This window comes from Pseudochaenichthys georgianus, chromosome 4 (genome assembly GCF_902827115.2).
Source record: "Pseudochaenichthys georgianus chromosome 4, fPseGeo1.2, whole genome shotgun sequence".
Lineage (NCBI taxonomy): Eukaryota > Metazoa > Chordata > Actinopteri > Perciformes > Channichthyidae > Pseudochaenichthys > Pseudochaenichthys georgianus.
The window spans coordinates 3,497,331-3,563,397 of record NC_047506.1 but is presented as its reverse complement, the minus strand read 5'-3'; the positions used below and the strand labels follow the sequence as shown (position 1 = coordinate 3,563,397).

At 40.5% G+C, this 66,067-nt stretch overlaps 1 protein-coding gene across 2 annotated transcripts; it reads right to left on the bottom strand.

Annotated features, from left to right (window-relative positions):
• Positions 1–7,697: 7,697 nt before the first annotated feature.
• atp10a (ATPase phospholipid transporting 10A) lies at positions 7,698–51,940 on the bottom strand. 2 transcript variants are annotated; one of them, XM_034081163.1, is made up of 21 exons: positions 51,259–51,940; positions 43,072–43,276; positions 41,842–41,927; positions 39,882–39,988; positions 39,664–39,795; positions 38,608–38,738; positions 36,799–37,051; positions 35,355–35,572; positions 34,325–34,519; positions 30,046–30,595; positions 25,800–25,903; positions 24,126–24,252; positions 22,040–22,224; positions 21,353–21,704; positions 17,708–17,784; positions 15,354–15,479; positions 13,866–14,066; positions 13,555–13,635; positions 13,347–13,451; positions 11,093–11,280; positions 7,698–10,440 (listed from the first exon to the last, which is right to left on the bottom strand). In XM_034081163.1, the coding sequence occupies exons 1-21, from the start codon at positions 51,669–51,671 to the stop codon at positions 10,005–10,007; spliced, it is 4,272 nt and encodes a 1,423-aa protein (XP_033937054.1). In that variant the 5' UTR covers positions 51,672–51,940; the 3' UTR covers positions 7,698–10,004. The 2 variants fall into 2 exon arrangements, with proteins under 2 accessions (XP_033937054.1, XP_033937055.1); XM_034081164.1 differs by lacking the exons at positions 7,698–10,440; positions 11,093–11,280 and adding an exon at positions 12,966–13,030.
• Positions 51,941–66,067: the final 14,127 nt, after the last annotated feature.

Below are 66,067 nucleotides of genomic sequence, written 5' to 3'. Positions count from 1 at the left end.
AGCTCATGGTTTCAAAACAGAGATTGGCTGGAATATTCATGTAAAAAAGATGCCATCTTCTGCTATGCATGTCGACATTTCGGTTCAAGTAAGTCAGATGCCTTCACCACAACTGGCTACAACAACTGGCGCCATGCTCTTATAGGCTACGTGATAAGGGACTGGAAAGGCATGAATCAAGCAAAGAGCACATAGATCCATAGATCTCTTAATGTTGCTCTCAAAGTGCACCAGATTGATGCTTTTAACTTCAATATTTAAAAAAAAAAATCTTCCCGGGGGAACATGCCCCCGGACCCCCCCAGATGAGGTGAGGACCCCCATAGAGGGTGTTAGGTACACTCCCCACTTATAAAAATAGCACTTTACCACTGCACCCTTTCTAATCTCAGATGCACCCTTAGTCATTTTGTTCTGGAACCGGGCCTGGAAACAACACAAGCGTCCTCTAATGTAGTCACTGCTGCAGGAGACATACATATATTATAATATCTGTGCACACAGGGATCAGTTTCATCCTTTCAGATGAACCTCAGGTTGTGTTTAAGTGATTCAGGTGAAGCTCTGGACATTAGCGGACTCCTTTCCTCTGAACGTGGTGATAATCTGTAATTACATCGTTTCCCTCGCAGACATTTGGTATGGATTTAGAGAGCCTGAAATGACCGTCATCTTCTCTCTCCCTGGGACATTTCTATTAACCTCAGATGATGGTTCAGGAGCACAGAGGGCAGGACAGCGCTGCAGGGAGGATTATCTTATTATCATGGTTTCTGGAAGTGAGCCATACAGGGAGTAAAGACAGGAAGTCAGCGAGGAGGTCAGGACTGAGGAAACATAAAGGAGAGGAGATCATCCAGGAGGGTGCAGTCCTCTGAGAAATGTGGAATAGTTTCATTCACTGGAGAAGTGAGCACAATGTGAGTAAGACCCATGACAGTGACTTCCCCTGGATATCTATACTACAATTTCATGAAATACTATGACTGGTGACGTCCTTTAAAACATATACTGTGACTTTTTAGGACTTTTAAAACATACCATAGGCATATTATGACATACTTAACTATGACTTGTTCTGAGATACTCTGCCCATTAACAACGTACAATACTGAGACTTGTTATGACTTTTTTGACTGACCATACTATGAGCTTATTATCTATGAAACTTTTACATCATACTATTTACTATACATACTATTTTGTCCGGCAGTGGCTCAGTCAGTAGGGGCTTGGACTGTGAGCCGGTTCAAGTCCCCGACCAGACCTAAATATGGAGTGTGGACTGCTACTTGGAGAGGTCCCAGTTCAAATCCTGCCCTGCTGTGGCGCCCTAGAGCAAGGCGCTGGACACCCCCCTTCCCCTCTCCCATTGCTCCCCGGGCGCTGTACAATAGCTGCCCACTGCTCCTAGTACTAGGATGGGTTAAAAGCAGGGAACACATTTCACTGTGTGTGCTGTGTGCTCTGCATGTGTGCCCCTTAAAGAGGGGTTTCATCCCTCCCATTCTATTCGACTTTAGACAACGAACTAAACTATAACATATTTGATATATATATATATATATATAGAATACAGATATACAATACTGTCTTTTTATGACTTTTGTATACTCAACAATTAGTTTTTCTGAAATACTATGCTAAGTTTTTATGACTTTTTGCGAGATACTATAATATTACTTTTTATGACAAGCTCTGGTATGATTGTTTACTTTTGTTCTCCTGTAAAAATACTCTTAAACATGCTAATATCTATAATGTGTCTCTTATTGCTCGTGCCTCCTCCAACAGTGGATCTGGAGTCAATAAATGACCTGAAGGTGTTTCAGTGTTTCTGTAGTGTCTGGTGGACGGCTTCCTGAGTCCGTGTAAAGCCAGTCTGTAAAAGAGCAATAGTAATGCTTTGGCTCTGAATGTCCTCCAGTGATAGGCTGCTGCAGAAAGAGCCTCACAGTAACTCCACCAACTGGAGGACAGATGGCGTTGGCTCACATTCACTTGTTATTTGGACTGAAACGTGATGCATGTTTCCACTGGTGTGAACGAACCAGCAAAGGGGAGAGGAGCGGCTGCAAAGCTTTAGAAACATAAAGAATACCCATAATACACCTCTCTGGCAGCTTCATTGGAACAGATTATTTACGAGGCAGTTTAGGAAATAGAAAATATCCCGATTTAAAGGTCCCCTACTGTTTTTCATCAATATATAATAGGTTTCAGATATATACAAAAACATGTCTCTGAAGTGCTTGGCTCCAAACACCAAACAGATCATTGCAGCATTACCCATAATCCCCTCTGTTTCAGCCCTGTTCCAAAATGCTGATTCTCTGTCTGTTACTTGAAAATAAGGAGCCACTCCCCACGCCCCTCTGAAAGAGATTTGGTTAAAAAGAACACATTAGGCGCTTTCACACCGCAGTACTTTTCCCACAAAGGAACTAAGAGCAGATCGCGTTCACACCGGAATAAGTCCCTGGCCTGGGAGGATTACGCAAATGAAGCCGCTGACGTTTCTGTTTCTTCTTCTTCTTCTTCTTCTTCTTCTTCTTCTTCTTCTTCTTCTTCTTCTTCTTCTTCTTCTTCTTCTTCTTCTTCTTCTTCTTGTTTACTGGCAGGCCGCAAACAACGAAGTCACGCCCATCTACTTCCGGTCCATGGGACCTTATTTCGGAAAAAGTATGCATTGAAGTCAATGAAGAGAGAAAACTTATATTTCAATCCCGTTTGAATTGTGCCATGAGTTACACATATGAGGTTTGTCAATCTTAAAAAATCATTTCCACGTCAAAAAAGTCACAGTTTGTTGTAAAACTGTTGAAATATAAGACTGAAAAATACGTAACTAGAAACGCTACATTAGCGCATGCGATCTTTTCTACTTCACACTATCTGCACAAATGGGTTACATTAAACATTAAAAAGAGAGAATCAAAGGTAGGAAGGCAGGCAGCTTTGCATGACATTCCTCTGGACGTGTTTCCTTGTGGTGATAGTGAGGGGGTAGTCAATCCTTTTTTTGACAAGACAGTAGTGACGGCCATCTTGGTGACATTTTTTTTTTTTTACTGGCAAAATTATCTTTTAAATTGACAAACATCATATGTGTAATTCGTGGCACAATTCAAACGGGATCGAACGATAATCTTTCTCTCTCCATTGACTTCAATACAAATGTTTTCCAAAATAAGGTCCCATAGAGGTCCACCGGAAGTACTGCCACCCGAAGTCCCCGGCCGGAAGTCCCCGGAGTTGGGGACTGGCTTCCGTTAGTCTCTCTGCGTTTGTGCGCTGGGCTAATGCTAATAATGCTAATGCGAGGATAATAAAATGGCTGCTTCACTAAACTTTTTGGGAGTTTTACGGGGCGTGGTTTGCAATCCGCCCAGCCAATCAGACACAGGAACCTTTTTCTCCCACGAAAGTCCCTACTCTCTAGCAGGGACGGAAAAGGCGGTAAAAAGGTTCTCATGAACTAATTTTAGTTCTGGATTTTTTTGGTGTGAACGCAACATTTCGGAACTATATCGGAACCAAAGTAGGAAAAGTACTGCGGTGTGAACGCGCCTAACCCCTAGATTCCACCGGGTCCGTCTGCGGCGCGTTACGGCTGCGGCGCGTTACGGCTGCGGCGCGTTACGGTTTTGGTCCGGCCTCCTCCGGCGTCATACCCTACCGGACGCGTTTCAGAAGTCAGAGTCTTTTTATTATGGTCCTTGGTCTCGGAATGACCTTCAATCACGCCTCAAACTGAGGGCACTTGTCTCAATAGCATGTTTTAAATTAAAGTTGTCTGAAGTCCTTACCACCAGCTGCTCTTGCAGTAATAAGTAGTGCACCTTTCGTACTGTCCTAATGTGCACAATGTAGTGACTGCTTTTTTATCTTTTGTTTTCTTAGTTATGTTCTCTGTATTTTATATGTTTGTGTTATGTGTTATGTGTAACGTTGCTGCCTTCTTGGCCAGGTCAGCATTGCAAATGAGATTCTATCTCAATGCTTTTATCTGGTTAAATAAAGGTTAAATAAAATAAATAAATAAAGAAGCATTTCAGAAGCGGAGCGTCTTGCCTGCCGGCTCGCAGTTTTTGTTGATTTGGGCATATTTCCTGGACAGGCTACTTTGTACAGACAAAGTTAATAATAATTATAATATCCCAGTTATAAACGACATGAATCAAAGATGTGTTGCTGTATTTTAGTGGTAAAAAAATGCATTTATCATCATAATTATTCTATATATATATAATGTACACAGTGCCTGTAAACCGGAGGAGAACGCTGGCCTTTCTCCTCCTACTTGAAAGACTACGGAGGGATAGGGTCTGCAAAATTAGTTTGTGTGTGTATATAATATATGCTATATACTCCAGCGATTAAAAACCAGGCCTTGTCCTTTCTGATGTTGTCCTTGGTTACATCATATAAAATAGTGTGTTTTTCCACCTCCAGAATGAAAAGCTCCTCGTCCATTGTGCGTGTCGTAGTGAAGGTGTTGTGATAAAGGAGGGGTGGTCTGCAAAATTAGTATATGTGGGGGATGGGCCTGGCCCGGATGCTCACCTTTTCACTTCCTGCGAGGGGGGGCTGCCTGCTCTAGGAGGAGATTCCGGTGATAAGGTGGGGGTTACCTTGGTTGCTGATTGGCTAATGGTTACACAAGACAAAACATCGTTATGACATCATAAAGTGGCCAAAATCTGATCAGCTCATTTTCAGACAGGTTTTTATAGAAATGCATCAGGACAAAAAGAGAGGGGGTCTTTTTTCCTGAAACTTTCAGAGTCTCTTTCCACAGAGGGGACACATGTTGATGTAGAAAAGTGGATTTTGCATAATAGGTGACCCTTAAGAGAAGAACGACCGATCGCTGTTACTGATGTCGGTCCTCTCTGGTGTTTGGAGTTAGTGTCTACACCTGTCAGCAATTTAAAGATATGAAATATTTGAAGGCCCATATAAGTTTAAAAATGGGGGGATACAGGACCCTCAGATCTACAGGTTTATTGAAGGCTATAGAATCACATGGACAGCGGTAACGTGCTAATGTTATGCTATCTGAATGCTAACCAAACGTTGGCATATCATGAATAATTGATCTTCCATATGTACGTATGATATCTCCTGAATCATATTTCATTCAGCGTCTCTTGCGGATGTTTGCTACGTCTCCCTGTTTAAACGAATCAAATATAATCCCGGTCCTTTTTTTGTTTTGTTCGTTGGTCATAGGAGGGACATAACAGTTCCTAAGAACGATGTATAAACGTTTAATGTAATAAAAGTTACGCTACTACTTCGCTCCCTGTATGGATGGACGACGTCTTTTCCCCATTGGAGAAAAGTGAAGTGGACTGTGAGGGTGTCCAGAGAGGAGCCTGTTTTATTATAATATCAATCCTATGACAAAATCCATATTATTGCACGTGCTGCTTATCTAAAGCCACTGAGAGCAGGGACATATTGTTTATGCAAACGTAAACGCTATGCACAAGGGCACAGAAGTCCCTCTCTTACACAGGGTCTGCAGATAAAAACAGCTGATCGTTGGGTTGCTTTACACCCGGGCTTTAAAAGAGACGTAGCAGCAGCAGAGAGGGCGGAGGAGTCATCATTATCTCCATGTTCACACCAGAATAAAAGTGCAGCGTGGCTCTGTAACAAAGGCACCATCAGCAGAGCCTCGCCCGTCCCTTTCCACCCAGAGAAGAAACATTAATAACCCCCCCCTCCACGACATCGCAGATCACACACACACACACACACACACACACACACACACACACACACACACACACACACACACACACACACACACACACACACACACACACACACACACACACACACACACACACACACACACACACACACACACACACACACACACACACACACACCATGTAAAGACCAGGATTGCATTTAATCAGGAGACTAAACAAGGTAACTGTATTTCCTTAGAGTTACATAAAACAAATCAGAATACATTTATAAAAACGTTAGATTACTATCAGGATTACCGTGTTAGTAAAACCCTAAAAAGAGCATATTTGTTGTAAAAGGATCAGATGTTATCTCTTCTCTGTTCTGTAGGATAATACTTGTGAATCGATACTTCTCCTGCCTGAATCTGCTTTATGCTTTTCACTTTCTTTGGTTAATTTCCTCGGGGTTCAATTCAGCAGGTGAACCTATATGTTCATTAAATAGTGTGTGTGAGCCTTACTGTGTGTATTAAACTAAAACTGTAATATGTGTAAGTAAGACAGCCACCAAGTACCAGGACCTGGTCCCTCAATGCAGGGACAAAGGGTGGCAGGCCTGGCCTTTCCAAGTTGAGGTCGGCTGCAGGGGCTTCACAGTGCAATCTGTGTGGAAGATGCTCTGGGAACAGCTGCTCTTAGGTTGAGGGAGGCAGTGGAAAGAGCCTCTGGAACAGGAAGAGTTCTGCTGGAAGCCAGGGAGGATGACCCGCCAACAGAAGGACACTGTGGTTCAGGGTCGAAATGTTCGATGAAAGTTGGACAGAGGTGGGAAGTAGTGGAGCACAAATACTTAAGTACATTTTTCTGGTATCAGTACTTTACTCCACTACTTATTTTTCTGACCACTTTTTACTTTTACAACACAAATACCTGTACTTTCTGGGATTCTATCTCGATGCTTTTATCTGGTTAAATAAAGGTTAAATAAAAAATAAAAAACGTACTTCTTACATTTTGAACACAAATACCTGTACTTTTTACATTTTCCAAATGGTGGTTACTTTAGTCTGAATGTGTGTTTGGTGGCCTGATCATTATTCTTTAGTCATTGCGTGCCTATTGATTTGAACACGATCCGTGTATCCATCATTTCCTGGTCTTCTCTAAAGAAGAGGGACCAATGGAAACGTTGTCATGTTGCCGTTGGTCAGCATGGAAACATTCATTAGCTAACAATTACATTATTGTTCTATTAACATAAAGGGAGGTCAGGTACTCTTTAAAGCAGCTGGTAGTTATGGGTACTTTTCACTTAAGTACATTTTGAAGCCCATACTTCTTTACTTTTACTTGAGTAAAGCAGTTTAGTCAGTACTTCTACTTTTACCAGAGTATTTAAACACGAGTATCTGTACTTCTACTTGAGTAAAGGATGTGTGTACTTTAGCCATCTCTAGAGTTGGACCCCCCTGACGACATCCTCTCCTGGCCGAAAGCCTCAGTCAATAGTATATATCTGAAGGTGCTAGCATTAGATGTATTTAATAGTGCTTATATGTTTCATTGTTGGAGTATATATGCTAATGCCTGAATATGCTGAATGAAAGGCAGGTTTTCCTATAAATACAATCATTTCTGATCCTAAATATTTAGTTTAGTTATTTTCTAAGGTCACATTGTTGTGGTGTCTTAAAAATACCCTTCAGTGAAAAACATCTTATTGATAATTCCTTCTTCTTGTGTTTATCTGCATTGCATTTGATATGTAGGTAATCCAAACGTAAAGGAAGTAATCAGGTTAGGTTACTTAGATTAAACAAGTTATTGTAAGGGATTGCATGTTTATTTGATTCACCTAGATATGTGTACGGTGGAAAACTTGAACTATTTCATCATTTATATGACTTCCAACCCCAAAGGGGAGAAGAAGCAGATCGGGTGAAACAAAGGACAGACATTGTCATTAAGCAGAGAGCACATTTTCCTGAACAGGCAGCAAAGGATGAATACTTTATTATTTTGTTCACGAGTAAAAGTAATCTCCAATAATTCGAAGGACAAAGAACTGGTCAAATAAACTATTTGAAAAAAAAAGAAAAGGTGTTTAAACCATGGAGACAGTAGAGCCAACAATGTATAACAACCTGAACATAAGAATAACAGGGCCTCTTTAAACTCAATTAGGAATGCAAATGAAACCCAACAAATGGAGCTCAGATATGATAATGTGGAACTTTTTGTGAAAGTGTTTAATATTCAGCAGATAGCCCTCGAGCTCCATCCTGTCACATGAAGTGCGACGCCAACAAAACAAAACCAGAACAGACCGAAGCTTTAAAACAGATCGGCGGGCAGAATGAACAACATGCCAGAGAACAGACGATGGGAGGAACCACATCGTGTTAATCATAAAAATCCTCTGCACCTACACAACACGCTCCGTCACCTCTGCACACAGCTTCAAACGCGCAGACCTGTAATCTCTTTTCCAGTGTTAAGGCACAAACTATTGCTCTGCTAATACAGGAATATAAATGATCTTTGGTTACTGCAATGTCATTTAAACAATCATAACATATTAAAGGTGCTGCTGCTTTGAATGCTATTAAACAAACTTGCATTTTTTAGGTTCGTGCATCATAACTCCCAGACGAGTGAAAGAAATAAAACGAACCAACAGAGAACGGAGCATGCAACCTGCAGCAGCAACACTCTAAAGTAAGCCTTTCAAAGTGCACATTTTGTATCTTAAAGCCACATCTGTTTACATGTGGGAAAGACCGTGTTACATCACAGAGGTTTTTGGTTTCCAGCTGAGAAACAGATTCAACTCAAATAAACTAAACGGTTTGAAAATGACAGGAAAGTAAAATCACATTTATGAAACATGATTACAGTGCTTAAAGGGATAGTTTGACATCATGTTATATTACTGAAAGTTAGATGAGAAGATTGACACCTATGTGTGCTAAATATGGAGCTACAGCTAGGGGGGAGGTTAGCTTAGCATAGAGACTGTAAATTGCCCTGTTAGACGGTTAGCCTAGCTTAGCATAGAGACTGTAAATTGCCCTGTAAGACGGTTAGCCTAGCTTAGCATAGAGACTAGAAATGAAGGGAAACTGCTGGCCTGGCTCTCTCCATTGGTAATAAATTATCGGAGTAGTGTTACATAAAATCAATATGTCTTATCTTTGGTTTGGTTTGAATAAAAACCGACATACATATTTTTTATGGTGGGCCAGATCAAATAAATCTACAGCTAGGAGACGGTTAGCTTAGCGTAGAGACAGGAAACTGCTAGCATGGCTCTGTAAAAGGTTGTTAACAATCTGAGTGCCATTACATCAAGACCTTCAGAATCAACTTGTTTTATTGTTAGTTTACTCTTCTTTTAAAACTCTTATTATTTAAAATAAGTTGGGGGGGGGGGGTATGCTGGAGTATTTGGATGCATTCAGTCTATATAAAAATACACGATAGCAAATACGTACATTTTCCCATGTAACTCTTTCTTAGGGCTGCGACAAACAGCTTGAATGTTCTTTAATCCTCCAATGACTCTCTAGATTGATGGTAAAATGTGAGAACATATTGAAAAATGTCCATCCCAGTTTCTCAAAGTCCAAGGAGATGTAAACGTAGAGATATTTAAAATCGACTAATTGTTGCAGCTCAACTGTAAAAAAGTAAATATATGTATTTACTAAAATGTCAAACTATTCCTTTAATGTGCCACTGCTATAACAGGTGTAAGCATGATTGAGCATAATTACTGGTAGATTGTTGCTGTATAATAGCTTTTTTGGTGTACTTATAATGCATGATGAATAAAGTTCTCATAATTCTTCAGTGGAATGTACTGCAGGACAGATCAGCTGTAAATTCGATAAACAGTCTTAAAACAATTAGCAAACAAATGTTCGCAAATCCAGCAAAAAGACTGCAACGTGCACGGAGCCACGACACCGACCTGCTGATTTATGTAAAGATAAAACTCTTTGAGAATCTGTACTGCGAAATGTTTATGTAGAAAAACATAAAGTCGCTCTTCTCAGGAGTATAAAAACACCGATTAAAGGAAAATAAACTCCTTAAAAAAGGCAGCTGTGGAATAAAACAACTACTGAGATGCATAACAATTTACCAACAGGAAGTATTCCAGTTCTTCCATTATAAAAAACATCCAACATATAAAGTACCTATGTGTCTCTCTTATAAAAGAATCTCAATAAAATTAGATTTTTATATAAAAACTAGCGTGCAAATTGGAGTCTGAGCATCATCTTTAAGACATCAGGAGGTTTGATCGGACTTCAGTCTCTCCTCCGAGTTTCTCGAGTATTTGACGGAGAACGAGTCTCCGTCGGGGGGAAACTGAATGCCGTCTGACGGGGAGAGCAGCGGCGTGGAGGTGATCCAGGAGGAAGCATCTAAAGTCTGATCCAGGCAGTCTTTGGAGGCAGGAGGAGCAGCGTCTTTGGTATAAGGCAGAGTGTCTATATCTGCAGAGGGGAGCTCCTTCTCACTGTCTGTGTGCTGCTGCTTTTTATTGCTAAAGGAAGTCTTGCCGAGTGACAGGAAGTGAGGCTTAGGGCCGAGCGGCGACCCCGCCTTGACCCCGCTGAGGCTCAGGATGTTTCTCCGGATTTCGTAGGGGAGTTTATCCAACTGCCTGCCGACCTGCACCGGGCTGGGGAACAGCGTGCCCTGACACGCCCTGTAGAAATATCTGGAAGCAAAACAGAGACACACATTAGACAGAAATACTCCCCTGCAAAACATCTCAGAAACTTCTCACAGCAATAACTGTAGCCAGGGAAGTGAAAATCATCAATTTACCACTACTTTAATCTATTTAAGAGGACATATTCTGCTCATTTTCAGGTTCATATCAGTATGTAGTGTCTCTACTGTGACATGTCTTCATGCTTTAATGTTCAAAAAGCGCTTTATTTTTCTCATACTGCCTCTTTTCACCCTCTGTCTGAAACCAGAGCCCAGACTGCTCTGATTGGTTAGCTGGCCGGCTCTGTTGTGATCTGTCAACCACTTGGAGATGTCCCGCCCCTTAGCCTTATCACGTACAATGTGCTGGAGCAATAGCCAATAGAAGCACGAGTGTTCATTCGTGATGTCCCTATGTTTTGGAAGTAAACAAAGATCAAACTAAAGGGAAGTGAAAACCCCAAAAAGGAAAGTAGGGCCTGTTTAAAGAACAGCATTACTTCAAACAGCAAAAGAATGCCGGCTCTTTGGATAAACCTGAAGAACATCTGGTGCAGAGAGAGCTCGTTGCATGGGTCATAAAATAGAATTAAATAACTAAATAAATCTGAGGAACAGGGGAGTGGGTATTCAGTGAGACACAGGTGGGGGGGTACCTGGGCAGTAGAGCGGCTGCAGGTGTGATCACACACAGCAGGTAGAACAGGGGGTCCTGCAGGAGGCGCTGCATGCTCCAGTACGGGTTGGAGGGGGAGTAGCAGGTGGGGCAGGAGGCGTTGTAGCACAGCGCCACGGTGAAGAACAACGAGATGCTGAAGCAGATGCACAGCCAGTTCATCCACGTCTGAGGGAGAGGACACGGAGGAGGGGTATTAGCTTTGTATTCGATTAAAATACACCAGGATGGACATTCAAAGCCTTAAGAAGAAACAAAATGTCTGAATGTGTCGGTCGCATAATTTAGAATGAAGGACACAAAAACAACAAAACACATTTTACCTTTTTCTTTTGCACTTTTGATTCATTGAAATGGTTTGTCCATATATATATTTGGGGTAAAAGTTTACTAGATGACTTAAATCCAAAAGTAGATTACATGACTGACATCAAAACATTTAAAAGGTAAATATATATATAACTACATAATTGATGTCCATTATTTTTTTTATTTGATCCAATAACTTTTATTATTATTGTTTTTATTAACATTTGTCAACTATTTTCCTCTAAATAAAAGGAGGAAAACAAAATGTTACTTTAATTTATTTCCATATATCCGTTATTTTCGTACTTCAAAATAAAAGCATGCAGTCTGTAAGATCTATCTTAATGATAAGAGATAAGAAATATGCATTTGATATTTGTAGTATTTATTTGCTGCAGATGTTTGCCTCTGAAGCACTTCAATACTTCTATCAGATATTTTATATTGGCTGATATTTGGATTTAGATACAATTTATTTTGCAGCCCGATCTAGAACATATCATACACTCAACCAACTTCCTCCTGACTGCTTTTCTGTTTTGTGGCATTGTTTTTGTTTTGTTTGTCTACCCTCCCTCCCAAATGTAAAGCGTGTTTGGGTTCAAGAAAAGCACTATAGAAATAAAATGTATTATTATAATACATTCGAAAAGTATTAAAGTGCACCTATCATGCTATTTTTAGGCATATATTATGGGTCTCAGATTTATAAGAACATATAAAACATGTCTATAATTTTAGACATCCCTCATATCCCCCTGTTTCAGCCCTGTTAGAGAAACGCGGATTTTGGCTTCTTAGCTAAAAAGAAAAGAGGAGGCGGAGCTAATGCCTGATCAGAATTCTACCGGAGATAAAGTTAAATTCTGCTGTGATAAAACGCCATCCTGTTCTAAACCACATCAAGGATTATTTCTGAAACAGTATGGGGCTCAAATGCTTTTTCTCTTCGGGTTCCTTTTTTTATTTCCTGCTTTTTAAACACGTGCTCTCCAGTACAGGTTAGCTCTGTCACACACACACACACACACACACACACACACACACACACACACACACACACACACACACACACACACACACACACACACACACACACACACACACACACACACACACACACACACACACACACACACACACACACACACACACACACACACACACACACACACACACACACACACACACACACACACACACACACACACACACACACACACACACACACACACACACACACACACACACACACACACACACACACACACACACACACACACACACACACACACACACACACACACACACACACACACACACACTTAATTACAGCCTCACAGCTCCTGCCTGCTGTCATCTCAAATACCTGTAATTGACTTTCACTTTCACAGCGTTTTCCCATCATGCATTATGCTCCGGAGCAGCAGGAGATGTTTACCTGCCGCTCACCGTGAAAACCTCTCTGTGCAGAAAAGGACATTTTCAATGTCGGGGGGGGGGGGGGGAATTTACAGCCTCAGCATAATGGAGGAGACTCAGATCCACTGCACGGTCGTACATTTAAAGTGGATCCTGACCAGCACGTTTACGGGAAACATGTGGACACCTGAGAGTAAAACCAAGACAGGCAGGGAGGGAGTGTATAAATATTTTTGGAGCATTGGGCGGAGGCAGTTTGCTGTCAGAGGGATTTACAGCCTCTGATTCTTAAAGCTTTCTGATCTGAATCTTACACCGCTTAGTTGAACACTTGATTCTGATTGGTCGATTATGACATTCTGGAGGTTTGTTATGTTTACTGTTGCCTAGGAGGATCAAGGGACTATGTGCAGTCATATCAATCCGCAGAAAGAGGTCCCGGCAGTTTAACGTCTTTAAAGCGGTCGTTTTTTTTCAGTCAGAAAACTGAGTTTCCTTCTTACCCAGGTTTTGGTCTCTATGCCCAGGTGCACCAGTATGGTGAATAAAGCCAGGGAGGTGATGGGAGTTCCCCACGTAAACAAATCCACATCAGAGTCAGCGTAGGCCTGGGGAGGGGGAGGACGAGAAGTGATGAGTCAGTCCAAGCAGATAAACAATCTGAAGTAAAGTTATGGATTTATAAGGAAAAATAATGAAAATCAGACTCACAAAGTAGGGGATGAAGAAGCAGACCAGACTCTGATAGAAGGCATCGATCATATTCACCCAGAACATATATGGCTTGTATTCCTGTCACAATAAAACAACAAAATGTAAAACAGAAACTAACTCAGCAATGTGAACGACATTATATTCATACCCAGGTTATATAGATCTATATAGTTCTACATGATAACAACAACCATTTAAATACTGCAACACACCGGATGAGAAACACTTCTTCCTTTCACCGTTAGCTTCTTTAAACACTAGACACTCTATGCTTTAACCTGATATTTTCAAAATAAAAGCGCACGGACCTCAGAGTTCTGCCCGTTGACGTAGAGCTGAGGTAGTTGTTGCAGAGTCTCTGCAGACACGTCTTTGTCCAGCGTGCCGGTGATGAGCTGAGGGAAGGCGGAGAACATGAGGTTGAAGAAGATCAGGTACCACTGATCGACCATGGCCGACCCGGAGAACCCGCAGTAGAACTGATACCAGAAGATCAGCGCCACGAACATCTGGGGACAAAACATAACGGAGGGAAATCAATTATTCACTTTATTTTGGTTTACGTTTTTATTGCCACTTTGAATCTCAAGCCAAGACATTTAGAAATGGGTTTTTCCCTAAAAAGGAAAATATACAATACAAATAATTTGCAGATAACATACAATATTAATGTACAACAATTAATTCTGTATATTCTTATATGATGCACTCAATATACACTCTTTTTATTGGATAATATGTGTATATTTACTGTTTATTTTTATTACATTTAATTTTTTATAATTTTCATTTGAAGAAAATATGTATAGATATCAATCCAGAATTTTGTTTATTCATTTACAGTATTTTATACCAATTATTTTATATGTTTCACTCATGAGTTGTGCCTTGTTAACATGCTGCTGTAAAAAAACAATCTCTTTAGCCACTGTTTTGGGAGTTTATCCAGAAGATGTGTGTTTAGCTAGAAGATCATTTGTTTTAGTTTTTTCTTGGTGTTATTAAGAGTTTCGATTGTCTGGTAGTTTAACTGAAACTATCTTATTCACATATTTGTATTAAAGTGGACCTATCATGCTATTTTTAGGCAATAGCATAGGTCTCAGATATATAAAAAACATGTCTATGAAGTGTTTTGCTCAAAATACCAAACAGATCATTCTAGCCACGCCTCATATCCCTCTATTTCACTTCCTGTTTCTAAAGTGCTGATTTTGGGTATAAAGCCTTAACAATTTTTTTTAATTGATAACAAAAAAAGGAGGGGTCTGAGCTCAAGCGGGACCCGGCAGCTACTGTCTAAACTAAATGCTGCCGTGATGAAACGCCATATCATGGATTATCAAGGATCTGAAACAGCATGGAGCTCAAAGGCTTTCTCTCTTGCCGGTTATACCACAAGGTGAGTTCCTTTTTACTTCCTGCTTCTTCACACACATGCTCTCCAGTACAGGTTAGCTCTGAGTGTTAGCGATGTTAATGTAAACGCCGACCATATTACGTCCAAAACAGTTGGGCATTGTTTCTGATAGCAACGTTTCAGATGTTAGTCATATCGGACTCAAATCTGGATCAGCTCCGTTGTTCCCCGTTTTTAGAGATTTGGGTACGGAGGAAAAGAGAGAGGGTTTTATTTCCTGACGCTGCGTGAGTTCCCCGACACACCGGGGACACATAGTTATGTATAAAAGACATCAAAAAGTGCATTTTGCATGATAGGTCCCCTTTAAGGGACATTAGTGTCTGCAGGGATGCTGTGCGAGGAGTGTTTTAGTGCAGCAGTTAAAGCGTCTCACAGCGTTCTTGTAGAAGAAGTAGAGGATCATGTTGGCGAGGCGGGAGTAGCACCAGTGTCCGTGAACCAGCAGCAGCTTCTGCAGGTACCGGAACCGAGGAAGAGCAAAGTCACTCGCCATCACCGCCTGCAGGAAAGCATAGAGACAGTTAGTGATTAGAAAGCAAAAGCTTCACGACACTCAAGCTAACCCCAGTGGAGGCTTGAAGCAAAGTTACAGGAGCATGGAGACGGTCAGAGTCGTGCAGGATTGTGTGTATTTATTGAGAACACATGTAGTTCATATCTATCTTTTTGGAAGATTGCAAGGAATAGTTTAAAAATAATTTATGGAAATATTTAGATAAATCAAAAGGTGTAATATAAGATGTTAATACATTACAGTTTCATTCAACTATTAATTGAGCTAACTTATTGGTTAGCTGTCGGCTTTGTTGTGATTAGTCAACTGCTTAGAGATGTCAGGACATCAGGAGGATACGTCCCCAGCTGACCCAGAAAGCCACGCAGGTTCTGGTCCAGGCTCGTCACCTCACGCCTAGACTACTGCAACTCCCTCCTGGCTGGTCTACCTGCATGTGCCATCCGACCTCTGCAGCTCATCCAGAATGCAGCGGCTCGTCTGGTCTTCAACCTTCCTAAATTCTCCCACACCACGCCGCTCCTCCGCTCCCTCCACTGGCTTCCGGTAACTGCTAGAATCCACTTCAAGACACTGGTACTTGCGTACCATGCTGCGAATGGATCTGGCCCTTCCTACATCCAGTACATGGTTAAACCGTACACCCCAGCACGTGCTCTACGCTCTGCATCAGCCAAACGGCTCGCTGCACCCTCGCTGCGAAGGGGACCCAAGTTCCCATCAGCAGAAACACGTGGGTTTGCTATCCTGGCTCCAAGATGGTGGAATGAGCTCCCCATTGACATCAGGACAGCAGAGCTTACACACCTTCCGGCGCAGACTGAAAACTCATCTCTTTCGACTCCACTTCGAGCGATAGAACTATTAACAAAGCACTTATATACTAATAAAGGGCTGGCTACTCAAAGCCAGTTGAGTAGCACTTGAAATGATTGACTCTATGAAACCTGATGTACTTCTATGATTCTGTTTTCTTCAAGTTTGTATCTTCTTGGTCGAATGCACTTATTGTAAGTCGCTTTGGATAAAAGCGTCATGTATGTCCCGCCCCTTAGCCTGTCACGTACAATGTGTTGGAGCGCTGGCCAATAGAAGCGGTAGTGTTACATAGTGATGTCCATATGTTTCGGCGGTAACACAGGGATTTTAGCCTTTGCAGCCCATTTACATGCACAGAAACCTATAGGACGCACTACAGGAAAGAGGAAGCACCAAAAGGCATAGCAGGGGCTATATAATACGTTTGATATATATAATGTATTAAAGTATTATCCCAGAAGCCCCTTTTATCTTCACTTGACTTAAATATAAGAGCATGGTTTGCCTGGTGATTAGAAATGATTAATGTAGCGGAGACTTCAACAGATGTGCTGAACAGCAGTGAGCCTCTGCAGACTAATTGGGAATCTCCATCATGCTTTGCAGGATCGCCTCTCTGGACATTTATCCCTTTTTAAGCATGCATCCTGCCTCAGCCCTGACCTCGGTGCAGGGAGGAGTAACGCAGATGTACAGTGAGATGCTTCCTGACTCAGCACCACACTGCTGTTAACTTAAGGGTGTGTGTGTGTGTGTGTGTGTGTGTGTGTGTGTGTGTGTGTGTGGGCTGTAGCACACACACTTAAGAGTGATGGAAACACACTAATATGCTCCACTATACCACGTCCTCCCCTTATCCCATTATCTTCTATCCTGTTCCTCCTTTCACTCCTCTTTTTATCTCCTTCATTTCGAGGCACAATTAATATATTTTTTAATAGTTAGTATAAGAATTGAAGTTATACACACCACTGTATATATTGTAATACACCAATTTATTTTTACATATTTATTTTTGTTATATCATTTAGTATAATGTGCACAATTAATTAATTATGTTTGTATCAGACATTTTGAACTAATCTGCTTGTTGCAATATTATATTTGTGTTTTATTTTGTGTCTTTTATTGCATGTTTTTACTTAACTTTTGATTTTATGATCAATCGTTTTTTTGGACATTTTTAATTATACGTTTATATTAATTTAAATTATCCTCTTTTTGCACATTTCAAATAAAATGTATTAATTATTTTATTTGTCTATTGCCAATGTTTTACTGTTTTACTAAATTAAGTAATTTTTATATCATAAAATTAAGAAATTGTTACGACCCAATTTCACCCCTTTATATATAAACTCATCCTGATTCAACCCCCCCCCCCCCCTCCTCACCTGCATGCCCTCCTGTCCCGAGATGCCGACGCCCACATCCGCCACCTGGATCATGCTGACGTCGTTCGCCCCGTCACCTGAGATTGGTGAACAGAGAGAGAGAGAGAGTCACGACACACACTCGGGTACATTATTTGGTTTCCTCCACATTACTGCCAACACGGCAATGGCAGGAAAGCGCTGAGCGAGCAGAGAGAATCCTCCAGAGAGAGCGGAACGAACAGGAAACAGGAAAGACGCTGAGAGTCACCCCGAAATCCCAGAGTCACCTTCATCATTAATTAGTTCGAGTTAATTACTAAGGTGATCTAAAGTCACGCTGTGCGGACTCAGTGGTCACAGCGAGGGTGATATATGCCGTTAAAAACGTTGCAATATATACCTGGCTGCTAAATCCTCAGAACTGTTACAGGATGTGTATTTTCTAAAATGTGTAACTTTTTTATTGTAATTTCTTTTTTAAAAATCTCAAGTACTTTTTTCTGCATGCTTAGGTAACATTAAGAACTGTGGCTCTTTCTCTGCTGTAACAATGTACCTTTCCCCTCTGTGGGACCACCAGGTAATCCGATTCTGATGAAGGTGTTATGTCAGGCTTGGACCTTCTCAATAAACTATATAATAACTGTTATTGAATTACAGTTTCCAGATTTAGAGAAGCTCCTCGTCTCCTCGGCAATTATTAGGGGTGAGAGGAAGTACAAAGAGGCTGATTGGATTATAATCATCATTATAGAGGTTCGTGTGTTCGTTAATGTGAGGAGAATTGTATGTGCGGTAATGTGCAAATTGGGAAATTAATATATTCTGATAAGATATGAATTACTCCTAAAGACGCCTTGAGATGACCTTTCGACATCTGGAACATGTCCAAGTTTAGGACATCACATGACACGTCACTTGTTAGACGCTTTTATCCAAAGCGACTTACTCACTCGATACTGTGGGCAATCCCCACAGGAGCAATTTGGGGTGAAGTGTCTCGGGACACAACGACATGCTGACTGCAGTGGGGTTTGAACCTGTGACCCCCTGATCCGAATACCAACGCACAACCCACTGCACCACACGCCTCCTCGGACACCTGACAATGTTGGTGCGTTAAACACGGTTAGGGGAAATGTTCGTGTGTCTTTTAGAAACCCATATCTGCTGTCTGTTTGTTGTACTCATGGGGCCACGACACCATTTGACTGCTTGAGAGCAAAGGCAGTGTTTCCTCATTATTATCGTTTGTTGTACAACGAAATAATAATTGATCAACTATATCTGTGTTTTATTGATTCTTCTCGGTTTCATTCTTTCCTGTTGCGAGTGCTAAATTGCCACAACAAAGGTGTGTGTGATGGGTGTGTGCCCATTATTAGTAAGGGATAGCGCTAAGACAGGGGTGTCCAAACTATGCCCGCCGACCATTTTGAATCGGCCCTCAGCAAATTCAAAAAGTATAATGGAATATGACCCACAGATAAAACTTGAGCTTGTCTTATATTGTACTTCTTGAATAGAAACATATATTACACAGTAGTATTCATGTGTTAATAAGACTTTTAAAATAAATTCAGTCAATTCAAGTTGGAAACATTTTCTAAAAGCCCAATGACTTATTTCCACAACAAGCTCGACATATACCCTTCCTATTTCTCCTTACTATAATCAATCTGAGGCTTCTGATGAGCTGCCCACGCTCACATAATTTACCTACATTTGATTGACTTATAACTGAACTTGTGAGTGTCCCAGCCCTTTGTATATTTTTCTGTATGTGGCCCTCGGAGTAAAAGGTTCGGCCACCCCTGCGCTAAGAAAATAAAACTCACGGCGCACCAACAACAATTTAAAATGAAGGCAGCTCTGATTTTATGTTTTCTGTGACTGTCCAAGTCTGTCCAGAGTTTCTTTTCCACTAACAGTTCCTTAAACACAACAGAGACCAAACCGTCTTAGTGTCAGTGTTTACTTCCTGTCTGTCTTCTGCTGGCGATTTATCTGACGTCCAGCGCACCCTCGTTTAACCTCTTTTCCTTTCTCTCTCTTGATCCTCCTTAGCAACAGTCATTATAGTGCTTAACAGCGGCCTGTACTACAGTCATATTGACCCCCTGAAATGTCCGAATTGACCAATCATAATTGAGTATTCAACTAAGCCATGTTATACATCTTATTAAAGGCCTTTTCTGTTTTTGGGGTTTTCAAAGGTCTAAATGGCTAAAAGCCCTTTGTTCCCTCTCGAGGCAGTTTTGTTGTCATCAGCTGCAGGTTATTTATTCGTCAGTAGCAGTTTATTTAATGATTCATTCTTTGTTTCTCAGCCAGAGCAGCGAGTACATGAAGTTCCTCGCGACCTGGAGGATAAATCTGAGGGGAATGTTAAAGCCCTGCCAACAAGTGAAACCAAAGAGCAATATTTCACTCTTTTAGTCAGAAAAACACTTCTGAAGTTCCAGAAAAATATTATTAAATACCTTTGCAGCTCTCAGTCACCCCTCAAACACATGAGAAATCACCGGGAGCAGAAATAAAACATCTGTTCGACTTATTTCAAGTTTTAGCTCTAAAGTTTAAGCTTAGCATCGGGAAAATATTAGATAAACATCCTGATGGTTGGATTTCCACTGGTAGCTACAACATTTCAGAATTTCAAAATTTGCAGAAAAAGTCAAAGTTTTGAAAAATCTGTCTGAAAATGTCAGAGTTATGAGAAAAAAGTCAGAAATATGAGAAAAAAGTCAGAATACTGAGATGTTCTGCATGATGTCTGTTGTAGGAGCCATTGTATGAGTGTTGTTGGTGTCTGAATTCTGAGATTTTCATTAAAAGGTCAGAATTTAGAAATGGTCAGAAATCAGAATTTTTAGACAAAATTCAGAAATTGAGAAAAAAAATTCTGAAATTTGAGAAGAGTCAGAATTCCGAGATGTTCTGCCGAACGGCCCGTCCACACAGCGGCGTGCGTCGACGCTTGCCGGCGGACGTGTCTGACACTTGACCAACAACCAATCACATGAATCTCCCGCCCCTGACACACAAGCAGCGGTTTGATTGGCTAGAGCTTGTACTGGCATCAAAAGTTGAACATTGCTCAACTTTTGAACAACGCTCCACGTCGCTTCCCACGATGCAGTTCGGCTAAAAGTGACGTCACCCCATTCAAGGTGAATGGGCAGAAGCGGTGGAAGCTTCAACGCACGCCGCTGTGTGGACGGGCCGCAAGCATGTATTTTCAGAAAATGTAGAGGATATCGGAAAAAAGTCAGAATTTTGAGATTGTCAGAAATCAGATTTTTTTTTGACAAAATCCAGAATTTGAGGAAAGAAAGTCTCAAAATATGTCGGAACATTTCAGGTTCATGAAAAAAAAGTCTAACATTTTAGAAAAAAGTCAGAATTCTGAGATGTTCTGCTTAAGTCTGGATTTTCAGAAAATTAAGAGAATTTTGGCAAAAAGTCAGAATTTTGAGATTTCAGAAAAAAGTCAGAATTGACAGAAATCGACATAATTTATATATTTTTGGGTAAAAAGTAACATTTTACAGAAAAAAGTCAGAACTCTGAGATGTCCTGCATAAATCTGTATTTTCAGAAAAAGGTCAGAATTTCGATCGCTGAAACAGAAAGGGTCGTGGATTTTAAACCTGAACGTACCGATGGCGAGGGTCATGACCTTCAGTTTGTTGCGCACCAGTTTGACCACCATGCTCTTCTGCAGCGGCGTGGAGCGGCAGCAGAGCACCGCGCGGCAGCTCTGAGCCACGGCCAGGAACTTCTCCTCCAGACTCTGATCCAGAGCGTAGGCCAGCGTGCGGCCGTCGATCACCAGGCCGATCTGGTGCACCGCGGGGGGGGCGGGTGGGCAGGACGGAGGGGGGGGGGTGAAGATCCCAAAGGGGGAGACGTTGCTGGGGAAAGATTTGGTGGTGGTGTGATCTGAGGAGCTGCAGAGGAATTTGGCCTGGATGTAGTGAAGACTCTCGTCCAGCAGCAGAGCACACGCCTCCTGTTCAGAAACACAGCGGCTCGTCAGATCAACTGAGCAACATCTGGCACACAGATGTGAAGCTGCTCAGAATTAACATCGTCCTCAAATGGCCTCTCTCAAGGGAGATGAAAGCGTTGATACTACTTGCATGACTGTAAAGTAGATATTTAATCTTCTTGTTGTGATATTTTTGTCATACTCTGTAAGCACTCTGGGCTATGTCAAGCATGGAAGGTGCTATATAAATGCTGATACAGATCAAGTGGAGTTGAGAGCTAAATGCTAACATCAGAATGCTAACGTATTGGTGTTTTCTCTCTGTGTTTCAGTTTGATTGAGTAACTCCCTCCCACCTGAGAGTCGGCGTTGAGCGTCAGGATCTCCTCCTCGGGGTCGAGCAGTTTGCAGGCATAGGCGATGTTTACGGCAGTTTCTTGTTTGTCTCCCGTCAGAACCCAGATCTGAAGACCCGCCTGCCGCAGCGACGCGATGGTTTCAGCGACGCCGTCCTGCAGCCGGTCCTCGATGCCCGTCGCTCCTGAGGAGGAGAAACAAAACGGTGATACAAACTCTAACAGTATTGTATTGGAGGTATAACTGTCAGGTGGGAACTCAGTATTTTTCTTTTTTGTACATTTTTGTGTTTCTCTTATTTTCCTACAGTACTGTAATGATTGGCTGTGAATAAGAAAATATGAAGGACAGACCATCTATCTCTATTTTTGTATAAGATTATTTTCTTCTCCCTGCTCCTTTTTGGGTATGGTGTGTTTAAAGAGACATGTTTTGTAAATTATTGTTATACATTAAAGGTGGGGTAGGTAATTTTGGAGAAACCAGCTCGAGTGCGCTAGAATTTGAAAATACACAGCCGGAAAAAATCTGCTGCTTCCTCACAGAGCCCCTCCTCCAACACACACGAACACGCACATGACCAATGAGGGCACGAGATAAGTTTGTGCCCCGATGGAAGGCTGACAGATGATTGGTTGTACTTTTTACAGCACTACGGCTTCCACAGATGACATTTCTTTATGGATTTTTTGTCAAAGCACTTCAGATATTAATTGCTATCGGGATGTTAAGAGCATTCCATGGAATACAACAAAAAGTGTATCTCGAGCCGGTTTCTCAAACTTACTTACCCCACCTTTAAGTTGTGCATACCATGAACGGAACAAACACAAATGAAATTGTAGGTAAAAAAACAAACAAAAAATACGATTAACTGACAGTAGCGTGGCTCATTTATGAGAAAGAAACTCCCAAATGAATGAGGATTTTAAAATATTCTCTGAGAACGAATAAAGTATTGCACGTACAGAACTTTGGCTCGACCAAAAATCGTTTTTCAATGTGCTCTATAAATAAAACTTGATTTTATTTTTATTCTAAATTATGAAATCACAAATGTACAAGTATCAATGTGAATGTTGCCATATGAGATTAAAGTGTGAAATTCACTTTAAAAATACGAATGAAAATAAATACTGTTAGATTAAAGGGGTAAATTAGCAAGGAAACATCTCAGACATTCTTCAACATTTGAGAAATTAAATGTGTGATTGAGAGCAGGGGTCCCCAACCTTTTTCCCCAAGAGCCCCCCCAAATGACTCCTGTTGGAAGTTGCGCCCCCCCACACACACACACACACACACACACACACACACACACACACACACACACGGGGGGGGGGGGGGAGCAACAGCGGTAATTAAAGTTTAAAAGTCTCAAAATGCTACAACTACTGTCACAAACTGGATGAATGTGAAGTATTTTGTTAAAGGAGGATGAAAGCGTAATTAAGGAGCACTATGGAGTGACTTTGATGGTTATTGGACTCAGGATTAGTTTATTTGGATTCCCGCTGTATGAAGAAATTAAAGGACGGACAACAATGGAAGTGGAAACAATTCACAAAGGGATTCAACTGTTTAAAAACACATGTTCAAAGTAAGCCGGATTTTGACGATGTGTTTATGTGGATTCAGAAGTCGTAGATCTGATCGGAGCAACTGACAAATAATCCAACTGAAACCGGCATGGACGATGACTATGCTTTTTAAATGCGCTTATCCAGACAAGTCTGGTCTGGACACTTTACGGGCAGAAGAAACATTTCTATCTTTTTATGCCTTTAATACTAACAAAAAAAAGTCTAAATATGATATTTGGCCTCAAATCATCTGAAGCCCGGCGCCCCCCCTGCGATCTTGGGCGCCCCCCAGGTTGGGAACCACTGATTTAGAAGACAAGGTTTTTCAGATTTTTGGAGAATGTCTCCCAAATTAAGACTTTTTCTCTGACTCCATTAACGTCATAATTATTTTTTTTACCAACAGTTTCCCTATTATGCTTTGATAGCCAAAAATAATAATGTATTCGTGTAATTAAAATATAGATCATGAAGGTATTTTTGGGATGAATCCACGAATTACCCAGCAGCTGCAGGTTGGTCTCCAGACGCAGCGCCGACTCAAACAGCAGCTCCTCTCGACCCTGGATCGCCGTCTCCGCCTCCAGGTGGCGCTGCAGCCAGCACGCATACTGCTCCTTACTCATGACCTGACACACATTTTTAAACAAAGCAAGGGGAATTATTGTGATGACATTATGAGAAGATATAAATCGCCGCAGTTATGATCCAGTGGAAAGCCCTGACCTACTGGCCTAGTTCAATCAAAGTGGCTACTTTTTTTTGTCTGGGCAGTGATTTACACACCGTCTTATTTGACTTTCTCAGGACATAAAACAGTTTTTTGGGGGCAGACCTCCACAAAGAAAAATAAATATATACACACATAAGGTCATCATCTTAACAATTTTTTATGCTCATCGAGTCATCCGTGAGCAGAGCATCAAGTTGGCATGCCTATAACAGCTGAATGTGGCGATTACCATGTTGTTCAGCAAAACGCCTCACAAATGGGGCGGAGTCTGCGAGCTAGTTCAGGCATTCAACTCGAGCACCAATGATACATTAACACGTGACGCACCTCGTCCCTCTGACAACCAACCAAACACATTCTCCTAAACATGCCGCTCTATTGAAGCTGCCAGGTCTTCCTGCCTCTGCCTCGCTGCTGCTGCTGCTGCTGCGTTCACTTGCTACTGCTACGTTCATGTTGCTGCTGCTGTGTTTCATGTTGCTGCTGCTGCTTGCCTGCCCCACCACCACCCCAGCTTCCACCCCAGCTCCACCCCAGCTTCCACCCCAGCTCCCACCCCAGCTCCACCCCAGCTCCCACCCCAGCTCCACCCCAGCTTCCACCCCAGCTTCCACCCCAGCTTCCACCCCAGCTCCAATGCTCCAAGCTGTGGAGTGATGAGGCCCGAGCCTAGACGCCAAACTCAAACTATATGCTGCTATAATAAACATATTAAGAAACACGTGAGTTGTCTGACTGAAACTTATTACGATCCAAAGCTTTAGTGCGTTTTGATTCAATGCTGAGTACAGCCAAACTTGACAGTCCCTTCTCTGTCACCGTCAAATGAAATCGCCGCCAATCACATTTCCACGCTCGCGCCAGGGCCGGGGGAGGGGGAGGGGGTACAAGGATCGAGTCTTGTGCTGCATTCACTTGCACTCGGACATTAGGGATTTTCTCTCATAAATGTCCGATGAGCCAAAACTTTTATTTAAAAACAAAGCTAATTTTCCGGGCCAAATATTATTGCATATTAAAAAGGGGTTAGGACATGGGTCGGCAACAATGGTCCTAACCCCTTTAATATGTTAGCGTCCTTAATTAAGCTTTAATCAAACTCTTTATGTTTTATTCTTTATTATAACTTTTCTTTATCCCCTCTTAATTTGGATATTAACTCTATGAACTCTATGAATGAATTATGTATTAGTTTAATAATTATTTGGGCATTTCTTATTTTGTGTTGAATTGTGTCTTTACATACACAATTAAAGGTTTTAAAGCAAGGCATGTTTCTTTGTTTTGTTTATTTATACTGCAAGTAATAAAAATGAGATTTTGAACGACGTATATGTAGAGGTGCATCAACAACAAACAAAAGACATTTAAACACGATGTGTGTCTCGTCAAGCCGTTTAAAGAGAGGACACTTTTTAGGGATGTTTTAAAATCACTTGTTACCTTCTTAGCGATGCACAGCGTCCTCAGGCCGTCGGCAGCGTACAGGTTCAGGAAGTACTGGGTTCGGCTGAAAATCTTCTTCTGCCGTTTCCCTTTGGAATTCGCTTAAAAACAGCAAAAGAAAGAAGCATTAACATTAACTTCCTCTCAAAGAGCCGTCTGCCGCCACGTCTACATTCAACCCTGCATGCTGCACCTTTATAGATTTCATACCAAGTGTTCATACCAAAAATTCTGTAAAATATTCTTATTTACTGTCCGTCTATTAATTTATTGACTATATTTGTCCAAACCTGTTATTTATTTAAATGTTTGTTTCCACTGTACAAAAGTTATATTTTAATATAACACATTATTTCATGTCTCTGGCATCTTACACACACACACACACACACACACACACACACACACACACACACACACACACACACACACACACACACACACACACACACACACACACACACACACACACAAACACACACACACACACACACACACACACACACACACACACACACACACACACACACACACACACACACACACACACACACACACACACACACACACACACACACACACACACACACACACACACACACACACACACACACACACACACACACACACACACACACACACACACACACACACACACACACACACACACACACACACACACTAAATCTGAAGAATTAACACACAAGAAGGATCATTTTATCAATCCAGAGATATCAGCTGATCAGTAAAAAAATTATAGCGCAACTTCTTTCAGGAAGACTGGTATACATTCACTCCGCAGCTGCTTATAATCAGCTCATCACGGGCTTCCTGCTAACCTATTACATTCACCTCAATCTCAGCAGCCAATCAGCGTGCTGCAGCCACACTTTAAAATGGTTCTCGTCTCTCCTGCAGTCAGCTGTGATGGCAGGTGTTCATGCTGCCGCCCGCCTCCTCCCCATCCACCTCCTCTCATCACATCCAGTGCCAGGAGAGCTAACCCAAAGACCTCCTCTTCATCCCTTCTCCTCATCACATCCAGATCTCCAGCATCATCACCAGTGTCTCGACCCGGGGGGGGGGGGGTTCCCTACATGCTCACGGCTGCATTTCCCCCTTTAGATATACCATTTCAGGATCGGAGTCTAATCGCCAAAGACTTGACATTTATCAGATGACAGATGTCAAAAAGTCTCTCCTGATTGAAATAGTTTTCCGCCTCTGAAATATGAATGTCTGCTTCTTTCTCCGTGTTATATAATAACTGACACAACCAGACATCTAAACACATCAACTTGGACTTTCAGAAACTGGGATGGACATTCTTTCTCTGTGTTATTTCACATGGAAAGTTGGTTTTCTTTGATCTGAGGAAACAAGACATCTCTTTGGACTTTAAAAACGTTCTATTTTACATTAAACAATTCATCCATTATGAAAACGCTCACGAGTAACTGCCCCAGACGTAATCTTGCTCACTTTTATTGTTCCTGTTGTTTTTAACAGTCTTTCTTGGCTGTAAAAAACGGAATTTCCAAGGAAACGGGAGTTTTCCGTTCTGCAGAAAGCTGCAGATGACCGACAGACGCAGGTGGAACGGCACACAATGTTTATTTTTCCTGCAGCAGCAATAAAGGAAAATCCACCCTAAAAAGGATTTGTGTGTTTCGTGTTAAAGGTTCCCCGAGGAGTTTTTGACCACTTTTAAAGTTTGTATGTTGGGCTTCCTGTTTGCTCATATTTACTACTCCTCTGGTCATCAGGTGTAAAGAAACACACTCATATGCAGCACAGAAGGGCAAGTTTGCACGGATTTAAACAATGTAGGTGTCAAATGGGCGTTTTCTGCGAGGAAGGAAATTATTTCAGCTCGTTTGTTGGACTTCAAGGACACACACATTACATGTTAGACGCTTTTATCCAAAGCGACTTACATTCTCAATACTGTGGGCGATCCCCACAGGAGCAATTTGGGGTGAAGAGTCCCAGGGACACAACGACATGCTGACTGCAGTGGGGTTTGAACCTGTGCTCCCTGGTCCGAAAACATACGCACAATCCACTGCGCCACACGCCTCCCCACATCACTATGTTCAGGAAGTAAATAGTCCAATGGAGGTGTTTCAGGGGACACAGGGATTTAAGCCTTTGCGGGCCATTTACATGAACAAACACCCATTTAACACACTACAAGGGGAAAGACCCCAAAAGCAGAACAGGGCCTCTTCATTATGAGTTCAAATGAAGAATATAAAATATAAATTCTGTTTTAAGGTGGAACTTGCTGTTAAACATCACGTCTCTGCAGTAGGAGTGAGGCTGGAGTAACGTCATGACACTCGGTCATGACACACTCGGTGTGTGTTGTTATTAAAGTGAAACTGAGCCCCCCCCCCTCACTGTCGCCTGAATGGAGCCTTTATGGAGGTCTGTGTTATGAGGAGGCCCAACTCATACTGCGCTCTGATTGGCTGCTTTCACCCAATGCAGGGAGTTGTCTCTGGCTGCTAACTTTAGTGTGTGTGTGTGTGTGTGTGTGTGTGTGTGTGTGTGTGTGTGTGTGTGTGTGTGTGTGTGTGTGTGTGTGTGTGTGTGTGTGTGTGTGTGTGTGTGTGTGTGTGTGTGTGTGTGTGTGTGTGTGTGTGTGTGTGTGTGTGTGTGTGTGTGTGTGTGTGTGTGTAGACCTTTATATAGTATACGGTCTATGATGTGGACACACCCTGTCGGCCATTAAAGTTTCTGAAGTGAGACACATGGTGGAGGAGAGGGAGGGTGGTATTTGATTTACAAGGACGACCCGCCCTATTCTGCCACTGATTGGCTGACAGCGGGAACAGTTTGTATTATGTTCTGATGGAGAGGTTTAGAAATAACCTCTGTGATAAACATGTACGTTTTTATTTGAATAAAAATAAATAGTATGCATCAGGACTCATTCCTGCACGACTCTATTGGAACGACTTTTATGCTCTGGTGACATAATGTTGCCTGTTAATTCTACTCTGGTTCATGTTCACATTGACTTTTTATAAGTAAAACATGACATTACATTTTTTACCCGCCTGTCATCCTGTATCCTCACGGGCCATGCGAGGAAATCAAATTCCTGTGAGCCATAATAAGTGTGTGTAAGTTTGCGTAAATTCAGTTCTTACCCCAAAAACAAATCCTAAATAAGAACAAAACTCTGAGAAAAACTACATAAGTGGGTTTTTTTTGCAAAAAGAAACAACACTTTTGCAGTTTCCACGGTTACTGAATGGGGCCAATTGTCTTTGAATAATGAAAATAAACATGTGCAGCACCACAGTGTGTGTGTGTGTGTGTGTGTGTGTGTGTGTGTGTGTGTGTGTGTGTGTGTGTGTGTGTGTGTGTGTGTGTGTGTGTGTGTGTGTGTGTGTGTGTGTGTGTGTGTGTGTGTGTGTGTACAGAGCATTAGTGAAAGTGCCTGTGTGGCTCTTTGTGCCTGGAATACTAACATTGAACCATTAAAGACTGGACGAGTGGAACAAGGTTTAAGATCAAGAGGAAAACACGCGACGTGGCAGGAAGTGAAGCTTGCTCTAAAAATACAAGTTCTTACGTAACCGACAGGTCAAATGGAGAGGTCATACACCTTTTCCAAATAAATTCAAGCACTTTTTCAGAATCAGAAATCCATATTTTTATACAGTACATGCGGCATTAATAATCCGGTAAAATCCAATATAAGCGTTGAAGTTTATTTTTATGATGCCAATAATCAGACGTGTTGGAAAAGGTGAGAGGACAACGTTTTGGTATAAATATTGTCGTAAAACTGGAAATAAACAAAAACACTATCTTTTAAGAAGAAGAGAGGGCCTATTCTGTTTGTGGTTTTCCCTTTCCTGTAGTGTTGTATAGGTTTGTGTGCATGTTAATGGTCTGCTAAGGCTAAAAACCCTCCCCCGTGACATAGTGACATCACTATGTAACACTTGCACTTCTATTGGCTAGCGCTCCAACACATTGTACTTCATAGGCTAAGGGGCGGGACATCTCTAAGTGGTTGACTAATCACAACAGAACCGGCCAGCTAACCAATCAGAGCAGACTAGGCTCTGGTTTCAGACAGAGGGTGAAAATGAGCAGAATATGTCCTCTTAACCCTATGTTCAAGGACAGGAACCTCTCAAAGATCAAGTCAACCCTTTGAACTTTGTCCGCTCCGGGACTTTAACCCTGAGCTCCTTTGATTCGACAAAGGTGATTGTCCTACCTGTGTCGGGGGGTCTGATGAGGTCCATGATGGCGGAGTCTGCTCCTTTCGTATAGACGGTGATCTGATCCGTCAGCGGGTGTCGGACCACCACCGACATGCGCTTCCTGTTGGAGTCGAAGCCCAGCGTGTGCAGCAGCTCGAAGCTCAGTTTCCCCAGGTGAGGCAGCTCCACGGTCACCCGGTCGGGGAGGCGCCCCACCAGGGAGCACTTGTAGGCGCGGGCGGCGTAAACCAGCGCCGCCTCGTCCGGAGACTCCGCCTCGTACCGCAGCTCGCCCTCCGCCGCGCTACACGCCTTCCCATCGTACTGCGGCGGCACGGGGCTGAAGGCGTGCTGCATGCTCTGCTCCTCGTCCAGTTTGGTGAGGGTGCTCTCGGCGGACGGAGAAGACAAAAGGCTGGAGCAGCCGCGGGTGGAGGAGCGGTTGGTGACCAGGCTGGAGGAGCTGCTGCTGTTGGAGCCCGAGGTCAGGCGGCTCGGGGTGAAGCGCTTTATGAAATCCTCGATGGTCTTCACCGGAGACTTCAGCTCGAACCTCATCCGCACCTGAGGATGATGAGAAATTAAAATGGTTTTTTTCCGATGAAGATTGTAAGACGTAAAGTATGTAAATGTTGCAATTTTGTATGTTTGTTCTTATGTTGTCCAAATAAAAAATAAGATAAAAAAAAGGAATACATTTTTGTGTAGGACTTTACATAAACCTGGTGCAGCTCAAAGTGCTTTAACAACATGGCACACAATTAAACAGAAACAAAAAAAATTCTTCAGGTCAGAGGGTAAAAGGTATAACAAAAAACATTTTCAAAAACAAATGATCCATCTCGGTAAAAAAGAAAAGATACAATTAAATAAAAAACCTATAAAAAATATTATAAATTACAAATAATAATAAAATAAGCAAGTAATAATGATTAAAGACTAATTTAAATAGGAATATCTCTAAAACAACTATAGAGAGGCGAAGTCCCTCCCTTTCCGGGGGCTCCATGGGACCTTATTTCGGAAAAAGTATGTATTGAAGTCAATGGCGAGAGAAAGATTGTCTTTCGATCCCGTTTGAATTGTGCCACGAATTACACATATGATAATTTTGCAAGTCAAAAAAATGTAAATGTGTCGTAAAACTGTGAAGTAACACTTTGTGTGAAACTGCTCAATGAACTACATCTCCCGTCTCGCACCACACACCAAGACGGCCGTCACGTTGAAACATTTCACTTCTTTCTTTCAGAATGAGGCGGAAAGTATTAAAAGAGGTGAAAATCACTCCAAGTCTGGGCGTGTTGAGAGCTGTACATACACACAAGGGGAGTTAGTCGGTTCCGTGAGAGCCAGCATGCGGGACCGGGACTCTGGGATTTGTAGTCTTTCTAGTTGCGTATTTTTCATATATTTCAACAGTTTTATGACAAACTGTGACTTTTTTGACACGGGAATGATTTTTTAAGACAGTAGAAGTAGAAGGGCGGGACTTTGCCACTCTATACAATAATATTATTAAAAACCTATAAAATACATAAAAAAATTATAAACCTGAAAAGACCATTTAAAAAAAGGGGGGGGGGGTGTCACTAATAAAAAGCTATTCTAGAAAGATTCAAATACAAAACTACCAACACCAATATTAGGGAATGAGCTCCAAGATTTTAATAGAGAGGTCATTTAAAATGACACATTTCTGTGAAGCATTTAGGATGCTGCTTAAGCATGGCGCAACATCTAGCAAGAAACAGCGTCTGAGGGCTTTTTAACATTTAATAAATTATGAATGTGTCATACTCACTTAACGGGAAGAAACTCAGCTTTCAGACAATATTAACCACTTTTAAACGAAACAAAAGGGTAATAAGAAAGGCTCTGAATTAGCCCTGAGCGAAAGAATGCTAACGCACTTAGCACAGAACTCATGGTAAAATACCCTTATTACTTATCGGATCTGCACAAACAAGATATCGATTAGCAAGCTGAGATTCCACAGATTCCAGACATATAAGTATCATCACTGAGCGATCAGAACTTGCGGCGAAACGACAACAAACAACCACAAAAAGATTAGCATTACGGAGCCAAAACGGCTAAAAACGTATTAACTTTGTTGTTTTCTGATCAAAAGTTGTGGTCAATGGCATTAAAACGATAAAAACGCTGCTGAAGGTTAATCCAATGGTTAATCCAATCTGTCCGTGTCACTTTGAAATGGTTACTGGTAATCCATCATTCCATCTTTATGTCAATAACGGAGATTTCATATTAGCTGCTACGATAGCTACTAGAGTGTATGACAGCTTCCGGTATTGGGCATTCTGGCTGTGCATCACTCATTCGCCAATGGGTAATGTTTAGATGGATTTTAGGAACTTCCCCTCGATTCCATTGGCTCTAACGGTTAAAAAGAGATGTCGTACTTAATTGTTAGTGGTAAAATTAATTCTACACCAGTGCTTCTTGTCAATGTATATGGACCAAATTGGGATGATGATGGGTTTTTTACACATTTATTTTCCATTCTACCAGATATATCCTCACATTTCCTTATTTTGGGAGGGGATTTCAACTGTTGGCTGGATCCTCAACTGGACCGATCATCGACCCGAAATTGTAAGCCGTCTAGTTCTGCTAAGGCAATTCAATCCTTTAAAAAACAATTTGCCATTTCTGACCCCTGGCGTTTTTTTAATCCCTCTGGAAAGGAATATTCATTTTTCTCAAATGTCCACCACACTTTTACTCGTATAGATTATTTTATCGTAGACAATAGAATTCTTCCTTCTGTTAAATCAATTTCCCATAATGCGATAGTCATATCTGACCATGCCCCAGTCACTATGAGGATACATTTCACAGGGTCTGATAAAAACCGTGCTCCATGGCGTTTCAATAATCGTTTGCTTTCAAATGAAGACTTTGTGGAATTTGTTTCCGGACAAAAAGAGATGTCAATCATCAAAATGTACCGAGGGGGGACAGAGATATGGAAAATCCACCCGAATGACCCCAGAAGTGTTTTGTTTTTTCTAAACCTCTCTAAAAAGGTCAAATCTCACTTGTTTTGCATCAATCTTGATACAGGGTACTTATTATATGTTGTAGTTTGGATTCCTAAAGCTTTTAGTCTACTATCCCATCATTCAAGGGTGGTTTTCACTATAAGTAATGTTTTTTATTTGGACGGACCCTATAATTTATATTTGTTCAATCTGAATTGACTTTAAAATAAAAAAGTTCTATATTGATTCTGACACTTCTACATCCAACTCACAGATGTAACCTTGCTTTGAGAAAAAAGATTATTAATTTACCCCTTTTAGAAGTGAAGTTATAGTCAATTGTTCTGGGAATGTCATTTTCGAGCCCGAGACCTGAAAAACAGGCTCGGGGCTAAACAGGTTAAGACCATAAAATAAAATAAAAACATCACGTTTGGTTTCCCCAATTAATCTGTAATCAGTGTTATGTTATGATCTTGCAGTACAAATGTCAGCACTGATGAAAATGCAGCTTCTGGCCCGTTCTCTTTACCCCGAGGTGGGGCGGTACAATAGCCGGAGTGACTCACATTGGTTCTCACACAGATATAAATCATTCAGGAGCCGGGTCAGCCTCAAGGGCATCATAATAAAATGTAAACAATCACATTGGCCCAGAGGACACACAATACAAAGAGAAAGCAGACGGTTTCAAAGCCAGTGATACTGTGCAGATCAACATTTCCTCACATCGTATCAGATAACCTCCAACAGAAACAAGCAATAATAAAACACAAGGTCTAATCTGGACACTTTTGTGCCTCTGACTGTCGGCTGGAGAACAGTGTGTGGTGAGGAGAGGATATCAACACACACACTGCAAAAGGTTGATTTTGGGGTTTCTTTAAAGTTTTTTTTTTAGATATAATGTGCAGGAAATATATTTTGTAAATGGACGCTCATGTTTGAACAAGGAACAGGAAAGAAAATAAAGGTTAGCTAAATCTTTGGAAATATGTATTGTTCTTAAATGTGGCTGGACAAGATTGACTGGAGTGTTCAATCAAATCTGATGTCTGAAAAAGGAGCTGACAAAATGAATGGAGAAAAAACGTTCCTAACTGTGGCGACTTTACGTGAACTTTAAGAGGCCCTACTCCGCTCTTTGGGGTCTGCCCTTTCCTGTAGTGTGTTTTATATGTTTGTGTGCAAAGGCTAAAATATATGTGGGATGTCCTTTATTCCTCAACGGTAAAAAGGTTTACTTGTTTTATTGAGATAACGAGTGCTTGTTGGAGGACCGTACCTTCTGCCGGGGCTGGTTGGGGGAGGACACCACCACCGTGTTGCAGATGGTGAGAGCGATGAAGAAGTCGAGGACGTCTGCGAGGTCGGAGGGCAGCTGGGACATCGGCTGTTTGTGGAACCGCATGAAGTCCATCTGACTGCCGCACTCGTTCACTTTGTCCAGCAGCTGAGGGTCCGGTGTGATGTCCTTCTCCTGCAGGACGGGGGAGGGAAACGGCACAGAACATCTTCAGTATTCACATAAAACAGTTAAAATAAGCAAAAAAAAGTATGTATAATTATCTTATCGTACCACTTCGTATCATTCCGTTTTGTATTGTATCGTAGCATTCTGTTTTGTATTGGTATCATTTGGTACCGTATTGTATCGTGTTGCATCATATCGCATGGTATGGTTTTGTCTTTTCTCGTTGTATCTTATTAAATCTTATCATATGCTGCTGAATGCGGTGAGTTTGGACAGGATGATAGCCCTCTGCTACGGTATTTTCAGGGTATTGTTTGGTATAGTATGGTATAATATGGTATGGTATGGTTTGGTACTGACCATGGGGCTGCTAAAGGCGGAGTGTTTGGACAGGATGCTGGCCCTCTGGTACGGTATTTTCAGGGTATTGTGTGGTATGGTATGGTACGGTACGGTACGGTATGGATCCGACGATGGGGCTGCTGAAGGCGGTGTGTTTTCACAGGATGCTGGCCCTCTTTTATGGTATGATATTTTAATATGTATTTTTGAGTATCGATCTCAAGTTGGCGTGACGTTGAAGTCGTGCGACCCTGCTGTACTCCTAATTATAAAAGTAGGGTAGACATGTGGAGATTATACGGCTGAACAAAACGTGCATTTATCAAACAGGTTCGTTTTCCACAGATCTTGTTTTTTACAATATTCCAAAATCCTATGGAGAAATCCCGTTGCTTTTTTGTCGAGGGAACCCTTGCACAGCTTACTTCTGGGTCGGCCTACACAAATACGTCATCACTGCACCACTCTATTGTATGGTATCATAGGGTTTGGTACTAACCATGGGGCTGCTGAAGGCGGTGTGTTTGGACAGGATGCTCGCCCTCTTGGCCTCGGCCCGGCTGCCGGTCCTGCGGTGGGATTTGGTGCTTTGTGAGCGCAGGACCACCTTGGCGCTCTGATGGCTGCCCACACTGTCCCGCCGGGGGAGGGTCCCGCCGCGAGACGGGCACTCCTCCTCCTCAGAGTCCATCTCCTGGTACATGGCAAGTCTTTTGGCTGGATAACACACAAACACATCATTAAGAGTGACTTTATATTAGGGGTCGGCTTGGCCGATTATCGGGGCCGATATTCCGCATTTGACCGATTATCGGTATCGGCCTTTTTTTATCAAATTGCCGATAAAACTTTGGCTCTGATGCGGCCGTTTCTCTGGCTGCAGTCACCACTCTGTGTACACGAGCAATGTCCCGCCCACAGCGCTATCTGATTGGCTATTACTGAAGATGTTCTGGGCTGCCAGCCAGAGAGGCGGGACCTTCTCAGATTACAGGCAGGTGCGAAAGAACGCAGACACAGACTGAAGCAAGCAGCAGCGCTGAGCGGCAGAGCCATACATGTGTTAAACCGAAGTTCAATAAACATCCATATCCCCTATGCTGAAGTTGCAAAAACACCACGATCTTATGATCCAATTCTATCAGTTTCCCAGTTACACAGGGACGCGGGAAGTCAGTCAGAGTTGGGGGTGCGTGCAGCGTCTCACAGCGGAGTAACTGTGGTGCGGGGGGGGGCTGCGAGTGGAGCCTCGCAGTTTTTCAGGTTGATATGTGAAGCTCATTAGCTAGCCAACATGTATCTAGCAAATGTTTAGCAAAATATTAGAAGTGAGGCTACTAGACTAACGTTAGGTCTACTGCAATAGCCTCACTTGTAATAGTTTGCAAAACATTAGCTAGCACCAGTGTTTTGCAGTTGCTAGCAGCTTATTGGGATGTTATGCTAGATAGACAGATATAATAAATTAAGCATTATTGTTAGTTAAGCATGTCAGCCTGCTGCCCCACTTCTTGTCTCTCTAACTCATTGCAGATGGCTGCACTAAAGAAAAGGGCACAGAGAGGAAACCAGTTGTAAGATGTTTAAAAGTTAATTAAACATAATATATGCTTAAATGCATTTCAAAGAAGTTGTGTTGGAGTTTGTGTTATTCTACATTTTGACACCAAGATTTTTTTTACTGCAAATGTATATCGGTTCCAAATTTCGGTTATCGGTCTCCTTGATTACTAATAATCGGTATCGGCCTTGAAAAGGCCTTATCGGTCGATCCCTACTTTATATCAATGAAATACTTTATGTCGACCTGTGTTATTATTTGTCTTTTGGTCTAAGGATAAGTCTTCTGTTTTTCTGCGAGTGTTGTTCCTATGTTTATTAACCTGTAAAGAAAGAAAATAAAAAGATAATTACAAACTAAATAATATAGGTGTTTTTCTCACCATTTGCATCATGGGAGTACTCCACCCCAGCGACGGTGCAGCGCCTGAACACCATCTTGTTCTCCGTCAGCGTGCCGGTCTTGTCGGAGAAGATGTACTGCATCTGTCCGAGGTCTTCGGTGATGTTCAGCGCTCGGCACTGCAGATGGGAGTCGGTCTCCTCGTCGTACAGGTCCAGGTCCTGATGGATGAAGAACACCTGGCAGATCTTCACGATCTCAATCGACACGAACAGAGAGATGGGGATCAGCACCTGGGGGGGGGGGGGGGTGCAGAGTGAGAGACTTTTACAGGAAGTGCATGAGAGGAACAGAAATAATAAAAATTTTTCACAAATAGCTAAAGATATGCATTAACATACTTAATCATCATCATTTTTTTTTAAATAATGGATTTTTTTCTTTCTATTTAAATATTAGCTTAAAAAATTGCTTTAAAATGCATGAACATTTTAAATAATTTAATACAAAATTATGCATGCAGTATTAAATATTAGCTTAAAAAATTATTAAAATAATAAGCTAAAATTGGGCATCAGTTACAAAAAAGTACCTTAAAAAGTATGGATAAGTATTTTAATTAATTAGCTTAAAAATAAAATAAATTGTTCACATAAAAAGCTAAAAATAATAAATTAACAGTTTTAATAATTAAAATAACTAGCTTTAAAAAATAATAAAAACTTATTTAAATTAAATATCCTCAATGAGTAATGAATATATTTGTTTGTCTATAAACAGATTCAATAATGATGTTAAAAAGAATGGAACAATTGTTTAAAAAATTTGCTTAAATTAATGGGCAAACTATTTAAATAAAAGACAAATAAATCCCATGAACAATTTAAATAATTTGATTAAAAATAAAACTTTAACGGGATTTTTTTTAATGAATAATTAAATAAGTATCTTAAGATATGGATAAACAGTCAAATAATTAGCTAAAGAAGGAAAAACTACTTTAATAAAGAGCTTAAAATATCGCATAAGGACATTAAACAAATACGGGAAAGGATTATATTATAATAATGGTTAAATTAAAAGGCTAAAAGTTAAGGCAAAAAAAGTTATAACCGTTTAAATAATGAAAGTGAAAAGTAAACACGTGACAGAGTTTCTGTATGTAATAAAAACAAATGAAATGACTGTCATGACCCGATGAATCATCAAATTGAGAACAAGCAGAAGCTCGTAAAACCTTTCTAGTCTTAAATAGAATAAATACATTCAAGCATGTTCAATGGACGATGTCTATTTATCCTAAGGACCAAAGGTAGAAATGTATATATACGTGTACTTTGTGTATGTTTGGTGTCTTAAGAAATGTTGCTGGAATCCAGGGTGAGACATTTCCAGGCAACATTTCTGGAAAGTGGAAATGAGTCATGGCTTTTGGGAGGAAGGGCCCGCCCCCACCAACACAGTCATGTGTTTATCTGGCAGTACTGCAAGTCACCCAGCTCCAAAAAGATCATGTTTGCAAAGTGAAACTGTTGATTTCTGATTAACAGTTAACCAGGACTACCTGCAACATGTGACACAGGACAGGGTGACATTTCCACTGACACAAGCCAACAAAAATAAACAGATCAATAGCTGTCAATCTTCTTCTGCCGTTATAAAGATTCTTTCTCAGCATGGAGCAAGTCCTCTCTGTTTTCCAGATGAAAAGTGACGATACAGATCTAGAGGTCGGTTGATCTTCAGTGTACTCGCCGTAAACTGAAGATGAACCGACCTCTAGATCTGATAAAACATTACAAACTTTAATGTTTTATTATCTGCGCCTTTGCTCCCCTCTGCTGCGTACCTGGAAGACGATGATCATGGTGAGGAAGAGATAAACGGCCGTCATGACGGGTGATAAATCCGTCCCCTCTGGGCTGAGTACGTCAAACACCGGCCTCTTATCTCCGTACTGAAACATCCACAGCCCGTGACCTGCAACAGAAATCAGCACAAGGTCAACTCACATGAACACAGGAGGGAGGAGATATACAAATAAAAAAGGCTCAGTAAACAGTCAGCGAAGTTCTGATGTCAGAGAATATATCAGTCTGTAGTGTCTCTACTTTAAAGAGTCCTCTCCTGCTGATGTTCAGGTGTATATCAGTATGTAGTGTCTCTACTTTAAAGAGTCCTCTCCTGCTGATGTTCAGGTGTATATCAGTATGTAGTGTCTCTACTTTAAAGAGTCCTCTCCTGCTGATGTTCAGGTGTATATCAGTCTGTAGTGTCTCTACTTTAAAGAGTCCTCTCCTGCTGATGTTCAGGTGTATATCAGTATGTAGAGTCTCTACTTTAAAGAGTCCTCTCCTGCTGGTGTTCAGGTGTATATCAGTGTGTAGTGTCTCTACTTTAAAGAGTCCTCTCCTGCTGATGTTCAGGTGTATATCAGTATGTAGTGTCTCTACTTTAAAGAGTCCTCTCCTGCTGATGTTCAGGTGTATATCAGTATGTAGTGTCTCTATTGGGACATGTCTCCATGCTTCAATGTTCAAAAAGCTCTTTATTTTTCTCATACTGCCTGTGCTGCAGCCCCTCTTTTCACCCTCTGTCTGAAACTAGAGCCCAGTCTGCTCTGATTGGTTAGCCGTCCGGTTCTGTTGTGATTAGTCAACCACTTAGAGATGTCCCGCCCCTTAGCCTATCACGTACAATGTGTTGAAGCGCTAGCCAATAGGAGCATCAGTGTTACATAGTTATGTCACTATGTTCTGGAAGTAAACAAAGTCCAATTGAAAATCCCACTGGCTTTTTGAGGAGGGAACCAGGGAGATGCTGCCTTCAGGGGTCTGAATAGTCATGGAAGGCATTGGTATTTCCGTGCAGCCCTACTTAAAAATATCTCTGGAGGGTTTCTTACCGATCGCAGTGAACAGGCACATGACCAGCAGGATGATGACGCACCAGAACACGTGCACGTTCATCTGACGCTCCAGTTTGCTGCGCTTGTATCGCGGCCCGTTGTTGTTAAGCATGGCTTTGGTTTCGTGACCTGTAGAGACAAATGGTTTGAGAGGTCGGAGGTCAAACGAGTGGAGAGACAGTCTGAGACGAGGTTACTCTGGGGGTGGCGCTGACCTGCGTAGATAATGATCCCCACGGCCTCCTCTGTGTTTCTGATGGTGCAGCCTCTCAGCAGCAGGTTCTCTTTGTAAAGTGCATCTCTCCGGCCACTGCGATGGACTCTGAGGGGGAAATACCAATACATTGATTTGTTTTAGGAATTTAAAAGCACAACAACTGGAAGAGTATCTTGACACAACAACCCCAGAGGGTAGCATTTAAAACAATTACTTAAAAGCAATTCTTTCCCATGTAGTGCTTGGACTTGATGTAAAAACAAACGCATGGAAACAAACCAATTGATGGACACAATCAAAAACCTACAGCGTTACAGATTCTTAATCTTGTCCCTAATCTTCTGCCGTACTTCACACACATCTCAATTGCAATAATGATGTTATAAATAATGGAACAATTGTTTAAATAATTAGCTTAAAGTAATGGACAGACAATTTAAATATAGAGAAAAATAAAGCCCATGAACAATTTAAATAATCAGATTAAAAATAAGTATCTTAAAATATGGATAAACAGTCAAAAATAATTAGATAAAGAAAATAAAAACGACTTTAATAAAGAGCTTACAATATTGCATGAGCACATTAAATAAATATGTTGCATTGGCTAAAAATAATAATTAAAAACGGGAAAGGATTATATCATAATAATGGTTAAAATAGAGGGCTAAAAGTTATAACCGTTTAAATAATGAAAGTGAAAAATAGACACACGAAAGAGTTTGCTGCAAGTAATAAAAACAAATTAAATGACTGTCATGACCTGATGAATTGTCAAATTGAGAACAAGCGCACACACACACACACACGCTGAAATTACACTCAGTGAAATCGGCCTTAATGTAATAAAACACTGCTGAGATAACTGCCCCCCCCTTTAACCCCGCTGCTGTGCCCTGTGCTCGGCTGCAACCTGGCAACATAAAGCCTGCAGCATATGGTCTTCTTCTGAGTAACCCAGCTCTCAAAACCTCTTTATAAACTCAAAACATGATGCCACCTACTGATAAACATGTCCAGAAATATTTTCAGGAAATGTACTTTCTGGTTTTCTTGCAGAGGATTTGATATGAAGATCGATACAATTCTCATGTCTGTATGATTACAAGGCGATGGTGAGAACGCAGTTAGCTTAGCTTAGCATCAAGACTGAAATCAAAGGGGAAGCAGCTAGCCTGGCTCTCTATGAAGGTAGCACAATCTGCTCACTTATGTACACGTTTCACCGTCTTTGTTTTAACCAAAGTGTAAAAGGTGTGTGGTCTTGTTGTCACCATCAAGTTGTGAGACAATGAGAGAACATTTTAAATAGTCAAAAAAGTGAACAAGTTTCACAAATAACTTAATTTCTCTCGATGTAAAAGTGCCAGCTCATACTAAGTGGTGTCCAGGTTTGTAAAGCGGTACTCAAGTAATTAGGCATTGCATTTTCTCACAGGAGACAGATAAATAAAAGGTTAAAACAAAACTGCAGATAGAGATATCAAGCTCCAAAACATAAAGCAACTTATGGCATCTTTCTTTAGTCCCACCTTGCATAGTTAAAGCCCTTTCAGTTACCATACGTCTAGTTTAAAATAGGCTTTCACTTTCCATTTTGGTATATTAAGTTGAATGCTTCTAATCAATCTCCTTTGTGAACATGATTAAATTGCTACCACAGTTTAGTTGTTGCTTTGCTTTTCTCTCAGACTTCTACGAACTACAGCTCCACTATATTCTGGTCACGATGAACCACACATCTATCGCGCGGTCAAAACGGGCAAACCACATCCCAAGAAGTCAAATCCTAATCCTGACTTGGAAAAACTTTAAATCATAATTATAAGTTGGAGACTTTCTGGCTTCTGGTAAACAAACCACTGTTTCACATTATTTCCATTCTGGAGGATAACTTACTCGACATTTACAAATTGACAGTGACATTTAAATTAAGATGAAGTGGAGAGAGTTCTCACATGTAGCCTCTGAATCTGTTCAGGTCGTTGTTTGGTTTTTCACATTCAATGATGCCGTTGTACTTCAGGGGGTCGAAATCACAATCCTGCAAACAAAAAACAAACGGAACAGCTGCTAATTTCCAAATAACCAAGCAGATCATTGCAGCATTACCCATAATCCCCTCTGTTTCAGCCCTGTTTCCAAAGTGCTGATTCTCTGTCTGTTACTTTAGATGAAAATAAGGAGCCCCTCCCCACGCCCCTCTGAGAGAGATTTGGTTAAAAAGAACACAATGGTGCTCTAGTACCTCATTCACACCAACGGTGTTTCAGGGCCGGTTCGGAGCTGGAGCTTGAAAAGCACCGGGTTTTCCTGTTCACACCGCAGCGGAGCAGCCTCTTAGCTCCGGAATCCGGTTCATTTCAAGCACCGAAAAATTGTCCGGCTGGAGCAAAAGCACCGCATACGTCACGCTTACGTCGAGGCAGGGGCGGGATCAACTCCTGAACAACAACAACAAGCCGGCGTTGTATCCAGTTTGTACACAACGATGGAGAAACTTAACAAGCAGCAGTGGTCCACAGAAGAGACCAGCTACCTGCTGGGAATCTGGTCTTCCAAAGAGGTACAGAGGAAGCTGGAGCACAATCGGCCATTGTTGTTGTTGTCGGTGTCAGCTGTGAGGGGTTTCCGCACGGTTTGGCTTTATGAAGAAGGCACGCAAACGATGACGCAATGACGCAGCACCAGTCGGACTCTGGGCGGTGTGAAAAGAGCCGGAGCTAAACCGAAGAACCGGTTCTGAACCTGAAAAGCTCTAGCACGGAGCTTGAACCGGAGTTGCGTTGGTGTGAATGAGGTATAGGAGGAGATTCAGGTGATAAGGTGGAGTCACCTTGGTTACTGATTGGCTAATGGTTACACAAGCCAAAAAAATCTTTATGACATCATAAAGTGGCCAAAATCTGATCAGTTCATTTTCAGACATGTTTTTATAGAAATGGATCAGGACAAAAAGAGAGAGAATCTTTTTTCCTGAAACTTTCAGAATCTCTTTCCACAGAGGGGACACATGTTGATGTATAAAAGACATGAAAAAGTGGATTTTGCATAATAGGTGACCTTTAAAGCTTCTGTATCTCCTACTAGTAGGCAAGAGAGAGAACAGTTTGTGACATGGGTTAATACAATTAATCAGGATTTCTCCCAGCACGGTTCTCTTATTTGATGGCTGTAAAGGGTCTCACCAGGTCCAGGAAGCTGCGCACCACCTGCCTCTGCTTCAGGTTGGTTTCTCCGTCCAGCGTGGCCGTCTCGATGTGACAGAGGCGGTCCGGGTCGCTGGAGCTGAGCAGTAGAACGTCGGCGGGGAGGATCTCGTTACAGCGCAGCCGGATGAAGTCTCCCACCCTCACCTCCTTCCAGAACCTCTCCACGTAACGCCTCTCCACTCTGCAGGAACAATGAGAAAGATGTGGAGCCATTATTTCAATATCTGATGGTTTCTAAAAACAGCAACCTGTCTTTAAAAAAACATTATGTCACAGAAAATGTAATAACACAGCAGTACATTGGTGGCTACCTGCTGTTTACAGTAAATCTCAATAGTTTCCTATATGTTTAGGTCCACATCCATCAATTAATCAATGAGTATGTGTTGTCACGCTGGCATATTTTAAACAATGTCACTATTTTGAGGAACTTGCTGAACTCTTGACTTTTAACGGGAAAACAGTCATGACTGGAAATACTTCCCTAAATGGTAACCGATGTTTCCTTTCTGAACATTGTGATATTCCTGTTAGCAGGTTATGATAAATAATAACCTCGCTTCCCTGAAATTAATGACTCACTTCCGGATATATAAAAACATTCCTTCCCTTGAATTTCGTCACTGAAATGCATGAGGTGCATGAAAACACTGCATGCACTCGATCAGAACAAAATCTAAAACACAACTGAAAACTACTTATAGCAATATTGATCTTTATTTAAAAGTATAGACTTTACAAAGTTAGAGCAAATCATTTTAAAATAACATTACCCAGATTATAACGTTTGCTATAGAAGTAAAAGCAGTCTCAGTGCAAGATGTGATGTGAACTTACTCCATGGGGTGGTTCATTTAATTAATTACAAAGCTTTGTAGAATATTCAATGCTGATTGGTCAATTTGGACATTCCACGGGTCTGCTATTTTTCGCTAACAGACCGTTGCTAAGGAGAGCAGACCGTTGCTAAGGAGGATCCAGGGACTATGTGCAGTCATATCAACCCGCAGGAAAAAGTGAAGTTTACGGAAAAAGCAGAAGAAGACAGACAGGAAGTAAACACTAAAGGGAACAGCAGAAGAAGACAGACAGGAAGTACACACTAAAGGGAACAGCAGAAGAAGACAGACAGGAAGTAAACACTAAAGGGAACAGCAGAAGAAGACAGACAGGAAGTAAACACCAAAGGGAACAGCAGAAGAAGACAGACAGGAAGTAAACACTAAAGGGAACAGCAGAAGAAGACAGACAAACGGGGCCCTTCTCACTTCTCTTATTTTTCATTTCCTCGGTCTCGGTCTCACCGGAAGTTGATTTGTCTGCACCATCTTGAGTAGCGTCCCAATGGCCTTATTTTTGCCGGAGGAGCGATAATGGAGGAGCGATAACCGAGGAACCACCAGACCATCCTTCGATGAAATCCTCAGACACTCACCCCGCCCCCTTACTGTGTATCGCTCATTGATTGGACGATGCAGCGCATGCACTGATCTGATGCTTCTTGACATGAGAGCAGTTTCCCAGCAGAGTGAAGAAAATACATGAAACTCACGGGAGTCACTCCTCAGTTTATACCGTGTTTTGTTTAAATTAATGTATCATTTAGTTACAAATATGTGATATATCTGAACAACAAAGTGGTCAAAAATTATTTTCTTCATTTATTGGAAATCGCTTTTTTCGTTTATACATTTTAAGAATGGCGTATATCTGTTTTGAGAATGAGTTATTATTTTATTTAATGTATTTGGGTCTACAACAGATGATACAAATGTTTGTGTCAGTGAATGTGTACTAACAGAGGCGGGGGTGTGTGTGGAAATAACGGGGACAGAGCTGCTGTCAGACGATCAGCTGTGCAGCGTCATCACAAACGGACGTCGCTTCACGTGACGCTCCGGAGGAAAGGATGTCCCATTGCTCTTAAAACTCACGTTCCTGCTTCTCGTGGTTTCCTTGCGTCTCTCCGTGCTTCCCTGGTGGGAGGGACTAGTCGCAGGGAAACGACGCAAGTGAGGGACGCAAGGAATCCATTTAACCGAAGTGAGAAGGGCCCAAAGTAAACACTAAAGGGAACAGCAGAAGAAGACAGACAGACAGGAAGTAAACACCAAAGGGAACAGCAGAAGAAGACAGACAGGAAGTAAACACCAAAGGGAACAGCAGAAGAAGACAGACAGACAGGAAGTAAACACCAAAGGGAACAGCAGAAGAAGACAGACAGACAGGAAGTAAACACTAAAGGGAACAGCAGAAGAAGACAGACAGACAGGAAGTAAACACCAAAGGGAACAGCAGAAGAAGACAGACAGACAGGAAGTAAACCCCAAAGGGAACAGCAGAAGAAGACAGACAGACAGGAAGTAAACACTAAAAAGTAACACAGCATGCGCATCAGTTCCAGCCGTTGATACGCAATAATGGAAAACATACACTCATTTTTAAATCAATTAAATACTTTGTTATCAATATTATCAGTCAAGCTGTAGGTTTATTTAGTATGTGGCCATGTAATAAGCTTACATATTACACTTATTTTAGGTAGGTAGTACATCAACGTTGGAGAGAAAACCTCAAACAACTCTGCTTCAAAACATCCAAACGTTATCTTGCTGTTGTCGATCTCAGCTCATACATTCCTACCCAACTGGGTAATTGATTAGTTTGGGTGGGCCATATTTTCTGTGCTTTATTTACCGTGGTAGTTTTAAAGTCATGCACTAAGAATGTAAGATACATTCCTGCAGCATTGAAGGACACACTTCTGACTGCCAGTAGACTGCAGAAATAGTTGAAACTGAAATCGTACTTTTGCGTTTCTTTAAAGAGCAAATTGTTGTGGCTTTTTGGCAGTGAGAAGAGTGCTCTGGTTATTTCCAATAAAGTATTTATAGATACACATCTTGGTATGTTATGCGTACACAGGACTTTGTACATTTAATAAAGTGTGAAGTCAAAGATAACAGAAACGACATGCATCTAATGTCAATTCAACCGTGCAGGTTTGCTAACTTATTTTCAATTGAGTTGTTAGGGATTATTTGTAGGGGAAAACACCACGATAAATCTTGTTTTTATTAAAGATCGGCTCATTAAACGTATGGGATTAAGTAATTCAGTGTGAAAATTTTGTATTCGTAAGTCTAATTGACAACATCAATCTTAGTGGACTATGACCAAAATAACAAACACATAATTGAAGAGGGGGCAGTCCTATAGAAAGATGTATGTTTATCAAAAAGGACAAAAACAACGAGAGTTAAACATTAAAGGGGACATATCGTGCAAAATGCACTTTGTGTCAGGGTGTGTCAGGGAACTCACGTAGCGGCAGGAAATAAAACCCTCTCTCTTTTCCTCCGTACCCAAATCTCTAAAAACGGGGATACAACGGAGCTGATCCAGATTTGAGTCCGATATGATGTAATATCGGAAATGTAGGCTGGCTTTACACAGAAACGTTGCTATCAGAAACAATGCCCGACTGTTTTGGAGGTAATATGGTCGGTGTTTACATTAGCATCGCTAACACTCAGAGCTAACCTGTACTGGAGAGCATGTGTGTGAAGAAGCAGGAAGTAAAAAGGAACTCACCTTGTGGTGTAACCGGCAAGAGAGAAAGCCTTTGAGCTCCAGACTGTTTCAGAGAGAATCCTTGATAATCCATGATATGGAGTTTCATCACGGCAGCATTTAGTTTAGACAGTAGCTGCCGGGTCCCGCATGAGCTCAGCCCACTCCCCCTTTTTTTTTTTAAATCAAATTGTTTGGTATTTTGAGCAAAATATTATATATATATTTTTATATATCTGAGACCTATGATATTGCCTAAAAAAATAGCACGATAGGTGACCTTTAAAACGAGCTGAAACAGAATAAGACTGCTATAACGTACAAAAAATATAAGTTACCATTGACAAAAACTGTAATTTATCTTAATATGGCAAAGAAGTTGCTGGATTACCGCTGACTAGATATGTAATTTATTTTTGAAAATATCACAATAACACAACCTAGCTCACTGGAGTCAGCATTTAACCAGAAACTCCTGTGTTCTGTGAGGTAAAGCAGAGCACACACTTAAAGTGATATTGATTTTGAGGTGTGTGAAACATTTCTATAGTAGTGTAGTGCTAATAATGAAAAAATGATTGACAAAAATGTCTTAAAAACGTAAATAATAATCACAGAAAATGTCTAAAAATATAATAATTAAAACAAATATTAAATATGTCATGAAAAGGTGTTGTAAATAATAAAATATTTTTTTTAAAGTCATAATATTCTCACATATACTTAATCTGATATATAATAATAAGTGGTGTCTAAAATGTATTTATAATCCCAAAAATGGTCACTAAAATGTCTTGAATGACAGATACCATTAACATTTTACAACATATTGGGCTCACTGCGAATTAAATATTGCACTAGTCCATATTGCGAACCCTAACCTTCACCCAGACGGTCTTGGCGTGTCAAAGCAGAGGGAGGATTTGATTCGTTATCAAAAATGGCTAAGACTTACAAACAGTGCCGGTTAATTCCCTTTTTATCATGACAGATTTCCTCGTAAATGTAGATTACAAAAATGCAGAAACACCCGGTTAAATCACTGGAATGTAAATATTTAGCAGGTCGCTGAATTTAAGTTTGACCAGCTCAGATTAAAGGGGTATTCTTAGTGTTTTTAGGTGTGTTTGTATAAGGTACAACTCCACAGTCTGTCTATAACTTAAGGAAATGCAGTTGGTAGACACTTGGAAAAAATTTAATATATCACAATATTATGATATGAGAATAAATACTGTCTTTTCGGATATTTAAATATCTTAGGTCTTTTTTCAAATGGTGCAGCTTAAATGAAGATGCATCAGGTAAACCATTCACCTGCAGAAAAATAAATGACAAAGTTTAAAGGGAGTGTGTATCTAACCTTGAGAATAAAACAACTTCAGGTTGAGTCCGGTCAGCTGTTACCGGGTTGACAGAGGAAATGTTTCGCAGCAGCACGAGAGAAAATTCAATTATGTCCAACCTCGACAGAGCAGCTTGGGTCAGACTTTGCTAAAACTGTGGAGCCGCTGCACACTGAGCCTTTTGATTTCATGAAGTCTGCTCTGTGCACGGACCACAGTGCTGCTTTTCATTAGAACACACACACACACACACACACACACACACACACACACACACACACACACACACACACACACACACACACACACACACACACACACACACACACACACACACACACACACACACACACACACACACACACACACACACACACACACACACACACACACACACACACACACACACACACACACACACACACACACACACACACACACACACACACACACACACACACACACACACACTAAAGTTAGCAGCAGAGGAAGTTCAGGACAGATAAAGGTAGTCAGGTAACTTACGGACTGATTATTAAAGATAGTAGTGAAGGAACATCTTTATTAAGATTAAAACGTGATCAACCCCCAAAAGGAAATCGTTTTTTGCCAGATTTTGAAAAAACGTTCAACACGACAAGACTCCTTTGTTTACTTCGGGAACATTGTGGCATCACCAAGTAACCCTTGCCCATCTATTGGCTAGCGCTCCAACACATCACAACAGCAGAGTCGGCCAGCTAACCAGTCAGAGCAGACTGGGCTCTGGTTTCAGACAGAGGGTGAAAAGAGGTGCTGCAGAAAAATAAAGAGCTTTTTGAACATTGAAGCATGGAGACATGTCCCAGTAGAGACACTAAATACTAGGGATGTAACGATATATCGAATATCGCGATAAATCTACCGTGATTTTTTTTAAACCTTCATTTAACCAGGTGGTCCCATTGAGATCATCAATCTCTTGACAGAGACCTGTCCAACATGGCAGCAAGTAGGTTATAACATGAACATAAAACAACAGAACACACAAAAGGACATGGTATTTACAGGGCTACATGTACATACCTAGAGACATTGACAAGTACCAACAGTATATGTATATCTCGCCCTGTCAATAACCCTCACCTTCTTGGCAACAACTGTATTGTTTTTGAAGTGGTGGAGAGACAATGCACAGTTTGACCCACTGCTGTCACCCATGGCCAAAGCATATCTCTTTGTCCCAGCAACATCAGTACCAAGCAAGAGAGTTGTTTCCACAGCAGGGGATTTTGCAAACGCCCAAACATCCCAGCTTCTTCCTGGAAATGTGGACATGCTCATATTCCTAAAAACCTGTCTGATGAAGCTGAGTGAGTGAGTGAGTTACGTGAAAAACTAAAGTGAAACTTGATTAATTTTATTGCAGGGTCTGATTATTATATTGTTGACACTTTAAAATACTACTAAAATGCTGTATAAATCAGATTTATTATTCAATAAAGAAAAAAAAATTGAAGTAAAAAAATAATAACTCACAATTTTTTTCTTCTTTATTTTTCAATATCGCGATAAATATCGTACCGTGGACTCACTTTGTATCGCGATATTATCGTACCATGAGTTTTTGGTATCGTTACATCCCTACTAAATGATATGAACCTGAACATCAGCAGAATATGTCCCTTTAACCCTGAGGGCTTAAGTCATTTAACAAATGACAAAAAAAGCTAAACACATATCTTGGTAATATGGTTTTAACTTTATTTGGTTAATTTGTTCTGTTTTTAAGTCAGTAGGTGAACATATATGTTCATAAAGTAGTGTGTGTGTGTGATCTTAACTGTGTGTTGAACTAAAATTGAGCATTACATTTCTGCCAGCTCAGATTTTGTGCTCAATTGTTTCATTGTTGGTGTATAGGCTGCTGAAAGGTAGGTTTTACTATCAATAAAGTCAATTCTGATCCATTCTCACTTTGTTTTAATCCTTGTTTTGTGTCATGGGAAGCATGTGTTTAAATATGTGTGTGTGGCTGCACGTGGTGTTGTGTTGTGTGGAGACGGTTGCAACAAGTGGTCCCGATAGACAACAGCATTTAAATAAACAAGATATGTTGGGGTGATTTAAAGGATATTTAACCCACATGCACATGTATAATGCTCTTTTGAACATGCTAAAGTAATTGAGAGGTAAATACTGAGGATAGTTCACCCAAAACCGAGTGTGAAGAAAATCAGTTTTAAAACAATTGGACTATAAATAATGCTTGTATTATTGTCTAAATAAATAAAACTATACCATCATTGAGAAGCAATACATACTTTAAGAATACCATACTCATTGAGAAACAACATGTGAATACTAAGTAGTGAAAATGTATTTTAAACATCTGATTTTCATCCATTAAAATGTATATTGTGAACAACCTGTCATATACACTCATCTTTACATGGTATGGGTAATTAGCACACGTTAATACAACATTTCCGATTGTTGCCAGAACGTTCGTGCATATGACACATGCACTTTTGTAAATCATATTTCTTCAAAAATATGTTTTAATTACACTTTTCCACTTCTTTTTATGCCTGTGACATTATTTATGTTTGTGACATTTGTAATGCTTGTTGTTGTTACAATGATGTTATACTAATAAGTTCACATTTTTATATTGTATGAATCTTGCCTGCACTTATTGTTGTTTTAATGACATTCTTTTTCTATTTTATCATATTTGTATGCCTTTTTTCCAGTTGTTAAAGACGCATTTGTAATGTTTTTTTCTACATGTTATACTATGACTTTTATAATAAATAATAAAGCTTTATTTATATAGCACTTTTCATACAACCCATGCAGCTCAACGTGCTTTACAAAACAACAAGAAATTCCCCTCAGATTATTTGTTAAGAACTTTAAAAGGCACATGCAACAAAATATAACATTTCATCAGGTTAATAGACACAAGGAGGTAAAAGGTATGATAATTATAATAAAATAAATAATGGTTTCTCTCTGACAGATAAGACACAAGACAACCGAGTCGATGCAACAATATAAAATATAAAATAACACCACATAAGCATACAAAAAGAAAAGATTAAGACCTATACAAACAATATAAAGGTAGGTAAATGATAAAGACTAAAAGAACATTTAAAGTGGGAGGTTGCTAATAAAAAGATGTGTTTTTAGCTGTCGTTTAAAATATATATAAGTTATTAATTGTTATCTTGATGTTGCTTTTTACATTGCCTCTCACCTGCAGTACACCAGGCAGTCCATGTGGTTGATCTCGGTGTCGGACCGGTGTCTCCGGTAGTCCTCCCACAGGTCCTTGATGGCGGTGACCGACAGGATGAAGACCACCGGGGCCAGAGCCAGCTCGGGCTGAAACGCGTTCACCACCGGGACGAAGTTGAGCAGAGCGATGAAGACAAAGTAAACATTAGCGAACCTGTGGAACTGCTCGAAGAGGTTTTTGGGCAGGAAGGACAGCACGGTGTACTTGGTGGTCTTTATCTTGTTATTTGAATAGTGTCTGTTGGGGTTTTCCTCCCCTTTGGCGTGGTCGTACAGTATATTAGCGTGCACAGTCCTGGTTTTATTCTCCTTTTGTTTCCTCTTTCTTTGCCTTTTTGCAGCTTTGGGGTCCTCCTCGCTGTCCCGCGCCATATCTGCAAACTTTCCCCTCACTTTGGGGACTTTTTCAGATAAATAACTACACAAACCCCGAGTTATGTTATCATTCTTTAAGTTTTCGACGGTCTATCCGCACTAACTTGCTCCTTTTCATCCATGGCGACTCCTCTTTCCCGTCAGAGGAAACTTTTTCTTGTTTGGCTTCTGCTTTTTTCCCTGGGAAGGATGCTGAGATAGTAGGGAGGCATTCAGCAACGTTAGACTTCCCACAGTAGATCTGTAAGCCATGCGGATGGGACTCAGCCATTGGTGGAATGATGGTGCTGTGTTTGTAGATCAGCGCATGCGCACCCACAGGAAGCTCGCCCCTCCTCCTTGGTTTTTTGTGTCTCCAAGTGCCACGCGGTATTATGGAGAGTCACAGGAAGCAGAGAAATGTGCTAAATAGAGAAGTAAACACTTTATTTATAAACAATAACAAAGATTACCTTTAGTTGTTCAGTTATTTATTTGTAATTTATTTGGGGGGGGGGGGGGGGTTGCAATAGTATACGGTTGTTACATCAGAAATTGTATTAAAAGTAGGAAGACATAGAAATCACTTTAAGACAATATAAAAAGCAAAAAATAAATAACAATGTGAACGTATTAAAATAAAATGTAAGAAAAAATAAGAGCAACAGATAATACACTGACTGTGCAGAGTTTATCATTACAAAAGACATAACAAAAGTCAAAGAAATGCATTACAAATATCCCAAAGAACATTACAAATATCATAAATGTATTAGAAATGTAATTTAAAAAAATCATAGTATAAAATACAGAAACATATACATAAAATATATTAAAAACATAAATAATTTCACAGAAAATGGCATACAAATATAATTAAAATATATTTCTTTAAAGAAATGTAATACTAAATGTAATTTGAAAAAAGGTCATTGATTGGTACGTTTGGAAAAATATCATAACAAATGATCAACACGTAAAAACAAGTTTACTAATGTATCAAATACGTACAAATCTTTGCAAATAAACCATTGAAACAGGGCTAACACCAGTCACTCAACATCACCTAAGTCCCCTGAATAGCCTCTCCCCATCGTTTGTGTCCACTATGATCAAAATACTGCAGCTGGTTTATAAAGCACTGAATGGTTACTTTAGGCCCAAAATACATTTCTGACCTCCTGCTAAATTATGAACCATCCAGATCTCTCAGGTATTCAGGGACTGGTCAGCTTTCTGTCCCCAGAGTCAGAACTAAACATGGAGAAGCAGCGTTCAGTTATTATGCTCCAAACATCTGGAACAAACTCCCAGAAACCTGCAGGTCCGCTGCAACTCTGACTACTTTTAAATACAGCAAGAAGACTTTTCTTTTTGCCGCTGCTTGAAACTGAGCGGTTGTGTTTCGTTTTTGGTTAATGGACATTTGGGGCTGGTAACCCCAGGGAATCAGTGTTGGTTTTCTCTGTGTATGCTGCTCGCTTTTTAATGACTGTTTTTAAATGCCTTTTTCTGAATGTCTTTCATTTTTGTAAAGCTCCTTGAATTGCCTTGAAATGTGCTGTATAAATAAACTTGCCTTGTCTATAATCGCTTGTTTTTTTGTTTTATCGTGTTCTGTTGCCTTTAACCTCTTGGAGTATTTACTAAGTTGTGCGGTGTCCTTGGGTGTCGTGAAAGGCGCCCTTAAATAAAATGTATTATATGTATTATTTGAACTGTACATTGGCAATCTCACCAGTGTTTCATTCACTAAATACAATTAACATATTTGTGTTGTTAAACCTATTAGTCGGGCATGTTCTTCACCCTTTATTAGTGTCTCCTGAAAAATCTGTACTATATTACTCATCTCACAGACAGCTAACAGCCTGAAGAGGGCATGATACTCAAACAGTGCCGTGTGTGTGTGTGTGTGTGTGTGTGTGTGTGTGTGTGTGTGTGTGTGTGTGTGTGTGTGTGTGTGTGTGTGTGTGTGTGTGTGTGTGTGTGTGTGTGTGTGTGTGTGTGTGTGTGTGTGTGTGTGTGTGTGTGTGTGTGTGTGTGTGTGTGTGTGTGTGTGTGTGTGTGTGTGTGTGTGTGTGTGTGTTTTAGGTGTCTTATCAGAATGTAGCATGTAGCAGTAATCCATTACTCCACAAGTGTGTGATTGATTTAACACCACGTCCTCCAGCAGCTATGAAATGTTTTCTATGAGTGAATACATGCTGCTTTGTATATTAGGTTAAATTATTCATATCTGTCTCTTACACTTCACACACAATAAATGTAGCAAGAGAGACAAGGACTTATTATGAGACAAAGGACCCGTGAAGCATTATGAATATTTACCCTCGTTTTGTCTGTTTTTGTGGTCATTCCCCTTTTCTTTAGTTGTTTTGCATGCAGACTAACAGCGTGACCTTAACTTTAATAAAGTCAGAGATGTCTCCTGGACGATAAAGCCCCATTATGCTTTTATTAACATGTAAAAGAACAGCAGCATTACACCGTGTATAACGCATGCAGGGTCTGATTGGGGTTTAATGAGAAATACTTATTGAATGATTATTTCTCCTGAGATTTCATTCTGCTTAATTAAAAACACATGTTGCCATTTTGCTGTAGACAAGTTTATGATTAGGATGTCCCTTCGCTGCCACTGAGCATCCTCATTTTTAAATAATGCAAGATAAGAATTACTGTCATGCTTAATGGAGGAGAGAACATGTTAAAAGAAGTCTAGTGTTTAATCACTGTTCCTATTTATATTCACGCTAGTGAAATTACCTTTATATATACAGCCTATGGAAATTACTCATGCCAATGAACATACAGTTGCACACTTGCACATGATTTCATTTGCCTTTCTGATGCATTGTTTACGGTGCAAACATGTTACAACAGCCCAAAACATTTCCATTAGGAGAAATGCGCTGCAGTTTTAGAAACGATGTAAATATAAAAAGACAAATGTGCAAAATCACATGAAGAAACATCTTCACCGTCGAGACATCACATGTGCAAGAAGCTCAAAGCGCTTGGTGACATTCAGGATTATAGAACAACTTAGTGCTGTTGTTGGAAACTTACCTTAAATGTTTTATCAGCTCATTTGATGAGATCACATGGCTCCTTCTGATATGACTGCAGATCTGATGTAAGCTAGCTAGCTAACGTAGCTAACCTGGTCATACTAACAACACACTTACAGTTACGAAACAGACTAACTCTGCCAACAGAGACAGTTGTCCAACTTTATATCCCTGAACTTCACCAAGCACTCGGGTCCCAGCTGTGTGCGTCACTTTTTACGGTCCCCATGGTTTCCGTTGTGTTTTGAGCTTCTTACAGCGTTTCTTTAAGCAGCGCTAAAGTTGTCAAGTTGGTGAAGATGTTTCTTCGTTTGATGTGTTTTGGCACATTTATGTTTTATATTCGCATCGTTTTTGAAGCTGCAACCATTTATTCCACTGTAAGTGTTTTGGGCCTACAACGTGTTTGCAAGGGTCAGCCACCACAGGAAATGAATAGGAAAATAAACATCCAAAAGAAAACTCCCTGTTTCACAAAAAGCCATAGTGGTTAATAATTCACATACTGTGTTGTTGTTGATCTGCAGAAGTCACTCTGCTGTGTGTGCACCATCTTATCAAAGGGTTTAGCTGACTGCCTATTGAATGTGTAATGCATTCAGGAGTTCGCTGTGCAGAGGCCCAAATAAATCAAAGTAATTAACTCAATAATTGATTTGATGAATTTCCCCGCAAAATGGAGACATTTCTGCTAAAACGGCAGAACCAGCTGTCGGAGCGTGGGGAAATCACTCAGAGAGAGATCTTTGCATAAACAATGGGGATATTGTGCCAGAGGGTAAATCACGTTTAGTTATGAGACAGTGGAGTGGTGCGAGCCTTTAATCGATGATTGAGAGGTGGATGTGTTCCAGTCAGATGTGGAAAGAAAGCAGAGAACACTTCCTGTCAAGCATAAAATGATCAAATCTCAAATGTGATTTAACTAAAATGAGCTTCTTATAATTAGCGTACACACAGCTCTGAGTTAATTACCTACTTGTCTTGCTTTGAATATTCTCTCTGATGTTGGAAAATTAAAAAAAGGCTGATCCTGTTACAGGTTGTTAGGTTCATCCGAGACAAGCTTTTCAAAATAGCAGTACTGAACATGTTACAGTGTGAACAGTTCCGACTTCTATTTGCACACGAAAAAACCGCAAACAAATATTTAAAAAATACTTAAATATCTCAAAAAAAGTGTATATCCTTGTTACGTTCTGTTGAGAGCTTCATAGTATGTTGAATACTTAAATCGAAAGTTAGTTATAATCAAATATAATTAATTATATTCTTGTATAACCCACAATGAAAATGCTTCATATTTTAGGTTTTTCTATATTTACAGCATAAACAAAACACAAGTGGTTTGTTAAGTTGAGTGTAAAACCTATAATGGCTTATGCCTTACTCTCTGATAAGAGAGTAGGCAGGTTCTTTCCTCTCCTCTCACAGCAGTTCACAGGGAGGGGGGCTCCTGACTTAAGGAGAAACACATTCAGGCCTCAAAAAGGTGGTTATGTCATAGCCATAGAATATGTCTGGTCATGTTTTTTTCAGAAACTTGGGAAGGTGTGTCTTATGCCATAGCCAATAGAATATGTTGGTTGGGTATAGAGGAGGTGTTTTTGGGGTTTCTATCCGGTTTTTTGAGCATAAAAAGACTGGCTTTTTTGGATTTCGGGAGTGAGAGAGGGGGAAACCCCTGGTATACTCTCTCCCGGTAGGCTCTGGCCCTCAGGGCTGGGTAAAATGGCTCTCGGTAAGGTCTACCCGGAAGGTGTTATTAGTACGTACGGGAATCTTAGAACTAATAGCATTATTTAGATCGACCTGGAAGGCGTTATTAGTACGTACGGGAATCTTAGAACTAATAGCATTATTTAGATCGACCTGGAAGGCGTTATTAGAACGTACAGGAATCTTATGAATAACACTATTTAGATCGACCTGGAATACGTTATTAGTACGTATAGGAATCTTAGAACTAATAACTCTATTTGGATGAGAAATATGAATTAAGGTTTTAGATACAAATATAACCCCAGCATGATATGTTGAATGTGTTAAAAGGTAAAGACCCTGTATTAGTTTGGACCTATTTTTTCTTCAAATAAACTGATCTCACCTGTTGGATTGGGACAACTAAAAGAAAATATGTGCTCTCCTCTCCTGCTTCAAAGGTAAGACTGTACCCTGCCACACACACTTAGGTAGGAACACACCTCATTTACTGATATCAAAATCCTTCGGGATCGCTTAAACAGATTCAAAAGAGTTGTCTGAATAGAAACAGCAGTTAATTGAACCTGGTTCTTCGGGGAGTTAATAGAGGTGAGATCTTGCTGATGTTGGTGGATCTGAGCCAAGCAGTAAACTTACATAGACTCAATAACTTTGGTCAGGTCAATTAGTAGGTCAGAGTAATTTACCAGAATAAATTATCAGGACCTCACCGACTCTAAACAGTTCCCTAATGGTCTAGGCGTGAAAGGGAAGTGACAAAATGTAAAATAACCTCTTCAAAACTAGATAACATTCTTCCACAGAGACCAAGCGCTACACATGCTGCACTGGCACCCACTACCGTCCATGCAGCTCACAGGAGAAGGGGATTGGGATTACCTGAGGGAGAGGCTGCATCAGGAGGGAGACAATCAGGGGGAGAGAGAGGGGGGGAGAGAGAGACACACACAAACATACCACAGCACGCAACAATCCTTTTATGCTTAAGCTGAAAGAGTTGGTTTATCGATAAAAGCAAAATGCAACAAAGTGCAACGTAAATGGATTAAACTAATGAATGATGAATTTATGAAAGCTGCTCATCTCCATTTATAGCTTAATGTTATATTTATACTTCTGGTCATTGCATTTCCACTTAAAAATCATAAAATGGTACGTAGCCTACATGTGGAGATTCTCCCATTGGCTTTTTGTTAAGGGAGCCCTTACAATGCTCCGGGTCGGCCTAAAACATTTAACTGCCTCTACCTTTTGGGTTAAATGGATGCAAATACAACCATCCTTCCTGTTGCACCTCCTCCTGGAAACTTACTCTGTATATTTTTACCCTTGGTCCCTTCTCCCAATGGCCCAGCAGAGCAGGAAAAGCAAAATAATTTGTAATGATTTTTGTGCAATAACTCTTCCTCAGGTCTGTTGGATCAATACCCGCCTAGGAACAAACTGCTGTTCGAATTAAATATTGACTCAAGTCATTCAACAATGTCATGGGACTACAACCTGCTGCTATTTTTCATCTGAAAACAGCAATTTACATTAGAGTTTCCATTCATCATTGCAATCTGTATTCATAACTGTACGTATCTGCACGGGTTAGGGGTCCTATGAACATTGGATGTTGTTCTGATCTTTCCACTACTTTAGTCCAGACTGAAATATCATTAGAAAGACTGGAGTAATTGCTGTTTAATTTTGTACAGATATGATATCATGACAGTTTCTACTTCCTGTCTTTGTGTGTTTTCCCGCCTGTTTCACTGTTTCATGTCAGCATGCACCGCTAAGCTAAAGCGGCTAATGTTGGGCTATAAAGGAACTACAGCACGGTCACATGACTTCACGTCACCACCGCTAAGCTAAAGGCGGCTAATGTTGGGCTATAAAGGAACTACAGCACAGTCACATGACTTCACGTATGTCACCACCGCTAAGCTAAAGGTGGCTAATATTGGGCTACAAAGGAACTACAGCGCGGTCACATGATTTCACAACACCACCGCTAAGCTAAAGGCGGCTAATGTTGGGCTACAAAGGAACTACAGCGCGGTCACATGATTTCACAACACCACCGCTAAGCTAAAGGCGGCTAATATTGGGCTATAAAGGAACTACAGCACAGTCACATGACTTCACGTACATCACCACCGCTAAGCTAAAGGCGGCTACTATTGGGCTATAAAGGAACTACAACACAGTCACATGACTTCACGTATGTCACCACCGATAAGCTAAAGGCGGCTAATATTGGGCTACAAAGGAACTACAGCGCGGTCACATGATTTCACAACACCACCGCTAAGCTAAAGGCGGCTAATGTTGGGCTATATAGGAACTACAGCGCGGTCACATGACTTCACAACACCACCGCTAAGCTAAAGGCGGCTAATGTTGGGCTATGAAGGAACTACAGCACGGTCACATGATTACACATCACCACTGCTAAGCTAAAGGCGGGTAATGTTGGGCGTTATGACATTTAGTCGTCTCATTTATACACTTGTTAGCAACCGCCGTTTTTAAATTCACCAGTGGGGTATTAACTGACGTATTTTATGTCGTAGGACAAAATGTTAAAATCTCTTCAGCTTTTGTTAACCACTGACCTTATTTCAGGCTAACAACCAAAAAAGAATTGTTTTAAACCAGTGCTTCTCAAAGTGTGGTCCGCGGACCACTGGTGGTCCGTGAGCGCCCCCTAGTGGTCCGTGAGTATATTGGTAACATTTCTTATTTGAAATAAATAAATACATTTAAGTTTTCCGCACTCTCGTGGGAATATCTCCGCAACGGAGCGAAGTTAAATTTCACTTTTGATTGCATGATATAGCCCAGCGCAACACCTTCATCAAACATTTTGCCACTTGTTTGTACCATTTTCAGGCGATTTGTAATCTGTTCTAGAAAAACGATGTGTTTTTTGATATTTGTGGAGTTAGGTGGTCCGCGAGTGTTTTTTTTATTGGTTAAGTGGTCCTTGGTATGAAAAAGTTTGAGAAACACTGTTTTAAACTATTGACCTCCAGACCAGAGGACAGGAAGCAGTACAAGCCTAACTCATTGATCACACCCCCAACACTGAATTGACACAATATCCCCTTTGTAAATCATAACAGCAATATAAATCATCCCTTAATGTGCTATTTTTAACACTATTTAACGTTGGGAGCCTCTGCAGAATAAAGTTGTCTTTCAGTCTCATCGGTCTTATTACCATTATTGCCACTTTATATCTCATTATGTTTAATCTAACATTAAATTGCAGGATCTCACTGCTCCTCATGCAGATAATGTAATCTTTCCATTGGGCATGTCGGAGTAATGAGTGTGAAAAAAATCCTCCTGGTTGTAAATCATCGCCCTCACACAGCACTGTAATTGAGCACATATGCACTGCTAAAACACATTATAGAATATCAGTTTCCCTTTCCTGTAGTGTGTGCATGGAGACATGTCGCAGTAGTGACACTAAATACTGATATTAACCTAACACAATAGGGCCCCTTTAATCTAAAAGTCTACTCTCTGAATAACAGTCGGTAAAAAGTTAAATACATATCCAAAATCCAGTTCTAGGTACGCCTGCTGAAGACTTCACAATGCTACAAAATGATAATAAAATCAACAACAGGACATATATTTGCCCAAAATCATTAATTGATGTCTCACTTATGAGTCTAAGGGCATATCCTGCATTCACTTTCCTCTTTCCTCCTCCCTGTGCTCTCTATATATCTTCCTCCTGTTAGCTGTGGTGAGGAAAAAGATTACAGTTTCTGACACACTCCTCAAAAAAATTAACTGTGGGTCACTTACAGTACATCCTCCGTGCTCATGCAATGTGAAAAGAGGCTGAAGCATGGCTGGATAAATATTAAGGTCAAAGTGTCGCACTGAGGAGAGTCGTGCCCCGCGGATCTGATCCTGATGACACAGCAGGAGCACAGATTACTTTACGAGTAGCTGCAGGACAGAGATTCAGCTGCAAATCTAAAGTTAAAATACCTTAAACGTGTTTAAAAATGGCAAGGCAAGATTACTTATGCAAAACATGTAATCAAGGCAATTAAAAAAACATTAAAAGCAACCTCATTAAAGACCTAACACATACAAACAAATACAAATGTTGGACACATTTTTGAAAGAAAATAAAAAATGTAATATATAACATAGCGATAGTACATTTTAGATACTTTAATGCGAAAATGTAACTTTCTTTTTTTAAATACGACCAAAAATATCTTAAGAGAATAACGTTGGGTTGTGAAAACATGAAAAACACAACACTGACATATTATCAGCCATTTAAGGATTTCTTTGGGACCTTGGAGCCGAGCCAGAAGTGATGTTTTCATGTCAAGGTCGTTCTAATTTATAGGGCGCTTTAAAAACAAAAACAGGTCTGTGCCTCCAGCAAACATAATTAAACAAAAAGATTACCACATGACATAAATACCTAAATAAATATACCGATAAAAACAGACCTTGTATATTAATATGGAATTGAAAATGTCAGATTGGAAGTTATGAATTTAATTATTTATTATATTACTATTTTATTTATTTCATTCACATTTTATTTATTTTATCTTTATTTAAATGTTTGTAATTCTTTTTTGATGTTCTTCTTATTATTTTATTTATTTGAGTATTTTAATTATAATTTTCTATAATGATCATTATTTATTTATTTTTTTTGGTCCACATTTTTTTCATGTCCCTGTCAAGTTGGGGGCGTCTCCCCAGGCCCGGCAGCCCCTCCTCACCTACGGGGGGCGGTTTCTACGTATATTAGGGTTAGAATTAGGGTTACAAGGGGACACCAAGATATTGTCAAAGAACATTTGTTTAAACTCAAATCAAGGGGAGTGTCTGTCACATCTGGAGCTGGGTTTCCTGAACATGTCATTAGAAAAATTACTGGACTTAAGTTTCTGTTGCTTTCTCACTGGCTTTTCATTTCCGTTTTTTTACACAACAATTACCACACCCTCGTTAGTTTCATATCATATGAGATTCAAACCACAGAGCTTCAGCTTGGTATACATCTATTTACCCCTTGAGCTGTAGAGGTTTCATCACAATCCTAACAGTTGGGCTTCTACATTTAAAGATCATAATCTTTTTAAATATTTTATAAAGAGAGAAGAGTCACTGTGTTTCTCCTTGCAGTGTGTACAACTTGACTTACAAATAAATGTGGGACTGGTCAGAGGAAGTGAAATAAAATATTAAAGCAACTCAAAGATAGTATTAAAGACATGTGCACTTGTTATAAATGTTGTCGTTTCCACATAAAGCAAAACTACATATTGTGAAACACGCACATAGAAATTAATAAATATATTAATGTAAGTGAAAATAAATGTAAAAATACATTACAAATATACAATATTTTGTTTTCTGTATTATTCTCAACTTTTATTTATACATTCATTTATTTATTACCGTATTTATTCATTATTTTTTAAATTGATTTATTTTTAATTTATGTCATGTTCTGTCCTCCACATGTTCTGTCCACATGTGCTCAGTGTGTGCATAAAGCTACAAATTAAATCACATCACAGCGAGACCTATAGTTGGGTGTTCATTGTTTTAAAACACATTGGCGGTGGTCCAGAGGTTTATTGGTTTTCATGCAGGCGCTCGAGGTTCAACCCCCGGGGGAGGGGCATCTTTTGTCTTCTGCTATGCTGATGTTAAATCTGGAACAATTGTTCCCACCACTTTTTCGACGCCCGTGGCTCCACACTTAGCATGCAGAGTGCTATCAATCTGTTTTGCTAACTATTCAGCAAGACAGTAAACAACAATCTATTGCTCAAAATGTAAGAACAATTCCTTGCAGCAGTTATTTTGAATGTTAGCAAATAGTTTACACATCCAACTAATGCAAGAGTTCAATTTGTAGCTATGTCTTGGTCTCCTCCATCTCCTGAGTGAAATGTCTGGTTCTTATCAGCTAAAAGCTCAACTGTGTTCACCGGCAGGTCTCTCAATGTGCCTTATTATTTGCAAAGCATGTAATGTACAGTGTTTTTATTTCACCTATGTTGCAAGAATACAGGTAATGAGAGCCTGAGGGAGTTAATCAAAACGTAACCCAGACAAAAATCTTAGGGGTTGTCACATAGTTATATTATCTATTTTTACTATAAGATTGATGATAGCAGCCTTTATACTTTGACTCTTGACTATCACACATCCTCTATCCCAGTGTTTATTTATCAGCCAGGTAGCTTTCCTAAAAGACTAATTCCTGCAGGATTACATAAACACACATCAGCGAAAAACAAAAAGACATCCCCCAAGGCCCTACTGTACTACCTCCCTACTGCCTATACATGCAACCTGATAATTGACATGTACATTTCTCTTATCAGATTCTCTACAAAGAGAATCCCGAGGCCAGTGTGTGTGTTTGCAGCATCAGCGCGGAGGAATCAGGTGAATATGCACAGCGAGCTCATTAATTTAAAGGCTTTCTGGGCGTCCCGCCAGCTCAGATGAAGTGAGCCAAGCTAGCGGAGCATCAGAGAGCTAATGTTATTTAGAGGTATTACAATGATCTACAGTATGTTTCATTACATGGAGGGTTAAGGGTGGATGTTGTACAGGGAGGAGCGCTGCAGGGTGGTAGGACGGTTACAAAGGATCATGTTACCTTGGGTTGTGTTTTAGGACTGTTTACAAAGAGGTTTTGTTTTGTGTTGTTTGTTTCTCCACACCAGGAACCTTTTTATTAGACATTAGCCACTTTCACACCAAGTACTTTGCCGTACATAGTGCCAGCACTTAGTGCCAGTACTTAGTGCCAGCACTTAGTGCCCCCATGGAACTAAGTACAGATCGCTTCTACTGAAGCCTTCCGAGTAAATCGCCAGAACGCCGACACCTCCTCATCACTCCACCACTCCCATGTTTTTATTTTGTGTTGCCATAAGTTAGTCTCTCTCCGTTGGTGCGCGGGGCTAATGCTGATAATGCTAATGCCAGCAAATACAATGGCGGCTTCACAAAACTTTTCAGAGTTTTACGGGGCGTGGTTTGCAATTCGCCCAGCCAATCGAAATTGGTACTTTTTTCTCCCCAGGATAGTACCACCTCTCTAGCAGGCACTACAAATGGGGGTAAAAGTTCTCGGAACTAAGTACTCTTTTTGGTGTGAAAAGTATTCCGGTGTGAACGCGCCTAAGGGCGCCAGCGGGGCTAGAGAGAGCTGCAGGAATGAGTCCTAAACCGGGGAATTAGTCGGCATTACGGTTCCCTGGTCTGGAAGTCAATGTTTTTTTGAACATGTTTTTTGTTGTTAGCCTGAAATATGGTCTGTGGCAACACAAGATTTTTACATTTCGTTCTACTACATAAAACACATCAGTAAATACACCACTGGTATATTTCAAAACAGTGGTTGCTACCAAGTGTCTAAATGAAATGACTAAACGTCATCACGCCCAACAGTAGCCACCTTTAGCTTAGCGGTGGTGATGTGAAACAGTGATAAAAAGGGCGGGAAGACACCCAAAGACATGAAGTAGAAACAGACATGACACAGATTGAGAAAACTTCCAAACAAAACAGAAAGCAGGCAAACTAAAGCTGACAACTGAGGTGTGTAGGTGATGTGGACATTAAAGATGGCTTGGAACAAGTTGACAAAAGTATTTAAGACTAAAATGTGCAGTAAAACAAATAAAATGGTACACAAAGTCATTAAAAGAGACACAAAATGACATTACAATGACAATAATTGAAGGGTGCTTAATGTCTTTTTTTGCATTTACAGATATTTTAAAGGCAACTACATGAGGCTGAGGCTGTAGACTTATGGTTCTTATGAAGCTTTTTTGATTCCACGCATTTTTTGACTGTTTCTCGATGGAAGCCTGTTTGCGCCACAGGAAAAATAAACAACAATGCTGTAAGTCAATGTATTGACTTACTATCTCAATATATTGATTTACTATCTCAATATATTGACTTACTATCTCAATATATTGATTTACTATCGCAATATATTGATTTACTATCTCAGTATATTGACTTTATTTATTGAAACAATTATGTCATAAGGAACATAGACATCAATGTTCATCATATAAGCGGTGCAACTTCATATTAAGGTACACAAATTAACCAACTAGTTGTTAATTAACATGCATATTAGCAGTATATCGGCTCTTTATTAGTCATTATAAAACACTTATTAATGCCTTATTCTACATGACCATATTCTACAAGTAATAGGCCATTAGTTGAGAGTTTTTCTTCAATAAGTAGTCCTTATTTATTGCAAGTAAGGAATTTGTTGTACATGAGCTTTGGTCTTAATATGCTCTCCTCAATATGTCTAAATAATTCAAAATTAGGTATTTCTATCCAAGAATATGTTCCCTATTTTAAAGTGAAGTTTTGTTCATAACAAATAAGCTAGTAATTTGACTCTAATTTACTTGAACAGGTTCCCTATTCTAAAGTTTCCTCCTCTTCACACTTTGTAAATACATTATAGCACACAACTACTGAACTTAAACTCAGCAGTACATGAACAAAGTAAGCTCACATTGAAATATCTGTTTTATGAATGAACCACTAAAGAGAGGTTCAGACACACATACCAAAACATGTCAAGTTTCTGGCTGAGAACACATATGCAGCCTGTACTTTTTAATAAAACAGATTTTTAACAGAGTTTATGTGTTTGTGATCATACTGTGTGACCTGCTTGTATGCACTTACACAATAGGTGTACTGTTCTCTCTATTTGTTGTACTGTCTCAGTGTGGACAGAGATCAAACAGCCAGCCAAACTCTTTAGAGCGCCAGGAAATGAGCAGCCATGCTCCTTTATTGACTTATTTGCAGTCCACTGACATTCAAACAGAGTGATACTATAAAAAAAGAAGTTACAAGGCACTTAATGATCTCATACATGCAAGTGTAACATGCACAGATTACTTGTAGAATATGGTCATGTAGAATAAGGCATTAATAAGTGTTTTATAATGACTAATAAAGAGCCGATATACTGCTCATATGCATGTTAATGAACAACCAGCTGATGGTTAATTTGTGTGCCTTAATATGAAGCTGTACCGCTTATATGATGCACATTGATGTCTATGTGCAGGGCTGCACATAACTGGTGCGCAGGTGCGCATGCACCAGCAGTTGACTTGTGGATGCGAGCAGCTAATCGCAGACTCAACCAAAGACAAAGTAGTAGGCCTACATCATCAGCTACCATGTCTGACAGAGAGGAAGACCGTGAGGAGAACAGTCAGGAGGGTAGTGATGACAGCTTGTAGGATTACTGGTCGTGCTAATGTTGTCTTGTGTTCACCTCTAAAACTCTAAAAAAAAAAATATATAAGTCAATATATTGAGATAGTAAGTCAATACATTGAGATAGTAAGTCAATATTGGTGGTGGCGAAGTTGATAGGGACTTGGCTTGGCAACTGGATGGTCACCAGTTCAAGTCCCGGCAAGACCAAATGCTACAGAGGTGTCCCTGAGCAAGGCACCGTTCCCCACACTGCTCCCCGGGCGCCATTCAAAATGGCAGCACACTGCTAGGATGGGTCAAATGAAGAGAAACAATTTCCCCACGAGG

Bases quoted from the DNA above. Each gene is read 5' to 3' on its own strand.
- atp10a (XM_034081163.1), bottom strand. From the start codon at position 51,671: ATGGCGCGGGACAGCGAGGAGGACCCCAAAGCTGCAAAAAGGCAAAGA. The intron at 37,052-38,607 runs GTACGCAGCAGA...CCCCCCCCCCAG, and splicing joins CCATGATCATCGTCTTCCAG to GTGCTGATCCCCATCTCTCT. The intron at 13,452-13,554 runs GTGAGTCTGATT...CCCCCTCCCCAG, and splicing joins GCTTCTTCATCCCCTACTTT to GCCTACGCTGACTCTGATGT.